This window comes from Ranitomeya variabilis, chromosome 6 (genome assembly GCF_051348905.1).
Source record: "Ranitomeya variabilis isolate aRanVar5 chromosome 6, aRanVar5.hap1, whole genome shotgun sequence".
Taxonomy (NCBI): Eukaryota; Metazoa; Chordata; class Amphibia; order Anura; family Dendrobatidae; genus Ranitomeya; species Ranitomeya variabilis.
The window spans coordinates 181954846-182016027 of NC_135237.1; the positions used below are offsets into that span (position 1 = coordinate 181954846).

A 61182-nucleotide genomic window follows, 5' to 3' on the forward strand; every position below is an offset into this window, starting at 1 on the left:
GGTATTTGCCACAAAAATAGTTATTGACACCAAATACAAATATTAAAATAGCAAGACTGCACTACCATCTTTGGCCAGAAGGGGGAGCTCCAGAGACTCCCCTTGATCTATTCTGGTCTGAGAAAAGCAGAGTTCGCATCTCGGCTTCAGGAAAATGGCCGCCGCGATCTCCATCTGCGCACGCGCGGCATCCCGCAGCCATTTTCCTGAAGCCCCGGCCAGCAGAGCGCTGCTTCTGCGCACGCGCAGCCAAAGGAAGATGGCCGCCCCCACCGATCACCAATGAAATAGTGCACATCGCGCTCTTTTAACTCCCCTGTGCAGTGGATTCGGGACCTTGGGCATGCGCAAACCACTACGCCACCAACGGAAAACTAAGCAAGATCTGGGGGAAGACACCACGCCCTTTTGACCAGACCAGCCTGATTGACAGGCGAAAACGGCTACTTTGGTAACGTATTTTGGCAGCATAGGTGGGGAATCGGGGTCCACAAAATACACTGTTGTAATGCACAGCTCAGGCCCTATTTAACAGTATTTTTATCTCATACTGAAAAAACGGGGTGACAGGTGCCCTTTAAACAGACTCCGGTGACAGTATTGGTTGCAAATCCCTTTTTTTGTTGAAGTAAACTGGTTAAACGTCTTTCATTTGGACAATAGCCATCGATCCAGGATCGGGCATTCACAGCTCAGAGGACCTGCTGCTGATCAAGTAAGTGTCTGTTCCTTCATGATATCCCTTACATTGTGCATCGCCTGAGGCCACAGCACCGGTTCAAGCCACTAGTGACATCCCCCTCAAGAGACGGACCTCATTGATCTGGTGCTGGGTATCTCGGTCTCCCGGGAGTCACACCTACAGCCTACAATAACCATGCCGCCGCCTCACCCCTACCTTCTGTCTCTTCCCCACTATCCCATAGAATGTAAGTCCGCAAGGACAGGGTCCTCTCCCCGCTGTACCAGTCTGTCACTGCAAACCTGTTTACTGTACACGGTATCTATAACCCTGTATGTAACCCCTTTCTCATGTACAGCACCATGGAATTAATGGTGCTATATAAATAAATAATAAATATTATAGGTATGTCCTCTATGAACGGGTAAGCAATAGAAGACTCCAGGGGTGGACATATCATTGGTGTATCCACCCAGGGGTCACTTCCCCCATACTGCGTTGGCTCCAGAATAGCCCGTTCTTCAAAGAGGACTGCAGCCCTCTATTGTGTGCATAGCCACAGGGGTCTGCAGCCCACCATGCTGTGCACGACCACAAGGGACTGCAGCCTACCATGCTGTGCACGACCACAAGGGACTGCAGCCTACCATGCTGTGCACGACCACAGGGGGCTGCAACCCACCATGCTGTGCACGACCACAGGGGGCTGCAACCCACCATGCTGTCCACGACCAGAGCGAGCTGAAACCCACCATATTGTGCAGGACAAGGGACTGCAACCCACCATTCTGTGCACGACCTCAGAACAAAGCCTGCACATGAGAGCACGGCGCTGAGTAATACTATCCCGGCCGCACAGCAGCGGGTGACTCACGCACTGGATCTAGAACCCTCCACCACACGCGGGAGGAGGCAGCGGAGGCGGCTGCAGCCAATCACGTGCTCATGAAATGACGTAAAAACAAAGCCTGGAGGAGCTGAGGGGACGCCGCTAGGAATGTCGTGACTGACGTCACGTGTGGAGCACTCCAGTGACTCCACTACTTCCACACACCAGAGATGACGCTCAGGTGTTCCCGCCCTTGAGTCACTATTGGCGCCATTTTAGTGTAGGCGCTATTACCGCGCTCTAGTGGACGCCGGCTGTGTACTGTGCAGTATGAGTGTGCCGGCGCTGCCCGGGAGCACCCCGTAAGCACAATGCCTATATTATAATTCATAAAGGTGCACGGGGACGTCCCCTCATCAAACATGTCTGCCACAGCGCTGAAATGAAAGGTGCCACAAGCACCGGCAGCACTCAGCAGGGAGTGGGCGTGGCCGAGCTCGGCGGCCATCATCAATCACTGGCTGCAGACGCTCTTGCGCACTTCCGAAAGCTTCTTCCGATTTTTTTTTTACTCCACGAAAACTTTATTGAAAATTCATAAAATAGTCCCAAAATTGCACCACCGCCTTCCTGCATTCTCCGCCTCGGTGTTTGTCTGCTCTCTCCCACTCTCACCGCTGGTTGCTGGAAGGGGGCGGCAGTGGCAAACACTGCACGGCGAGGTTACACCCGGAAGGAAGAGGAAAAGAGAGCGGCGGGGAAGTGTCAGGACGTGTGCGCAGCGCCGCCAGCACCCGGTGAGTACCATCATCATCAGTGGCTGCGGCGGTCTGTGCGGCTCTGGATCGCAGTGCATCAGATGGAGGGCCCGGGGTATTACACACAGCGGCATTCTCCCCGGATCACACGTTATATCGGCGGCGGGAGGGCGGCAGGGGGTCCACGTTCTGCTCCGGGGGCTGAGGACAATACTGTCTCCTGATGACACTGGGCTAATAATGCTGACTGTCTCCTGATGACACTGGGCTAGTAATGCTGACTGTCTCCTGATGACACTTGGCTAGTAATGCTGACTGTCCCCTGATGACACTGGGCTAGTAATGCTGACTGTCTCCTGATGACACTGGGCTAGTAATGCTCACTGTCTCCTGATGACACTGGGCTAGTAATGCTCACTGTCTCCTGATGACACTGGGCTAGTAATGCTGACTGTCTCCTGATGACACTGGGCTAGTAATGCTGACTGTCTCCTGATGACACTGGGCTAGTAATGCTGACTGTCTCCTGATGACACTGGGCTAGTAATGCTGACTGTCTCCTGATGACACTGGGCTAGTAATGCTGACTGTCTCCTGATGACACTGGGCTAGTAATGCTGACTGTCTCCTGATGACACTGGGCTAGTAATGCTGACTGTCTCCTGATGACACTGGGCTAGTAATGCTGACTGTCTCCTGATGACACTGGGCTAGTAATGCTGACTGTCTCCTGATGATGTCACTGGGCTAGTAATGCTGACTGTCTCCTTATGATGACGTCACTGGGCTAGTAATACTGACTGTCTCCTTATGATGACGTCACTGGGCTAGTAATACTGACTGTCTCCTTATGATGACAACACTGGGCTAGTAATACTGACTGTCTCCTTATGATGACGACACTGGGCTAATAATGCTGTCTCCTGATGATGACACTGGGCTAGTAATGCTGACTGGCTCCTGATGACTACCCCGGGCTAATAATGCTGACTGGCTCCTGATGATGAATCATAGAATGGTAGAATTGGAAGGGACTTCCTGGGTCATCTGGTCCAACACCCTGCTCAATGCAGGATTCACTAAATCATCCCAGACAGATGTCTGTTCAGTGACAGTCTCTGTTTGAAGACTTCCATTGAAGGAGAACACACCGCCTCTTGTGGCAGCCTGTTCCACCCATTGATCACCCTAATCTGTGTCTCCTCCCATTCAGTTTCATCCCATTGCTTCTAGTCTTTCCTTGTGCAAATGAGAATAAAGATGATCCTTCTACAATGTGACAGCCCTTGAGATATTTGTAGACAGCTATTAAGCCTCTCAGTCTTCTTTTTTGCAAGCTAAACATTCCCAGATCCTGTAACCGTTCCTCATAGGACATGGTTTGCAGACCTGTCACCATTCTGGTCGCTCTTGTCTGAACTTGCTCCAGTTTGTTGATGTCTTTTTTTAAAATGTGGTCCCCAAAACTGGACACAGTATTTCAGATGAGGTCTGACCAAAGCGGAGTAGAGGGCAATAATGACTTAACGTGATCTAGACTGTATGCGTCTGTTAATACATCCCAGAATTGCATTTGCGCTTTTTGTTGCTGCATCACACTGTTGACTCATGTTCAATCTATTAGTATACCCAAGTCTTTTTCACATGTGCTGTTGTGCCCTATTCTTCCCATTCTGTATATGCCTTTTTCATTTTTATTGCCCAGATGTAGTACTTTCCATTTTTCCCTGTTTAAAAATTATTCTGTTAGTTGCTGCCCACTGCTCCAGTTTGTTTATATCTTCTTGAATCCTCTCTCTCTTCTCTAGTATTTGCTATCCCTCCTCGCTTTGTGTCATCAGCAAATTTAATCAGTTTACCCTCAATTCCTTCATCTAAATCATTGATAAAGATGTTCAACAATACAGTGCCCAGGACAGAACCCTGTGGTACCCCACTTGAGACCTTCTTCCAACTGGATGTGCAGCCATTTACGACCACTCTTTAGGTCCGATCACTAAACCAGTTATGAATCCACCTAAGTTGTCCATTCCATACTTAGTCATTTTTTTCCAATAAGGATTGTGTGAGATACTTTGTCAAATGCTTTGCTGAAGTCAAGATATACTATATCTACAGCATTTCCCTAATCCACCCAGTCAGTGATTCTGTCATGGAAGGAAATTAAGTTAGTCTGACATGAATTATTAGTTACAAACCCACGCTGACTCTGTTTAATCACTTCATTCTTATCCAGGTACTTGCATAAATGTTGTTTAATAATTTGTTCAAAGATCTTTCCTGGTATAGACGTCAGACTCACCGGCCTATAGTTCCCTGGGTCCACCTTCTTCCCCTTTTTGAAGATAGGAGCAACATTTGCTCTCCTCCAGTCTTCTGGGACTTCTCCTGTTCTCTAAGAATTTTCAAAGATTATGGAGAGTGGTTCAAAAATTTCTTCTGCTATCTCCTTCAGTACTCTTGGGTGTAATTCATCTGGACCCGGAGACTTGAATTCATTTATTATTATTATTTATTATTATAGCGCCATTTTTTCCATGGCGCTTTACATGTGAGGAGGGGTGTACATAATAAAAACAAGTACAATAATCTTGAACAATACAAGTCGCAACTGGAACAGGAGGAGAGAGGACCCTGCCCGCGAGGGCTCACAATCTACAATTATGTTACCTAAGTGTTTCCTCACTATCTTTCTGTTTATTGATATCCGGGATTCTTCTATTCCCTTAATAGGGCAGTGAAAATCAGTTGATGTTAGATTTTCTTTCTGAGAGAAAACAGATGCAAAATAGGAATTTAACCCCTTTTTCGTTTTTGCGTTTTCGTTTTTCACTTCCCTCCTTCCCAGAGCCATAACTTTTTTATTTTTCCGTCAATATGGTCATGTGAGGGCTTATTTTGTTGCGGGACGAGTTGTAGTTTTGAACGACACCATTGGTTTTACCATGTCTTGTACTAGAAAACAGGAAAAAAATTCCAAGTGCGGTGAAATTGCAAAAAAAGTGCAATCCCACACTTGTTTTTTGTTTGGCTTTTTGCTAGGTTCACTAAATGCTAAAACTAACCTGCCATTGTGATTCTCTAGGTCATTACGAGTTCATAGACACCTAACATGTCTAGGTTATTTTTTATCTAAGTGGTGAAAAAAAATTCAAAACTTTGCTTAAAAAAAAAAAAAAAAAAAAAAGTTCTAATTTTAATGCAATGTAGTGGCGACCAAAAAAACGTAATTCTGGCGTTTCAAATTTTTTTCTCGCTACGCTGTTTGGCGATCAGGTTAATGCTTTTTTTTTAATTGATCGGGCGATTCTGAACGCGGCGATACCAAATACGTGTAGGTTTGATTTATTTTTTTAAATTGTTTTATTTAGGATGGGGCGAAAGGGTGGTGTTTTAAACTTTTATATTTTTTATATTTTTTTCATATTTTTAAAAACATTTTTTTTTTATTTGTGCCATGCTTCAATAGCCTCCATGGGAGGCTAGAAGCTGGCACTACTCGATCGGCTCAGCTACATAGCAGCAATCATCAGATCGCTGCTATGTAGCTGAAATGCAGGTGTGCTATGAGCGCCGACCACAGGGGGGCACTCACAGCAGGCCGGCATCAGTAACCATAGAGGTCTCAAGGACCTCTATGGTTACTGTCCTGACACATCGCCGACCCCCGATCATGTGACGGGGCTCGGCGATGCTCTCATTTCCGGCCGCGCGGCCGGAAGCGGTAGTTAAATGCCGCTGTCAGCGCTTGACAGCGGCATTTAACAGGTTAATAGCGACGGGTGAATCGCGATTTCACCCGCCGCTATTGCGCGCACATGTCAGCTGTACAAAACAGCTGACATGTCGCGACTTTGATGTGGGCTCACCGCCGGAGCCCACATCAAAGGGGGAGACACGACATGCGCAGTAATAGTACGGCGCATGTCGTGAAGGGGTTAAAAGTTCGGCCTTCTCAACATCCTTTCTTACCATTTCCATTTTCATCCTGTAAAAATCCTATAGCATCTTTGACTTTTCTTTTTGACATATCCCCCAAATCCTTTTTTATTGCTTTTGGCATCTCTTGCAAGCCTTAATTTATTGTCAACTTTAGATCTGATTTGTGCCCTGCAGGTTCTGCAGACAGCATTATATTCTTCTTTAGATATGCTTCCCTCTTTCCATTTGATAAACATTTTTAACCCCTTTCTGCCATTGGACGTACTATTCCGTCCATGTGGGGTGGGTCCTAATTCCCAAGGACGGAATAGTATGTCCAGCGCGATCGGCCGCGCTCACGGGGGAAGCGCGGCCGATCGCGGCCGGGTGTCAGCTGCCTATCGCAGCTGACATCCGGCACTATGTGCCATGAGCGGTCACGGACCACCCCCGACACATTAACCCCCGGCGCACCACGATCAAACATGATCGCGGTGTGCCGGCGATACAGGGAAGCATCGCGCAAAAAAGACGGATATAAATAACCATGGTACCGCTGAAAACGTCATCTTGTCCCGCCATACAGCATCATCAGCGAAAAAATAAAAAAGTTATAGACCTCAGAATAAAGCGATGCCAAATTAATTATTTTTTCTATAAAATAGTTTTTATCGTATAAAAGTGCCAAAACACAAAAAAAATGATATAAATGAGGTATCGCTGTAATCGTACCGACCCGAAGAATAAAACTGCTTTATCAATTTTACCAAACGCAGAACGTTCATGAATAGCTGGTTTTTGGTCATTCTGCCTCACAAAAAATCGGAATAAAAAGCGATCAAAAAATCTCGCGTGCCCTAACATGTCACCAATAAAAACGTCAACTCGTCCCGCAAAAAACAAGACCTCACATGACTCTGTGGACTCAAATATGGAAAAATTATAGCTCTCAAAATGTGGTAACGCAAAAAATATTTTTTGCAATAAAAAGCGTCTTTCAGTGTGTGACGGCTGCCAATCATAAAAATCCGCTATAAAAGTAAATCAAACCCCCCTTCATCACCCGCTTAGTTAGGGAAAAATTAAAAAATTTAGAAAATGTATTTATTTCCATTTTCCGGTTAGGGTTAGGGTTGGGGCTAGGGTTAAGGCTACAGTTAGGGTTGGGGCTAAAGTTAGGGTTAGGGTTGGGGCTAAAGTTAGGGTTTGGATTACATTTACGGTTGGGATTAGGGTTAGGGGTGTGTCTGGGTTAGAGGTGTGGTTAGGGTTACCGTTGGGATTAGGGTTAGGGGTGTGTTTGGATTAGGGTTTCAGTTAGAATTAGGGGGGTTTCCACTGTTTAGGCACATCAGTGGCTCTCCAAACGCGACATGGTGTCTGATCTCAATTCCTGCCAGTTCTGCGTTGAAAAAGTAAAACAGTGCTCCTTTTCTTCCGAGCTCTCCCGTGCGCCCGTGGGGTATCAGCGTACTCGGAACACATTGGAGAACAACTTTTGGGGTCCAATTTCTCCTGTTACCCTTGGGAAAATGCAAAACTGAGGGCTAAAAAATAATTTTTGTGGAAAAAAAAAATATTTATTTTCACGGCTCTGTGTTATAAACTGTAGTGAAACACTTGGGGGTTCAAAGCTCTCACAACACATCTAGATGAGTTCCTAAGGGGGTCTACTTTCCAAAATGGTGTCACTTGTGGGGGGTTTCTACTGTTTAGGTACATTAGGGGCTCTGCAAACGCAATGTGACCCCTGCAGACCATTCCATCTAAGTCTGCATTCCAAATGGCGCTCCAGCCCTTCCGAGCCCTCCCATGCGCCCAAACAGTGGTTCCCCCCCACATATGGAGTATCAGCGTACTCAGGACAAATTGGACAACAACTTTTGGGGTCCAATTTCTCCTGTTACCCTTGGGAAAATACAAAACTGGGGGCTAAAAAATAATCTTTGTGGGAAAAAAATTTTTGTTTTATTTTTTTGGCTCTGCATTATAAACTTCTGTGAAGCACTTGGTGGGTCAAAGTGCTCATCACACCTCTAGATAAGTTCCTTAGGGGGTCTACTTTCCAAAATGGTGTCACTTGTGGGGGGTTTTAATGTTTAGGCATATCAGTGGCTCTCCAAACGCAACATGGCGTCCCATCTCAATTCTAGTCAATTTTGCATTGAAAAGTCAAATGGCGCTCCTTCGCTTCCGAGCTCTGTCATGCGCCCAACCAGTGGTTTACCCCCACATATGGGGTATCAGCGTACTCAGGACAACTTGTACAACAACTTTTGGGGTCCATTTTCTCCTGCTACCCTTGGTAAAATAAAACAAATTGGAGCTGAAATAAATTTTGTGTGAAAAAAAGTTAAATGTTCATTTTTAATTAAACATTCCAAAAATTCCTGTGAAACACCTGAAGGGTTAATAAACTTCTTGAATGTGGTTTTGAGCATCTTGAGGGGTGCAGTTTTTAGAATGGTGTCACACTTGGTTATTTTCTATCATATAGACCCCTCAAAATGACTTCAAATGAGATGTGGTCCCTAAAAAAAAAAAAAAAAAAAAAAAAAATGCTGTTGTAAAAATAAGAAATTGCTGGTCAACTTTTAACCCTTATGACTCCCTAACAAAAAAAAATTTTGGTTCCAAAATTGTGCTGATGTAAAGTAGACATGTGGGAAATGTTACTTATTAAGTATTTTTTGTGACATATCTCTGTGATTTAATTACATAAAAATTCAAAGTTGGAAAATTGTGAAATTTTCAAACTTTTTTCACAAATAAACGCAGGTAATATCAAAGAAATGTTACCACTATCATGAAGTACAATATGTCACGAGAAAACAATGTCAAAATCACCAGGATCCGTTGAAGCGTTCCAGAGTTATAACCTCATAAAGGGACAGTGGTCAGAATTGTAAAAATTGGCCTGGTAATTAATGTGCAAACCACCCTTGGGGGTGAAGGGGTTAATAATGCTGACTGTCTCCTGATCATGATAATCTTTATATAGCGTCAACATATTCCGCAGCGCTTTACAGTTTAAGGCTACTTTCACACTAGCGTCGTGCACTGCACGTCGCTATGCGTCGTTTTGGAGAAAAAACGCATCCTGCAAAAGTGCTTGCAGGATGCGTTTTTTCTCCATAGACTTTTATTAACGACGCAGTGCGACGCATTGCCACACGTCGTAACCGTCGTGCGACGGGTTGCGTTGTATTGCGTCGGACCGTCGCCACCAAAAAACGTTGCTTGTAACGTTTTTTGGTGCGTCGTTCCTGTCTTTTCCGACCGCGCATGCGCTGCCGGAACTCCGCCCCCGCCTCCCCGTACCTCACAATGGGGCAGCGGATGCGTTGAAAAACAGCATCCGCTGCCCCCGTTTTGCGGCGCTTCCACAGCTAGCGTCAGTGCGCCGCAATGTCGCATAGCGACGTGCAGCGCACGACGCTAGTGTGAAAGTAGCCTAACCGTTTCAAAACACAACAGTCATAAGTAACAACGTTAACCATACAATCATTAAAGCAAAATAAGACGACCCTGCTCGTGAGAGCTTACAATCTACAATGAGGTCAGGGAGATACAAGGTAGAGGTGTGCATTTACAATGATCTCTATACACTGATGGTCCAGCCATCTTGAAGGAGTGAGGGATAGATGGAGCTGGTGAATGGGCTACACACGCACAGTTACACATAAAATGACTTTGATTAGGGAACATGATAGGCTGCTTTGAATAATTGTGTTTTGAGGGAGTGCCTAAAACTAAGCAAATTGTGGATAGTCCTAATTTCTTGGGGTGGAGCATTCCAGAGGATTGGCGCAGCGCGTGAGAAGTCTTTGAGTTGGGAGTGGGAGGTACGGATAAGTGCAGAGGTTAGTCGAAAGTCGTTTGCAGAGCGCAGCGATCGGCTAGGCCGATAGACAGAAATGAGGGAGGAGATGTAAGGGGTGCCGCACTGTGGAGAGCTTTATGGGTCAGAACAAGTACTTTGAATTGGATCCTATAATGAATGGGCAGCCAGTGTAACGACTGGCGAAGAGCGGACACGTCTGAATACAGATTAGCCAGATGGATGACCCTGGCTGCTGCATTAAGGATGGACTGGAGAGGGGAAAGTCAAGTAACGGAGGCCAATTAATAGAGCATTGCAGTAGTCCAGGCGGGAGTGGATCAGGGCGACAGTGAGGGTCTTTGTTGTTTCCATGGCAAGAAAAGGTGGCTTCTAGAGATGTTCTTTAGGTGTAAGCGGCAAGAGCTGGCAAGAGATTGTATATGGGATGTGAAGGAGAGATCGGAGTCAAACGTAACACCCAGACAGTGCGCCTGCTGCCGGGGTGTTATTATGGTGCCACCCACAGAGAGGGAAATGTCAGATTTAGGCTGGTTTCACACTTGCGTTGGGCAGAGTTGCGGAGGGCTGCTTAGTTCCTCTATTAAGCCCCGCCCACTGCCGCACCTCTTCCATTCAGCTCCGCCTACGTGGGCATGCAGTCTGCGTACCTATCTTTAACATTGGGTATGCAGGCCATGCGAATGTATGTGGATGCCTTTGCATGCGTCGTTTTGACGCTGTGTCGAACGCAACATGTTTCATTTTGTTGCGGTCGGCGCAGCGTCAAAGACGCATGCGGAGGCATCCGCATACATTCGCATGGCCTGTGTAGCCAATGTTAAAGAAAGGTATGCAGGACGCATTCCGACGTAGGCGGAGCTGAATGGAAGAGGTGCTGCAGTGGGCAGGGCTTAACAGAGGAAGTACGCAGCCCTCTGCAGCTCTGCCCAACGCAAGCGTGAAACCAGCTTTAGGGAGGTTAGTAGACAGCAGGAGCAGAAGTTCAGTTTTGGAGAGGTTGAGTTTCAGATAGAGAGTGGACATGATGTTGGACACAGCGGACAGACAGTCACTGACTCTCTGTAGTACAGCGAGGGTAAGGTCAGGGGATGACGTGCATAGTTGTGTCATCAGAGTAAAGATGGTACTGAAAGCCAAATCTGCTGATGGTCTGCCCAATTGGGGCCGTGTAGAGAGAAGAGAAGAGGGCCAAAGACTGAGCTCTGAGGTACCCTGACAGCGAGAAGAAAAGATGAAGTGGAGCCAGCGAACAAAACACTGAAGGAACGGTCAGAAAGATAGGAAGAGAACCAGGAGAGAGCAGTGTCCTTAATGTCTAGTGAGTGGAGCCTAGTGAGTAGGAGACGGTGGTCAACAGTGTTGAAAGCTGCAGAAAGGTCGAGAAGAATGAACAGAGATGATGATGATAACACTGGGCTAATATTGCTCACCGTCTCCTGATGATGACGACACCGGGCTAGTAATGCTGACTGTCTCCTGATGATGATGAAACATGGCTAGTAATGCTGACTGTCTCCTGATGATGACGACATCGGGCTAATAATGCTGACTGTCTCCTGATGACTACACAGGGCCAGTAATGCTGACCGTCTCCTGATGATAACGACACAGGGCTAGTAATGCTGACCGTCTCCTGATGATGATGACGATGACACAGGGCTAGTAATGCTGTCTCCTGATGATGTCACTGGGCTAGTATTGCTTGACCGTCTCATGATGATGACGACACCGAGCTAGTAATGCTGACCGTCTCCTGATGATGATGACGACGACGACGACGACATTGGGCTAGTAATGCTCACCGTCTCCTGATGATGATGACACCGGGCTAGTAATGCTGACCGTCTCCTGATGACGACACTGGGCTAATAATGCTGATCGTCTCCTGATGATGATGATGATGACGACGACACTGGGCTAGTAATGCTGACAGTCTCCTGATGATGATGACGACGACACTGGGCTAGTAATGCTGACCGTCTCCTGATGATGACGACGACACTGGGCTAGTAATGCTGACCGTCTCCTGATGATGACGACACTGGGCTAGTAATGCTGACCGTCTCCTGATGATGACGACACTGGGCTAGTAATGCTGACCGTCTCATGATGATGATGACGACACTGGGCTAGTAATGCTGACCGTCTCATGATGATGATGACGACACTGGGCTAGTAATGCTGACCGTCTCCTGATGATGACGACACTGGGCTAGTAATGCTGACCGTCTCCTGATGATGACGACACTGGGCTAGTAATGCTGACCGTCTCCTGATGATGACGACACTGGGCTAGTAATGCTGACTGTCTCCTGATGATGATGAAACATGGCTAGTAATGCTGACTGTCTCCTGATGATGACGACATCGGGCCAGTAATGCTGACCGTCTCCTGATGATAACGACACAGGTCTAGTAATGCTGACCGTCTCCTGATGATGATGACGATGACACAGGGCTAGTAATGCTGTCTCCTGATGATGTCACTGGGCTAGTATTGCTTGACCGTCTCCTGATGATGACGACACCGAGCTAGTAATGCTGACCGTCTCCTGATGATGACGACGACACTGGGCTAGTAATGCTGACCGTCTCCTGATGATTACGGTGACACTGGGCTAGTAATGCTCACCATCTCCTGATGATGATGACACTGGGCTAGTAATGCTGACCGTCTCCTGATGACGACACTGGGCTAGTAATGCTGATCGTCTCCTGATGATGACACTGGGCTAGTAATGCTGACCGTCTCCTGATGATGACGACACTGGGCTAGTAATGCTGACCGTCTCCTGATGATGACGACACTGGGCTAGTAATGCTGACTGTCTCCTGATGATGATGAAACATGGCTAGTAATGCTGACTGTCTCCTGATGATGACGACATCGGGCCAGTAATGCTGACCGTCTCCTGATGATAACGACACAGGTCTAGTAATGCTGACCGTCTCCTGATGATGATGACGATGACACAGGGCTAGTAATGCTGTCTCCTGATGATGTCACTGGGCTAGTATTGCTTGACCGTCTCCTGATGATGACGACACCGAGCTAGTAATGCTGACCGTCTCCTGATGATGACGACGACACTGGGCTAGTAATGCTGACCGTCTCCTGATGATTACGGTGACACTGGGCTAGTAATGCTCACCATCTCCTGATGATGATGACACTGGGCTAGTAATGCTGACCGTCTCCTGATGACGACACTGGGCTAGTAATGCTGATCGTCTCCTGATGATGATGATGACGACGACACTGGGCTATTAATGCTGACAGTCTCCTGATGATGATGACGACACTGGGCTAGTAATGCTGACCGTCTCCTGATGATGACGACGACACTGGGCTAGTAATGCTGACCGTCTCCTGATGATTACGGTGACACTGGGCTAGTAATGCTCACCATCTCCTGATGATGATGACACTGGGCTAGTAATGCTGACCGTCTCCTGATGACGACACTGGGCTAGTAATGCTGATCGTCTCCTGATGATGATGATGACGACGACACTGGGCTATTAATGCTGACAGTCTCCTGATGATGATGATGACGACACTGGGCTAGTAATGCTGACCGTCTCGTGATGATGATGACGACACTGGGCTAGTAATGCTGACCGTCTCCTGATGATGACGACGACACTGGGCTAGTAATGCTGACTCTCACCTGGCAATACTGTGGTAATTTGCTGGAGCGCTGGACGTATTCTCCCTTGTGTTTTCTGCCCTGTAAGGTTGGTTGCGACACTGTCAGTTGTGTGATGTCACACAGTATGATCAGTGATCCCTGGAGTGCGCCATGTCTCATCCATTAGCATAGGAGGACTCATAAGTTGCCGCCATCTCTTATCACACATCTGCTTGACAAGTTATAACCACAGCCGGAGAGGAACAAAGCTGACGTCCTGTGTTCTGCCCGAGGGGGCAAGGATGCACATCATAATGAGCCCCCTGGGTCCTGCAACCACTGTGCCACCTGGCACAACGCACTTGTAATTTTTGCAGTGGGGTGTGTGATTTTATGTACCTGATGGAGAGGCATTGTCTGGTTACAAATAATCCACCACATAGAAAAAGAATGAATGGCACCAGGTGTCTGGCCAAATCAAGTGATATAGAGTTAGATCCGTATTGACCTTTAAAAATAGTTTTTCCGCTGCTGGGAAACTGGTGCTCTGCATCATATAACAATAAGTGTATCAATAGCAAATTAGAAAAGAAGATGCGGCATTCACCCAGTTGCAGTGAAGAAAATGTCCTTTTTATTCACCATCCAAGTGATGGTGCGCACCCTCACGCACACCTGCCGCCTTCAAGTAAAATGTCTGTTACCGTTGGATGGTGAATAAAAAGGGACATTTTCTTCACTGCAACTGGGTGAGTGCCGCATCTTCTTTTCTAATTTACTATTGTTACAACTAATCCATCCCAATATGCTGTTAGGGACTTGGATACAGGCGTAACATAGTTTGAGCTGCCCCCTATAAGACAGAATTATTTCTGTGTGGTATGTTATGTTAGCAGTCTATTACCAATGTGTTTAATGTTGAGAGTTGATATCCTAATATTTGCAGTGTTGAGGACCCTCGTCCCACCCACCAATAATTGGTGGTATTCTACTTATTGCGGTAAGGAGAATCTTATCAATCAGTGACTGGAGGGCAGGGGAGTCACAAATCATGAATACACCGGACTTGTCTCCCAGCGAATCCCTCGTTGGCTGCATTCTGTGAGGCTAGATGAGCCCTATTTTTCTAGAAGAGTCAGGAGGCCCTATAAACATCAGATAGTTGCTGACATTTATCTTAATGCTATGTGCACAAAATCCGCATCTCCTGGCAGAATCCGCAGCCGTGGATTTGCCGCGGATTTTGTGCGGATTTTCTGCGTTTTTTGCCACTGCGGAATTTTAACATGAAAGGGTGCAGAAACGCTGCAGATCCGCACAGAAGAAGTGACATGCACTTCTTGGAAATCCGCAGCAATTCCGCACTGATTTTTCCGCAGCATCTGCACAGCTTTTTTTTTTTTTTTCCGCATTGAATAACATTGTACTGTACATCACAGTGCGGACTGCAGCGTTTCTGGCGGAAAAATCCACTATGGCAATTAAAAGAAAGCATTGAAGATCTGGTTGGGGCCTATAGGGAGAGACTTGCTGAGTCTGGCACAGCCGCTGGCCGGCTTATCTCTGCTGCATCCAGTTGCTGGTGACACCAGCAGCAGGAGGCCAGACAAGGTGCCGGAGCGCCACCAGTAATGCTCACTTTGCACAATACCCTGATGGAAATAGCCCCATACAAACTGCATCTATCTCCATGACTAAAGGTACCTTCACACTAAGCGACGCTGCAGCGATACAGACAACGATGCCGATCGCTGCAGCGTTGCTGTTTAATCGCTGTGTGGTCGCTGGAGAGCTGTCACACAGACGGCTCTCCAGCGACCAACGATGCCGAAGTCTCCTGGTAACCAGGGTAAACATCGGGTTACTAAGCGCAGGGCCGCGCTTAGTAACCCGATGCTTACCCTGGTTACCATTGTAAAAGTAAAAAAAAAACACATACTCACATTCCGGTGCCCGGCGTCCGCTTCCCTGCACTCCTCCTGCATCCTGTGTCAGCGCCGAACATCTCCGGCATCTCCCACAGAGCACAGCGGTGACATCGCCACTCTGCTTTACGGCCGGCACTTACACAGGATGCAGGAGGAGTGCAGGGAAGCGGACGCCGGGCACCGGAATGTGAGTATGTGTTTTTTTTTTTTTTTTACTTTTACAATGGTAACCAGGGTAAACATCGGGTTACTTAGCGCGGCCCTGCGCTTAGTAACCCGATGTTTACCCTGGTTACCAGTGAAGACATCGCTGGATCGGTGTCACACACACCGATTCAGCGATGTCAGCGGGTGATCCAGCGACGAAATAAAGTTCTGGACTTTCAGCAACGACCAGCGATCTCACAGCGGGATCCAGATCGCTGCTGCGTGTCAAACACAACGAGATCGCTATCCAGGACGCTGCAACGTCACGGTTCGCTAGCGATATCGTTTAGTGTGAAGGTACCTTAAGGAATTACCAACGACGTATTGAATGAGACCTGGGACAGGTTGAAACGTCACTCAAATATAGTCGCTTTAGAATTTTTCCTGTGCTTTACCTATTTCTTCTGTTCCCACGAACTGTAAATAAATATTATTTATTCAGTCGTCATGACAGCACTAACGAGAGAGGGGATCCGCCCTTCAGGGACAGGAAACCTACAGAGATAAAAGGGCGGCACCTCTCTCCCGCATCAGTTGGTTTCCTGTCCCTGACAGGGGACCCTACAGATGTACCTTTAAGAAGAGGGTGAAGAAAGAAGATTCTGTCCCAGATCCGACTCACCGAGTCCGGAGGCGGGAGGTCCCCTTCCACGGTGTTGGTCGCGATGCTGGAAGTGCCACACCACAGAGGGCTGTGGGGGTAGGCAGCAGCATGGCAGGAGCAGCCTTCAGGGGGAGTGCTGTCTCGACCGGTGTCCCATCGCCGCAGGTACGGGTGAGTATTGTGTGGGAGGCCCTTCTTCCGACCGTCGATAGATTAGGTGTTCCCTCTTAGGGTAGTTCCTCCTGGCAGGCATATTGCGGTGCCTCTACTACCGGCGCTTGTGTTGCGGTAGCGCTAGCGTTCCCCTCTGGGGGCGGCTGCGGCCGGTGTCGGTGGCGTCGGCATTCTAGTTAGCACGAGCGCTGCGTTCGTCGTCCTGGAAGCAGCGCACCGGAAGTGACACGCGAGAAGGGGCGGGGCTTAGATCGGCAGCATGCGATGACGTTTGGCGCATGCGCAGTGCGTCGCACCGGCAAAAAACATGGCGGCGCCCGTTCGGTCTTCCCTGGCACAGTGCGCATGGCGGTTTTTTCGTTTGGAAGTATGGGCAGTGCTTCCTGGCTAATAGTGTGAGTACCATTGGCGGGGGTCTCGTGGGAGGGGCCTCCCACATACTATCTTGTACCAGGCAGTTCACCAGGATTGGCCTGCTGACCCCCAGCTGGGGGAGGTACCTTTGGGGGCCGGCTACTTCATGATTCTGTGATGGCTTCCTCATGCTTCACATCCATTCATACAATGGAGTCTCAGGAGCAGGATCCGTTGCCTTGTGAGCAACAGTGTCAACCCCTGGAGAAGCCCCATGCAGCGAACACCCAGCGACGTTCTAGTGGCAGTAGTCGTCCTGGAGGTAGAGCTGATCAATCTTCTAAAGCCGGAAAGTCCTCAAGCCGTATGGATGTTGCTTCGGTGGAGAGGGTCCCCCCGCAATCTTCGGTACCACTCAGACACTATAGGGGTAAGTGATCATCGTGAAAGTTCACTTAGTGATTTGTGTCTCCCCTTATTTTCCCTTTCTTTGAATCAGGGAAAAAAACGGTCCTCTAAGTCTAAGCACAAGGAGTGTACGGAATGTGGCATTCCTCTCCCGGATGATTACTTTAAAAAACTATGTGGTCCGTGTATCCAGCGTTTAATAGCGGAGGAGACACCAGATTTCGCTGCTAGCCTAAGACAGATTGTCAGACAGGAAATTAGAAGCTCATCAAGATCCCAGTCTCATAGTAAGGGGTCTAAAAGAATAGAGCCGGGATCCCCAAGTTCATGTGAGGACAGTGACTTGGGAGATCTGAAGTCAGAAGCTTCTCAAACATCAGTATCATCCTCGGACACTGAGTACGGGCATTCTTGTTTTTCATTTGACCGGATTGACCGCCTTGTAAAGGCGGTAAATAACACAATTGGAATTGAACAAACGCCGACAGAAAAATCCATGCAAGACGTGATGTTCAAAGGGTTGGACCGTAAATCCCGCCGATGCTTTCCGGTGGTAGAGAAAGTTAGCTCCCTAATTTCCAGAGAATGGAAAAAAACGGAAAGGAAAGGTTCTCTTCCTCCATCCTTTAAACGGAAGTATCCATTCGAAGAATCCGCATCAGCGACGTGGGATAAAGCCCCGAAACTTGATGCAGCCGTAGCTAAGGCTTCCAAGAAATCCTCTCTGCCATTTGAGGATCTGGGAACTTTAAAGGACCCACTTGACAGGAGGGCTGATGTGTTTCTCAAGGGAGCTTGGGAGACTTCAGCAGGGGCTCTCAGACCGTCAATCGCAGCCACCTGTACAGCACGCTCTTTGATGGTATGGTTGGATAGCCTGGAAGATCAGCTGAAAAACAAAACCCCGAGAAACGAAATGTTATCCTCCCTCTCTATGATTCAGGGGGCTGCGGCTTATCTGGCCGATGCTTCAGCGGACTCGGTCAAGTTGGCAGCCAGGTCGGCCGCACTTTCTAATTCAGCCCGTAGAGCAATCTGGCTGAAATGTTGGCAAGGGGACATGCAGGCCAGATCCAAATTATGCAGCATTCCGTGCGAAGGGGCGCACTTATTCGGTCCGATTCTAGATGAATTGTTAGAAAAAGCGGGGGATAGTAAGAAACGCTTTCCCTACCTCGGTAGACCCACTTACAGACGAGGTACTAACAGAAGGTGGTTTGACCGAACAAGACCGAATAGAGAAAAGCCCAGATATGACGCCAATAAAAAGAGAGGTAGAGGCTACATGTTTAATTCCTTTCGAGACAACAGGAAGCCACAATGACTGGCGGACCGGGTAGGAGGCAGGCTTCTAGCCTTCTATCCGGCTTGGCTTAATATTTCTAATAGCCCGTGGGTCCTGAACATTGTTGAAGTTGGGCTAAAGTTTGACTTTCAGATCACTCCTATTGATAGATTTCTAGTAACTCCGGTGCGTTCTTCTCCTGCAGAACAGCTGGCGTTAGAAACTGAGGTCCAGGAACTCCAACAGAAAGGCGTTTTGGTGGAGGTTCCTGAAGTACAAAGGGGTAAAGGATTCTATTCTCCCCTCTTTTTGATTAAAAAGCCAGATAATACTTTTCGCACCATTATAAACCTTAAGGGCCTAAACAGGTTTTTGTGGATCCCATCATTTAAAATGGAGTCGGTCAAATCCGCAATGAAGTTATTGTTTGACAGGTGTTTTATGGTCGTCTTAGATCTTAAAGACGCATATTATCATGTCCCCATACACGTAGAACACCAGCACTATTTAAGAGTTGCAGTCCTCTTAGGGGAATCGGTTAAACACTTCCAATATAGAGCGCTCCCCTTTGGCGTTGCAGTGGCCCCTCGGGTGTTCACGAAGATAATGGTAGAGGTCATGGCACATCTCCATGAGCAGAATATTCTCATAGTTCCATATCTGGATGACCTATTAATAATAGGAAACTCTCAATCACACTGCACGTCCCAACTTCACAAAGTAATTACAGCCCTGCAGGGGTTGGGTTGGATAATTAATTTTAAGAAATCACGGTTACAGCCTTTAGAGGTTCAAGAATTCCTGGGTCTCATATTAGACTCAAGGTTACAAGAATGCCGTCTACCTGATGCTAAGCTAGAAAAAATCCAACAACAGATACTCAAAGTGACTAACAATCCATTAGTAACATTGAGGGGAGCAATGTCACTGCTAGGCTCACTCACGTCGTGTATCCCGGCGGTACTTTGGGCCCAGTACCACACCAGGGTCCTACAGTGGGAGGTTTTGTACAACACTCGTCTGTTAGAGGGTCACTTAGATAGTTCTTTTTTCTTGTCTGATTCCACTATTCAGTCCTTGCGTTGGTGGTTACACACTCCAAACCTACGTAAGGGGGTTCCCCGGGTAAACCATATATCACGTGTAGTGACCACAGATGCTAGTCCCAAAGGATGGGGGGCGCATATGGGTGATATGTGGGTCCAGGGGGTTTGGTCACGTTCCGAACAGAATTTGTCATCTAACCTTAAAGAGCTATTGGCCGTAGAACGAGCTCTGAGCCATTTCCTTATGTCCTTACAGGGCCATCACGTCAGGCTATTCTCAGACAATCAGGTAACTGTAGCTTACATTAACCACCAAGGGGGAACCCGATCCAGATCTTTAATGGAAGTGGCGGGTCGTATCTTACAGATAGCCGAAAATCATCTTCTGTCGCTCACATCACTGCATATATATAAGGGAAACACAACGTCATGGCCGACTTTCTATGTCGCAGGAAGCTCGGGCAAGGAGATTGGGTTCTCAATCAGGCCATCTTCGATCAAATCACCCGTCGTTGGGAGTGCCCACAGATAGACCTCTTTGCCAACAAAGAAAACAAAAAAATCAGACAATCCGGATGCAGTAGATGCCCTCCTAATTCCATGGCACTTCGATATAGCTTACGCCTTTCCCCCCATTGAACTTGATCCCGGTTGTTCTCAGGAAGATTCGGGAGGACAGAGCTCATGTAATCCTGATAGCGCCGTTCTGGCCCAGGAGGCCGTGGTTTCCTTGGCTGAGAAAAATGTCCATTTCTCAACCGTGGATTCTCCCAGAACTCCCAGACCTCCTCTCACAGGGTCCAATCTTCCATCCACGAGTGGCCAGTTTACATCTGACGGCGTGGGATTTGAAGGGTCATTGCTAAAGAAAAAGGGGTTTTCAGATGGACTTATTAATACCCTATTAAAAAGTAGAAAAGATTCCACGACAAATATTTGTTAGAATTTGGAGAAAATTCCTGTCGGTTTCAGGATCAGTTTTGAGTCAGAAACCTAATATTCCAAAAATCTTGGAGTTCCTGCAGAGAGGCTTAGAGATGGGGCTAGCTACAAGCACCCTTAGAGTCCAAGTTTCAGCCTTAGGCGCATTGTATAATTGTGGATTAGCTAAAAACTATTGGATTGCTCGTTTTATTAAAGCGGCGGCTAGATCAAGACCCATCGTTAAGAAAAGACTAGCCCCGTGGGACTTAAACCTGGTCCTCTCAGCGTTAACGGAACCCCCCTTTGAGCCTTTAGAATCTGCTTCTATAAAGATCCTGTCCGTAAAAACAGCTCTCTTGGTTGCTCTTACGTCGGCTAGGAGAGTTAGTGATTTACAGGCCCTCTCTAGACTGACTCCATATATGCAGATTAGAGAAGATAGGGTAGTATTAAGAACTGATCCCCTCTATCTTCCGAAGGTAGCGTCAAAGTTCCACAGACTTCAGGAGATAAATCTCCCCACTTTTTGTCCTAATCCTAAAAACCAAAAGGAACTCAAACTCCATACATTGGATGTCAAAAGATGCCTTCTTAAATATATTTCTTTAACAGATCCCTGGAAAAAAGATAATTCCTTGTTTATATCCTATCAGGGAGTCAGGAAAGGGTTTAGAGTATCCAAGAACACCTTAGGTAGATGGATTAGGGAGGCAATTTCTTTGGCTTATTCAGCAGGTGGCCTAGAAGTCCCGGAAGGCGTAAGAGCTCATTCCACTCGTGCCATGGCGACTTCCTGGGCGGAGAGGTCGGAGGTGTCGATTGAGGATATATGTAAGGCGGCCACATGGTCATCTCCGTCTACTTTCTTTAATCATTATAGATTAGATCTTGGTGGCTCCAGCGATCTCACATTTGGTAGAAGGGTGCTGGAAGCAGTAGTCCCGCCCTAATACTCTTTTCTCTGTAATTCTCTCGTTAGTGCTGTCATGACGACTGAATAAATACTCAAGCTACTTACCAGGTAGCGGTGTTTTTCAGGAGTCCATGACAGCACTCCTATATTCCCTCCCTTTCTACTAGTATGGGTTTCACCACGATAAGTATATTCTCATGTAGGTTAATTTTCTACAAAATTTAGTCACAAGGTGAAATGTGTTAGATATTTATGTGTTACTAATCAATGGAGGTCCTCTCATGCTCTGTAATCCAACTGATGCGGGAGAGAGGTGCCGCCCTTTTATCTCTGTAGGTTTCCTGTCCCTGAAGGGCGGATCCCCTCTCTCGTTAGTGCTGTCATGGACTCCTGAAAAACACCGCTACCTGGTAAGTAGCTTGAGTATTTTTTGACATCACCACAAAAATACAGAGTGCGGTGAATTTTCATTGAATAGAAAAGAACTATAGCAGTCGAACAAGTGCGGGACCGCACTGGACATGTCTTGTCTCTCTCTCTGTTCCCTGTCTTGTGACTATTTCAAAGAATAATATACCTGGCTGCATTCGCGCATGCAGGCTCTGATTCCTGGCTGCCCGCGGGCAGGCTTGTTCGAATTGAATCTAGAATCACAAACTTACTAAACGGAAGTCAGTAAAAAAACAAATTACTGAGCTCCGCAGCTATCTGACACTAACTCTTTCTATATCCAGTAGAAAATACTGTAGTAGTCACCGATTTGCTATGATGTATTTTAACTGTTCCAAATCTCGTCGTATCAACTAATCTAATTTATTTTTTTACACACACACACACCCACCAACAACCGGAGGCCGATCACTGATGTGCGTGAGATAAAGCTGAGTTGTTTAACTCAGTAGAATAAAGGCTGTATATGTGTAACATTCACAATGCCATGCTCTTCCAGAGGTTTCTGTAGGATTAGCGGGCAGTTTCTCTCCTATATTATCACAGACGCTCGCTTTACTTACGCAGTTCTCAAAACTGAATTTGACTCCGCAGAGGTCCCAGCCTCTTCTTCACGGCAAAAATGTTACAACATGAACAGAGTTGAGAAAAAGACCTTAATCCTATTGTTCTACAAACCTATGAATACAGAATCAACCCCCTCAGTGCCAAGTCCAAGAAGTTAGACAATATGTTACTGATTGTTTGGAGTGGAATAGATCTGCACAACACAAGAAGAATGTGAATCTAAGTGTGAGGAGTAGGGTTGAGCGACTTTGACTTTTTTATGGTCGAGTCATGTTTCGCGAAACCCGACTTTTTGAAAAGTCGAGTCGGGCGAAATCGGCCGATTACTGCGAAAAGAAAATTTCGTTTTACACATTCCAAATCCCTACTGCGCACAAGCGATGAAATGAAGATAGGCGTGCACGCCCCTAACCCCTATGTCATCACTCTGCCCACACTCCTTCATTGGCTGAAAAAATGGCGCTAAACGCGTCATACGAAACGCGACTTTGGCGCCAAGATCGCGTACCGCATGGCCGAACCCGCACAGGGATCGGGTCGGGTTTCATGAGACGCCGACTTTGCCAAAAGTCGGCAACTTATGAAAATGAACAATCCGTTTCGCTCAACCCTAGTGAGGAGGAGGAAGGGCAAGCAGACAAGAAAATGAAAGTGAAACTTTGAGCACAATATTGCAGCATAGCCACAGACAGACAAGTCTGGATCTGTTTGTGTGTACGATCTGAGGTTTATTACATTCTTTCCTTATAATGGCAGCAGGCCGTAAAAGAGACCCAGTTTGGGAATATTTTAATGAAGCTCCTTCGCCTATCTGTAAGGCAGGCATGCGTGCAAAATGCAAACAATGCAACAAAGAGATGCAAGGCCTGGTGGCGCGAATGAGGCAACATCATGAGAAGTGCGGTGATGAAGATGACCAAAGAAACACTTCTGAACAGGCAGGATCTTCAGGTTGGTAAACATTTTTCTTGAATCCTATTTCTAAAGACTGAACTGTCATGTGTGAGAAAAATTATATTTCTTATTATTACTGCATGTTACTGTCATTTGGTACAGTTATGAAGAAAAACAAATATTCCTTTTGGGGCAGGGGCAGTGATGAGTTGTGTACAATAAGCATAAATTATATAAACAATAAAATAACAGCATTGACTTTTTTTGTTTAGGGGAATTTATGGATTCTGGAAACTATCCACCTCCAAGATCACCATCATCCTGTTCTACAGTTTCAGAGTTATCCATCCAGGATAGTGCTTCATTAGCAGCAGCATCATCATCAGACACCCACAGCCACATATCACCATCACCCAAAAGGAAGAAAAAAACTTTACCTCCTGGAACCACCATAGATAGGTTTGTGATAAGAACTAGCAGATTAGAAAAAGAGTTGATTGATGAAAAAATTGCCCAGTTTATTTATGCAACGAACTCTTCTTTCCGTCTGACTGAGAACCCACATTTCATTAATATGGTTCAGTCACTGAGACCAGGATACAGTCCACCCAGCAGAGCTGATGTTGCAGGGAAACTGCTGGATCAAGTGTATGACAGAGAAATGGAGCAATGTGCAACAGCTCTGGAGGGTAAAATTGTTAACCTAAGTATTGATGGGTGGAGTAATGTCCACAATGATCCTATTGTATGTGCTTGTATAACAACAGAAGAAGGTAAAGTCTTCCTTGCACAAACAACTGATACGTCAGGAAATGCACACACAGCAGAATACTTACAAGAAGTGGCAGAAAAAGCTATAACGACATGTGAACAAAAATTCAAATGTCTAGTACGCAGTTTGGTCACTGACAATGCTGCAAACGTATCCAAGATGAGAAGAGATTTAGAAGAGCAGGGAGGGAATACAAAGCTGCTAATAACATATGGTTGCAGTGCTCATTTGCTGCACCTCTTAGCCAAAGACTTAAGTGTTCCAGAAATAAAGGCTAATGTTGTTGAAATTGCTAAATACTTCCGTAATAATCATTTTGCTGCAGCAGCTCTGAAAAGGATGGGTGGAACCAAGCTAATGCTCCCACAAGATGTTAGATGGAACTCTGGTGGACTGTTTTGAGCAGTATATCAAAAACTGGCCTATTCTGATGACACTTTGTGAAGAAAATCGAGATAAAATAGATGGCACTGTCACGGCCAAAATCCTCAACATTGGGCTTAAGAGAAATGTTGAACATATGCTGAGCTTCCTGAAACCCATCTCTCAAGCTTTAAACAAAATACAGAAAAATAGCTGTTTTATTGCGGATGCTGTTGAAATTTGGAAGGAACTGAGTGAACACTTAAAAACAGAACTACACATGGACAGAATTAAATTACAAGCAGTAAACAAACGAATGGGACAAGCACTGACTCCAGCTCATTTTTTGGCAAATATTGTCAATATCCAATATCAGGGTCAAAACCTAAGTGCTGAGGAAGAGGAGTTAGCTATGACATGGGTATCCAGCAATCATCCATCTTTAATGCCAACTATAATAAACTTCAGAGCTAAGGGGGAACCATTCAAGAAATATATGTTTGCTGAAGATATTTTAAGGAAGGTCACACCAGTAAACTGGTGGAAGTCACTTAAGCGCTTGGATTTAGAGACTGTTCAAGTAATGATTTCACTTTTAACAGCATTAGCTTCTTCTGCAGGCGTTGAAAGAATATTCTCTTCCTTTGGACTCATTCATTCTAAATTGAGAAATCGGTTGGGACCCAATAAAGCAGGAAAGCTTGTTTTTCTTTTCCAGATTATGAATAGGAACAAAGAAGAAGATGATGACGAAGATGACGACAAGTGAGCTACAGGGGACAGCAGGGACAGTAGTATTTACGTTTTTCATGTGTCGGCTGGGCTGACAGTCTAAGTTTCTTAAAATATATATATATTTTGTTTAGCCAAATTAGTTAACAAACATGGATGTTTGTTTAAGCAAATAACTTATGCTGTAATGTTGTTATTGTTTCAGTTGAATAAATCTATTTAAATTGTTATTAAGGTCAGGATTATTTTTCTCCTTCCTAAGTACAACAGAACAGTGGTGTCCAAATATGAATGATTAACCCATTAAACTGGGGAGAAAAAAGTAATCTAAAAAGTGATTCTAAAAATCTTCATCTACTTGCATGTTAAAGTAGCAAAAACTAGTTTAGGTAGAAACTTTGATTTAAATCACTGATTTAAATCAAGCCTTACTGACTAGTGATTTAAATCGTGATTTAAATCAGTTAGATTTAAATCAAATCCACCCTGATGTGCATGTAGCGCTTTTAAAGACAAGTCCAGCACTATCTTTGGCTACGTTCACATTAGCGTTGTGCGACGCAGCGTCGGGCGCCGCTGCGTCGCCGCATGCGTCATGCACCCCTATATTTAACATGGGGGCGCATGGACATGCGTTGCATTTGCGTTTTGTGACGCATGCGTCGCTGCGGCGCACGCGTCAGGGCGCACAGGACGCAGCAAGTTGCATTTTTTGTGCGTCCAAAATCAAGCAAAAAAAGAACGCATGCGTCACAAAACGCTGCGTTGTGCATGCGTTCACATTTGCGTTGTGCGTTGCGTCGCCGACGCTGCGGCGCACAACGCAAATGTGAACGTAGCCTTTACGTGGCCAGTCCGTTCCTCTGTTTTTGAGAATCAGTTGTTTGAAAAAGTATGCAAATGAGGCTGTAGAGCTGAAGCCTCTGTCACTCCAGCTCCATTCCCCACCCACCCAGTGCTTCCTGCTCCTGTTTGACTGAGTGCTCCATAACCTCTATGCTGTGCAACTTCAGGTAATCAGAAGTGATGAGGAAACGTGCTCGGATAAGGTGTTATCAGAGTATGCTCGAGTCCCCGCACCTGCATGTCTTGCATCTGTCGTACAGCCTTGTTAGGTAATTCCTGCATGTATTGTGGCTGTCGAGCAGGAGTGGAGACTCAAACATATTATTAGAGCACGCCAAAGTCACTCGGTTAGCACCCAAGCATGGTCAGATAACGCCTCATTTGAGCACATTCACTCATCATCACTAATGATCTTTGTAGATGACCTATGCAGTAATGACTATGCCATGAGTTCTATTAATGCAGAGAGGAGGAAATGAGATATTTCATGTAAAGAAGTTTTCTGACACCTTGCATATAGATATTGACAGCGTTTAGCGAGTGTTACCATGTCTGGATTTCTTTATGAATCTAGTGTAGTTTCACCACCAGCCTGTGCTCCAGTGTGGGTATATGAGGCGTTGGACTATCTGGCGAGCCCAGCTTCCTTGGCACATGGTCTTCATGAATCTTGGGTATTATTCAGTCCATAGATGGATATCTTGTTTTTATCAGTAATGGGATTTAACAGATAATCAAAATGATAGAGAAGCATTTTTTAAGATTTACTTTTAGGTTATAAAATGTACAGTAAGACAGAACAACATATGTTATCAGATTTGTATGCTTCCATGCAATGTCTGTCACTGCATCACCTATAGGTTCCCATTGTAAAAATATTGTGCAGGATATACAGCGGGTGACATAAGTATTGAACATGTCACCAATTTTCTAAGTAAATATATTTCTGCCGTAAATTAAGTTGTGTAAGGCCGGCGTCACACTCAGCGTATGTAAATACGGTCCTTTTTTTACGGCCGTAATACGCAGAAATGTTCCCAAAATAGTGATCCGTATGTCATCCGTAGGCAGGGTGTGGCAGCGTATTTTGCACATGGCATCCTCCGTATGTAATCCGTATGGCATCCGTACTGCGATATTTTCTCGCAGGCTTGCAAAACCTACATCTAATGGATTTATGTGCTCAAATGTTCGTTAAAACATATACAGTATGTGTATATATGTATGTGTGTATATATATATATATATATATATATATATATATATATATATATATATATATATATATATATATATATATATATATATATAATGTATGTCATTGATATATATACTGTATTTATATTTAATTCAGCACGACATATGTGAGCTCCGGTAATTCAATTACCAGCTTTTCATTTCTCCTTCCCAAACCCGACAGGATATGAGACATGGTTTACATACAGTAAACCATCTCATATCCCTTTTTTTTTTTTGCATATTCCACACTACTAATGTTAGTAGTGTTTATGTGCAAAATTTGGGCACTCTAGCTTGTAAAATAAAGGGTTAATGGTGGAAAAAATTGGCGTGGGCTCCCGCGCAATTTTCTCCGCCAGAGTGGTAAAGCCAGTGACTGAGGGCAGATATTAATAGCCTAGAGAGGGTCCATGGTTATTGGCCCCCCCGTCTAAAAACATCTGCCCCCAGCCACACCAGAAAAGGCACATCTGGAAGATGCGCCTATTCTGGCACTTGGCCACTCTCTTCCCACTCCCATGTAGAGGTGGGATATGGGGTAATGAAGGGTTAATGTCACCTTGCTATTGTAAGGTGACATTAAGCCAGGTTAATAATGGAGAGGCGTCAATTATGACACCTATCCATTATTAATCCAATAGTACGAAATGGTTAATAAAACACACATTATTTAAAAGTATTTTAATGAAATAAAGACACGGTGTTGTAATATTTTATTATACTGGTAATACACCTGAAGACCCTCGTTCTGTAACAAAGGAAAAATAAAAAAACAACAATATCTCATACCTTCCGTCACTCAGGTCAAGTCCCACGAAGTAAATCCATATGAAGGGGTTAAATCATTTTACAGCCAGGAGCTCTGCTAAAGCAGTGCTCGTGCCTGTAAAACCCCCGGGGAATGAATGGAAAGCGGGGTGACCTGTAGTTACCTTGAGTAGCGGTGAGGCGCCCTCTGCTGGATGTCCTCACATGAACTCGAGCGTGGGAACTTTTCCAAGGTTCCAGTTCATGAGGACATCCAGCAGAGGTTGCATCACCGCAACTCAAGGTAACTACAGGTCATTCCCCTGCAATCCATTCATTCCCGGGGGTTTTACAGGCAGGAGCACTGCTTTAGCAGAGCTCCTGGCTGTAAAATGATTTAACCCCTTCAGTGTATAGGGAGGCTGTGTGGGGCTCATGCTGTGTATAGGGAGGCTGTGTGGGGCTCGTGCTGTGTATAGGGAGGCTATGTGGGGCTCATGCTGTGTATAGGGAGGCTGTGTGGGGCTCATGCTGTATATAGGGAGGCTGTGTGGGGCTCATGCTGTATATAGGGAGGCTGTGTGGGGCTCATGCTGTATATAGGGAGCCTGTGTGGGGCTCATGCTGTACAGATTAGTCAGGTCTCTCACTAAATTACCCATCCAGCTCTTCAAACTATTCTCTCTGAAATGTCAGAGCATTCCAGAGATAAACTTCCCTGTTTGCAGTCTGAGTGATGCTGCCCATGGTTTTGGTGATATGAATCGACTGACAGGTTCCCTTTAGAAATCTGTCAGCCAAACCTTGCAACCATGGCAGAATCAACTGACCATGTACTGTGTATGGCTACGTTCACATTTGCGTTGTGCGCCGCTGCGTCGGCGACGCAACGCACAACGCAAACAAAAACGCAACAAAACGCACGCTAAAACGCTGCGTTTTGCGACGCATGCGTCCTTTTTCGCCGAAAGTTGGACGCAAAAAAAATGCAACTTGTTGCGTTCTCTGCGCCCAACGCTTGCGGCCATGCGTCGCAAAACGCAGCACAACGCATGTCCATGCGCCCCCATGTTAAATATAGGGGCGCATGACGCATGCGGCGACGCTGCGGCGCCCGACGCTGCGGCGCCGAACGCTAATGTGAACGTAGACTATGAGATTCACCAGATTCTCCCATGACAACTAACGGAAAGGTTTGCTAAGGCTACTTTCACATCAGCGATTTGCGGCAGATACTGCAGTTTTTCCGCATCTACCGTGAGGTTTTGCACTTGAGGTGAGACAAAAAAACACTAGCATCATTTTTTTTTTTTTTTTTTGTTGCTGCAAGAACCGCATTTGCCGGATCGCGGCAAAACCGCAAGTCCCACAGGGAATGAATGAGGCCGAACGCAGTGTTTTTGTAAGTGATCCGTTATGCGGCAGATGCGGAAAAACTGCCTGATCTGCCGCAGATGTCAAAAATGGCTGATGTGAAAGTAGCCTAAGTCACTGCCGATATTGTCATACTCACCAATGGGGGAGGCAGCATGAAAAGTGCCTTTTGAAGCATAAAGTCTAAATACGGCCCTGTCTGTAGCATTTATATAAGGTGAGTGGATTCCTTTCCTTGCCACCTTTTTGTTACCAGTTAAGACCCTATTGCGCTTTCTTTCTTTGCCAGTTTTGTTGTTTGCTTTCTTCCACATAAACCCTTTTCAAAACCTGAAGGTTCCGTGGGCTCCTTCTATGAACTCTGAGCTTTAGTTCCTTACATGAATTTTCTATTGGATTCAGGTCGTGTGATTGGCTGGGTGATTTAATTTTTTTGTCTCTGAAACCAATTGAAAGTTTCTCTGACTGTGTTTGGGATCATTGTCTTGCTGAAATGTCCACCCTTGTTTCATCTTCATCATTCTGGTAGGTGTCAGCACATTTTTTTTTTTTTATTGAGAATGTCTCGGCACATTGGTCCATTCATCCTTCCTTCATTTGTGTGAAATTTGCCAGTGCCGTATGTTGAAAACAGCTTCACAGCATGATGTTCCCATTTCCAAACTTCACTGATGGTGTGCTGTTTTTGGGGTGATATGCAGTGGCTTTTGTCCTCCAAACATGGTGTGTATTATGGCATCCAAATAGTTAAATTTTGGTCTCCTCTGACCAGCATATATTCTCCCAGTATATCACAGACTTGTCTAAATGTTGAGAGAATTTTAAATGCGCTTGATGATGCTTTTTGTTAAAGGGAACCTGTCACCCCCCCTTCCCCCCCCCCCCCAAGCGTTTTTAACTAAAAGAGCCACCTTGTGCAGCAGTCAAGGAGGCATCCGTTTCCCCCCTGCTGCAGACGCCACATAGCTGTCAATCAAATCTTCTGGGCGCCGCCTCCTCACCGCTGTTTTGAAATGAGCCGGCGCCTGCACTCTTTTCTCCTGTCTTGGGCAGGCGTAGTGAGCGCTGCCCGTCTGTGATCATATGCAGTCTAGGTGACTGCACCTCTGCGGCTGCCCAGCCTGTGAATCCCAGCCCCGCAGTGAGAATAAATCAGAAGACACTGCGGGGCGGGGATTCACAGGCAGGGCGGCCGCACAGGCGCAGTCAGCTAGACTGCATATGAGGACAGATGGGCAGCACTCTCTGCGCCTGCCTAAGGCTACGTTCACATTAGCGTTGTGCGACGTAGCGTCGGGCGCCGCTGCGTCGCCGCATGCGTCATGCACCCCTATATTTAACATGGGGGCGCATGGACATGCGTTGCATTTGCGTTTTGTGACGCATGCGTCGCTGCGGCGCACGCATCAGGGCGCACAGGACGCAGCAAGTTGCATTTTTTGTGTGTCCAAAATCAAGCAAAAAAAGGACGCATGCGTCACAAAACGCTGCGTTGTGCATGCGTTCACATTTGCGTTGTGCGTTGCGTCGCCGACGCTGCGGCGCACAACGCAAATGTGAACGTAGCCTTAGGCAGGAGAAAAAAGCGCAGGCAGATTTGAGTGACGTCTGCAGCGGGGGGGAAAGGCCTGCCTCCTTGACTGAAGAAAAGGTATTTAGGACAAATTACAAAACTGATTATTTCAGCAGTTACAGCACCAATAACTAAAAGAGCCACCTTGTCAGAATGCAGCATTACTGCTGCACAAGGTGGCTCTTTTAGTTAAAAACGCCTGGGGGGGTGACAGGTTCCCTTTAAGCAGTGGAGTCTTGTGTGATGAGCGTGCATACATAACTAGAGGAAAAGTAATTCACTAGTGATGAGCACACCTATGAAAAGTGTGCATATAGGCAATGGAGGCTGAGTGCATTACTTATAGTTTTCTTTGAAACGATTGTACCTACAGATTACAGGTCTTTCTGTAGCTCTTCATGGGTGGTCCTTTTCTCTTGGACATTATTTCTGATAATTCTTTTCACTCCTCTCTCTCTTCAATCTTGCGGGAAACACCTGGTTGTGGGCTATTTATGGTGAAATGATGTGCTTCCGGATTATCGCCCCAATAGTGCCCACTTAAGTAGTTGAGAAATGTTTCTGTAACCAATGTCCTCAGTATGCTTTGCAACAAAAAGGTTGCGAAGGTTTTGCGGCAGCTCCCTGGTTTTACCCATCATGAGGTGTGTCTTGTGTGGCACTTTGGTAATGAGACACCTTTTTATAGGCCATCTGATGAACTAGCTGATATTATCTTTCACTAAGTGACAGGATTGCTTTCTAATTCCTGATAGATTTCAGTTGGTGTCATGACTTTCCATGGCTTTTTGCACCTCTTTCTTGTTTAATTTTTTTTTTCTTGTGTTATTCCTCATTCTTACACCTAATGTATGGACATGTATGGTTTGACTTCTTTGCCTGTCCGACATCTGATGAGCATTTTATGTTAATAGCACCTTTAGAAATATATTTACTTAGAAAATTGGTGACGTGTTCAATACTTATTACACCCATTGTATGTTCATTACCGTATTTACTCCAGTATAAGCCGAGGTTTTCAGCCCACTTTTTTGGGCTGAAAGTCCCCCTCTCAGCTTATACTCGAGTCATACCCAGAGGTCGGCAAGGGAAGGGGGAGCGGGGGCTGCCTAAAAATACTCACCTAGTCCAGGCGCGGTCCCTGCAGGTCCCTGGCTTCCCGGCGCCGGCAGCAGCAGCTTCAGCTTCTTCCTGCACTGTGCGGTCACATGGTACCGCTCATTACAGTAAATGAATATGCGGCTCCACCTCCCATAGGGGTGGAGCCGCATATTCATTACTGTATTGAGCGGTAACAGTGACCACTCAGTACAGTTAGAAGCTGCGGCGTCGGGGAAGCAGGGACTGCACAGCGCCAGGACCAGGTGAGTATACGGGGAGCGCAGCGCTGCGCGATAGTCACCTTTCCTCGTTACGGGCGGCGATCTGTGTTCAGCAGTGACGCTCAGGTCAGAGGGTGCGGTGACGTAGTTAGTGTACGCCCTCTGCTGAACGTCGGTGCTGAACATGGAGTGGCGCCGGAACGAGGTGCGGGTGACTATTGAAAGTGCCGGGGGCCTGACCGACGGAGAGGTGAGTATGTGATTTTTTTTTTTTTTATCGCAGCAAATGGGGCAAATATCTGTATGGGGCATCTATGGGGCCATAATGTTTGTGCAGCACTATATGGGGCCATAACGTTTGTGCAGCACTATATGGGGCCATAACGTTTGTGCAGCACTATATGGGGCCATAACGTTTGTGCAGCACTATATGGGGCCATAACGTTTGTGCAGCACTATATGGGGCCATAACGTTTGTGCAGCACTATATGGGGCCATAACGTTTGTGCAGCACTATATGGGGCCATAACGTTTGTGCAGCACTATATGGGGCCATAACGTTTGTGCAGCACTATATGGGGCCATAACGTTTGTGCAGCACTATATGGGGCCATAACGTTTGTGCAGCACTATATGGGGCCATAACGTTTGTGCAGCACTATATGGGGCCATAACGTTTGTGCAGCACTATATGGGGCCATAACGTTTGTGCAGCACTATATGGGGCCATAACGTTTGTGCAGCACTATATGGGGCCATAACGTTTGTGCAGCACTATATGGGGCCATAACGTTTGTGCAGCACTATATGGGGCCATAACGTTTGTGCAGCACTATATGGGGCCATAACGTTTGTGCAGCACTATATGAGGCAATAAAGTTTGTGCAGCACTATATGGGGCAATAAAGTTTGTGCAGCACTATATGGGGCCATAATGTTTGTGCAGCACTATATGGGGGCCATAACATTTGTGCAGCACTATATGGGGGCCATAACATTTGTGCAGCACTATATGGGGCAAGTGTCTGTATGGGGCCATAATTAACGTTTGTAGGGCACTACAGTATATGGGGCAAGTGTCTGTATGGAGCATCTTATAGGGCCATAATCAAGGTTTGTGCAGCACTATATGGGGCAAATATCTTTATAGAGCATCTTATGGGGCCATAATCAGCATTTGTGCAGCATTATATTGGGCAAATGTGTCTATGGAGCATCTTATGGGGCCTTTATTAACCTTTATGCAGGATTATATGGGGCATATTTTAATATGAAACATCTTATGGGGCCATCATAAACTGTATGGAGCATTATATGGGGCTCCTGATTCAATATGGATATTCAAAAACACTTAACCTACTGATGTCTCAATTAATTTTACTTTTATTGGTATCTATTTTTACTTTTGACATTTACCGGTAGCTGCTGCATTTCTCACCCTAGGCTTATACTCGAGTCATTAAGTTTTCCCAGTTTTTTGTGGCAAAATTAGGGGGGTCGGCTTATACTCGAGTATATACGGTACTTCATGCCTCTGTATAGAGGATTGCAGAAGTCCATCCGTTCTTCTGTATTATGCTGGAGTCACACTAGAGAGAAATACGGCGAGTGCTATGCTAGAAAAAATCGCATAGCACTCGGACCAATGTTAATCTATGGGGCAGCTCACATCATCAGTTTTTTTTTTTCTCGGCTGAGACTTGCCAATGAAAGTCTAAGGGTGTGAGAAAAACTCGCACACCACACGGACCATCAGTGTGACCTGCGAGAAATACGCACCGGTGTTCTTTCGAAAAGCTGGCAATTCAGTGCCGTGTATAGTAAAATCACACTGACAGGTTAGAATATATAAAATAAATGTATACACATAGCATAGGTGTGTGTGTGTATATATATATGTGTGTGTATATATATATATATATATATATATATATATATATATATATATATATATATATATATATATATATATATATATATATATATATATATATTATGTATTTTATAATATAATTTCATACACAGCAGAATAGCCGATAATTCAGTTGTCTGCTTCTGTAATATCATTGCAGAAGCCGACAGGATATGAGACATGGTTTACATGCAGTAAACCATTGCAAATCCGTTAGATTTATATGTCCCTCACTAATAATGTTAGTAGTGTGTGTCAAATTTTGGAGCTCTAGGTGTTAAATTAAAGAATTAAATCACAGAAAAAACTGGCGTGGGCTTCTGGGAAAACCAGTGACTGAGGGCGGATGTTTATAGCCTAGAGAGGGACCATGGTTATTGCCCCCCCCCCCCCCCCCCCCTCAAGGTTAGCATCCTAGGGACTTTCCCTTAGCGTCTGAGTCATGTCTTCAGCAGATAGTTGCTGATTGGGGGCAATAATGACGTCAGTGGTCAATGTGTTAATACTCTATCATGCAAAAAAGAAGTCCTATGTCAAACACAGTCCAGGAAAGCTGCTGTCTTCTCTGAGCCAAAATTCAATAAAAATGGACTGATGGAAAATGGAAAACTGTTCTGTGGTCAATTGAATCAAAACTTGCAATTTGTTATGGAAAGCTCCAGTCTGGAGTGGAAAGAGACCATTGACCTTATCAGTCCAAATTTCTCTGGTATTGGGTTGGATTAGTGTCTACGGCATGGGCAGCTTACACATCTTATGCTATTTGCACACGTTCAGGAAAGTTTACAGAATTTTCCTGAGCAAATCCGGACTACTTTCGCAGGAAATCCGCTCGCGTTTTTTGCGCGGTTTTTTTTTTGCACATTTTTCGCTGATTTTTCCGGAGGTTCCCAATGCAATAATTTAGTAGAAAATCTGCAAAAAATCCGCAAAATTAATGAACATGCTGATTTTGTTTCCATGATGCGTTTTTTCTGAAAAAAATGCAACATGGGCACAAAATTGCGGAATTCATTAAAATAGATGTGATGCTTAATGTAAGCGTTTTTGCAGCGAAAAACTACCGAAAAAACTCGAAAAATCCAGAACGTGTGCAAATAGCCTTACACTTCTATATATGCTGATCATATATTGAGGTTTTAGAACAGCATATTCTCCCATCCAGACCACTTCTATTTCAGAGAATGGAAAGACACTAGAAAATTATGAATCAAAAAATCCCGCAAAGATGACCCAGAACTGTTGAGCAGTTAGAATCCTACATCAGAGAAGAATGGGACAACTTTCCTCTCCCAAAACTCCAGAAATTGGTCTCTTCACTTTTGCGATGTCAAAGACTGTTGTAAAAAGAGTAGATGCTGCACAATGGTACCAAAGCCATGTCCTAACTTTTTTGAGATGAGTTGTTGACATCAATTTCTAAATATGTTAATATTTTCAAAGGAAAAGGAAAAATGTCTAAATTTTAGCTTCTGATCTGTGTTCTATGTTCTGAGGCTTCCAAAGTTCATTCTTGTTTTCTTTACATTTTACACAGCATCTCATTTTTGGGGATTTTGTGGTTTAATTTAATTACATGCAAACTTTAGTAATCAGAATGTACAGAATAGGATTTTTTTTCTAGAAGCTATTATTGATTTTTGACGTTCAGGAAAAGGGCTAGGCTGACTAGAGGTGTAAGGGGGAGGGGTGGCGGGGGTTCCATACTTGTTTTTTCATGTATCCAAGAAGCAGAATGGAGCTGTGTGGGAGAGGAGATGGTGCATTACGTCTCTGCTCTGACATTTCAGTGGATTGTTTTCTACGGTTTAAAAGCTTCATCTCTCTCTTGCAGGATGACATGAGGGGCCATGTAAGGACACCGGTTATGTCTATGCTATAGATGTGTAGTGTGGTCTAGGCGGGCGTTTAAGGACGCTGTGCCATGTCTGTTCTACACGGATAGTGTCATATGCCAGAGTTTTACTTCTTTGAGTTTTGAGTCTTTGAAGCGAGTTTAGCCCATTTCAGACCCAATTCCTTTTCGTATGAAGCCATGCCTCCTCTGAGCTGGCTAAAACACATAATAAATGTGGCACAGGTCATGCACAATTTTTGCCAGAATTTTGAACCATTTAAATTTCTTCTGACATACATATATATACCATGAAGGCCTGCTGCACAAAGTCTCCTCTTAACAGTTGTTGTAGAGATGTGTCTGCTGCTAGAACTCTGTGTGGTATTGACCTGGTCTCTAATCTGAGCTGCTGTTAACCTGCAATTTCTGAGGCTGGTGACTTGGATAAACTTATCCTCAGAAGCAGAGGTGACTCTTGGTCTTCCTTTCCTTGGGCGGTCCTCATGTGAGCCAGTTTTTTTGTAGCGCTTGATGGTTTTTGCAACTGCACTTGGGGACACTTTCAAAGTTTTCCCAACTTTTCAGACTCACTGACCGTAATTTCTTAAAGTAATGATGGCCACTCGTTTTTCTTTACTTAGCTGCGTTTTTCTTGCCATAATACAAATTCTAAGTCTATTCAGTAGGACTATCAGCTGTGTATCCACCAGACTTCTGCACAACACAACTGATGGTCCCAACCCCATTTATAAGGCAAGAAATCCCACTTATTAAACCTGACAGGGCACACCTGTGAAGTGAAAACCATTCCAGGTGACTACCTCTTGAAGCTCATCAAGAAAATGCCAAGAGTGTGCAAAGCAGTCATCAAAGCAAAAGGTGGCTACTTTGAAGAACCTAGAATATAAGACATATTTCTCTGACGCCCACGACGGCACCACGGAGAGAGGGGATCCGCCCACCAAGGACAGGAAACCTACAGATAAAAAGGCGGTACCTCTCTCCTGCATCAGTTGGTTTCCTGTCCTTGATGGGAGACCTACAGATCCACCTCCGTCAGAGGAAAAGTTTCTTCGTGGGAGTCCCGGGCCAATCAGCCAATCCAGGCAGCGGGGGCCCCCCTGCCTCGGTTAGATGTGGTGACCCGAAGCGCCACCGCTAGGGGCTGGTAGGCCTTTTTAGGGTGCGCGGAGAGAGGTGGCAGGAGCCGCCTCTCTAAGAAGACTCACCAGCAGCAGCCGTGTCCAAGGGTCCGCTCTATGGATAGGAGCGATGTGGCTCCCTGGCGTCAGTCTGCAGCCTGAGCTCCCGGGAGTACCGTGGAGTCAGCGTGTAGTAAGTGCGCCGCCATCTGGCCCCATCTGCGCCGTGCGGGAACAGACGTGTTTTCAAACGGCAGGGGCTTGCGTGCGCACAAGCGCTGCGATCCCCGCCTAGAGCACCTGCGCGGCTGCTGGAGAAATGCGCAGGCGCGGGATTTCGTGCTCGGGCGATCTGCACAGGCGCGCGGGATTCCATGCGCAAGGCGAACTGCGCATGCGCGAAAAAAAAATAAATGGCGCCTTCCACCGCTATTTTAAGCGGGGCATCTGGGGGCAAAAGCGCTTCTAAAATTGAGTCTGGCCAGTGCTCACCAGTGAGCGATGTGGAGCAGGTATCTCCCCTGCCCAGGGCGTCTCCACAACCAACACCGCAGCAGCAGAAGCAGCGACGGACCCAGAAAGGGCACCAAGGCTCTACCAGAGGGCGTTCTGGATCACTACGCAGCAAAGAGTCCAGCATTGCGTCCGGCTCTAAAGCAAACACGGATCGTGCCCAACCGGTATTTATGGGTCCATAAGGTGGTGAGTGATCTCCGTGAATGTTAGCGATAGTGAGAATCTATCTTTGTGTCTTTTACCATAGGGGAAGAAAAGCGCAAGTAAAACTAAACATATGATATGTGCCCTGTGCAAAGAAGATCTTCCATCTTCATGGGACAAAAGACTTTGCAGTATTTGTATTCAGCAGACAGTGTCAGAAGGCCTTCCCGGGTTTGCAGCAGATCTCAAAAACCTGATTAAAGTCCAGGTAGAGGAAACCTTTAAATCCCTCAAAGGGGGAAAAAAGAGAAGGAAGACTAAGCACAGATCTCCATCTCCTGAATCGGGTGATTCAGGGGAAGATATGGATTCAGACTCATCTAATTCTTCCTCCTCATCCTCATCATCGTCTTCATCTTCCTCGGGGGGCCGTAGTTGCTTTCCTATAGAAGAAACTGATAGTCTTGTTAAAGCCGTTAGGAACACTATGGAGCTGGCAGATCCTCACCCCAAAAGATCCGTCCAAGACATAATGTTCGGAGGGCTTGACCAGAAAAAGAGAAGGGCCTTTCCCCTCAATGAAAAAATCCAATCTTTGATTAAAAAAGAGTGGAAAAAGCCTGTGAGAAAGTCGCTACTCACTCCAAAAAAGAAATATCCGTTCGATGACCAATCCTGTTCCTACTGGGATAAGGCACCTAAACTGGATGTGGCAATCGCCAAGGCATCCAAAAAATATGCCCTTCCGTTTGAGGACATGGGGGTCTTAAAAGATCCAATGGACAAGAAAGCAGATGGTTTCCCCAGAGGTTCATGGGAAGCGGCTGGTGGAGGCCTTAAACCAGCAGTCGCTGCCGCTTGTACAACCCGCTCCCTGATGGTTTGGCTAGACCAATTGGAAAGCCAACTCAAAAACAAGTCTTCCCGAGACTCAATTCTAAAAATGTTGCCCATTATGCGTGGAGCTGCCGCCTGCTTGGCAGACGCCTCGGCGGACTCAATCAAACTATCCGCTAGGTCGGCAGTGTTTTCTAATGCCGCAAGGCGGGCCCTCTGGCTAAAATGTTGGCCAGGAGACCTCCAGACCAAGTCTAAATTATGTACAATTCCCTGTGAAGGAGAGTTCCTATTCGGGCCCACTCTAGATGATATACTAGAAAAAGCGGGGGATAAAAAGAAATCTTTTCCCTCCCTGGGCTTCCCTTCATACAGAAGGCCCTTTCGGAGCAAGAGGTTCTTCCGAAGGAAGCCGGGAAAAAAACAGGATAGGTGGGAGGACAAGCGAAACAAAAACAAGGGTTTCATCTTCAACAAAAACCCTAACGACAATAAAAAACCCGCACAATGAATGCTTGCCCCAGGTTGGGGGAAGACTTGCCCTCTTCGCCTCAGCCTGGGAAAAAATTACCAACAGTCCTTGGGTATTGAACATAGTAAAATCCGGACTAAAATTGAAATTTCAAAAACCCCCTCACCCCTCGTTCAGGACGACTTCTCTAAGATCTTCAGAGGAAGAACAGCTAGCATTAGAAAAAGAAGTCATGGGACTGGTAAACAAAGGGGTTCTCATGGAAGTTCCCCTACAAGAAAGAGGTCAAGGGTGCTACTCCCCTCTGTTTCTGAGGAAGAAGCCGGACGGTTCATTCAGGACTATCGTGAATCTGAAAGAGTTAAACAAATTCCTAGAAATCCAACCGTTCAAGATGGAGACAATAAAAACCTCGATAAAGATGTTGTTTCCACTGTGTTTCATGGTAGTCCTGGATCTAAGGGACGCCTACTACCACGTCCCTATTCACAAAGATCATCAGAAATTCCTCAGAATAGCGGTCTATATAAGGGGGGTGGTATACCATTTTCAATTCTTAGCCCTACCCTTCAGGTTGGCTATAGCTCCGCGGGTCTTCACAAAAATAGTTGCGGAGGTAATGGCTCACCTGAGGGAGAAAGATACCCTGATAGTACCATACCTCGACGACTTTTTGATAATAGGTTCCTCTCTACAACACTGCGAGGAACAGCTGAAAACAATCAGACATTCTCTGGAAGAACTAGGTTGGTTAATAAACCTAAAGAAATCCAGATTGTTACCATGCCAGATCCAGGAGTACCTGGGTCTCACTCTGGACTCTATAAAACAAGAATGTCGCCTTCCAGGGGAAAAAATCCAAAACATCATAAATCTGGTATCCAGAAGGCGAGACAACCCCTCCATAACACTGCGCCAAGCGATGTCCCTCCTGGGATCCATGACGGCCTGCATCCCGGCAGTCCAATGGGCTCATTTACACTCAAGGGAACTTCAATGGCACATCTTGTCAGAGGAAGTCTCTCTAAAAGGGAATTTAGAAGGTCAGCTCGTTTTATCTCTAAACACAATTCGGTCTCTAGGCTGGTGGACATCGCTAGGAAATCTTTCTCAGGGAATCCCGTGGGTGACTCCAGTATCTCGGGTAGTGACAACAGACGCGAGTCCCAGCGGGTGGGGGGCTCACCTGAACGACCTGTTAGCTCAGGGGGATTGGGCTCCATATCTGAAAAAAGCGTCCTCCAATATGAAAGAACTATTGGCAGTCAAATTTGCACTCTTAGAGTTCCTGGGGCCCCTTCGGTCTCACCATGTCAGGATTATGTCGGACAACAAAGTGGTGATAGCATATCTGAATCACCAAGGGGGTACCCGTTCTCGGAGTCTGATGGAGATAACCAGCTCAATCTTCCACATAGCCGAAAGCAACTTTCAATCTCTATCGGGCCTACACATAAAGGGGGTAGACAATTTCAGAGCAGACTACCTAAGTCGCTCCCGCTTGAGGCAGGGGGAATGGGAGCTAAATCAGTCGGTGTTCGATCAAATCTCTGTAAAATGGGCCACACCAAACATGGACCTCTTCGCAAACCATCTGAACGAAAAAGTGAACACCTTTTGCTCGATAACACCGGGGGGGAACCCTGTTTCCCTGGATGCGTTCCTGATACCCTGGAACCATCAACTAGCGTATGCGTTTCCCCCTATTGCTCTGATTCCAGCGGTGCTGAGGAAGATTCGGGAGGACGGGGCTCACATGATCTTGATTGCCCCTTTTTGGCCGAAAAGGCCTTGGTTTTCCTGGATGATGAGAATGTCCATCTCCGATCCATGGGTTCTGCCGGATCTCCCGAACCTTCTCTCCCAAGGCCCAGTGCATCATCCTCAGGTGGCAAGTTTGCACTTGACAGCTTGGCATTTGAAAGGGAGCTACTAGAAAACGGGGTTTTCTCCGGGGCTAGTTTCTACACTGTTACAAAGTAGGAAGCCCGTTACAACCAGACAGTATGGGAAAGTTTGGAAAAAATTTCTTTCATCTTCAGGCTCCAAAATTGGGGAGGGCGTCCCCCTTAATGCCATTCTGGAGTTTCTGCGGAATGGATTAGAGTTGGGTCTGGCCACAAACACCTTAAAAGTTCATGTAGCGGCCCTAGGAGCTCTGTTCAACTATGATTTAGCAGGAAATCGATGGATATCTAGATTCATCAAAGCAGCCGGTAGATCAAGGCCTCTACCCGTGAAATCTACCCCTCAGTGGGATTTAAATTTAATTCTTAGGGCATTATCTAAACCTCCCTTTGAACCTTTAGCGGATGCTTCAGTCAAAATCTTATCCCTAAAAACTTCCCTGCTAGTTGCACTTACTTCCGCACGTAGGGTCAGTGATATCCAGGCCCTATCCGCCAACCCCCCTTTCACGCAAATCCTGGATGATAGGGTCATCCTAAAAACTGACCCTGCGTATCTCCCAAAAGTGGCATCCCGTTTTCATAGGACACAGGAAATATCTCTGCCCTCCTTCTGTCCTAACCCCAAAAACAAAGAGGAAGAGGCGTTACATACATTAGATGTAAGGAGATGTCTGATACGTTACATAGAAGCCACTAGGGAGAGTAGGGAGGATTCCTCTTTCTTTGTGTGTTTCCAGGGTCCCCGGAAGGGGAAGAAAGCATCTAAAGGCACCCTGGCAAGATGGATTACAGAAGCCATCAGCCTGTCATACTCAGCGAGTGGCGTACCCGTTCCGGGAAATATCAAGGCACACTCAACAAGAGCAGTGGCAACCTCTTGGGCGGAGAAGGCCGGAGCTTCTATTGAGCAGATATGTAAAGCTGCTACCTGGTCTTCACCGTCCACCTTCTATAGGCACTATAGATTGGACCTTACTTCCTCTTCAGACCTTACCTTCGGTAAAAGGGTTCTGGAAGCGGTGGTCCCTCCCTAATGTACAAATCTCTGCAAATCTCTCCGTGGTGCCGTCGTGGGCGTCAGAGAAAAATATAGTTCTTACCGATAACGGTATTTCTCTGAGCCCACGACGGCACCCGTACATTCCCTCCCTTCACTTCCTGGGTGTGCACATTAATATAGTGCCTTATGTTAATAGTATAATAGTCACGCGGTATCTCATGATAAGTATTTAGATATTGTTTAAAGCAAGTCTCTGTTCATAGTCTCCCATCGTTCTCTAGTAAACAACTGATGCAGGAGAGAGGTACCGCCTTTTTATCTGTAGGTTTCCTGTCCTTGGTGGGTGGATCCCCTCTCTCCGTGGTGCCGTCGTGGGCTCAGAGAAATACCGTTATCGGTAAGAACTATGTTTTTTCAGTTGTTTCACACTTTTTTGTTAAGTATATCATTCCACATGTGTTAATTCATAGTTTTGATGCCTTCAGTGTGAATGTACAAATTTCATAGTCATGAAAATACAGAAAAATCTTTAAATGAGAAGTTGTGTTCAAACTTTTGGTCTGTACTGTATATATTTCCCATTCCCCACGACCGAACCATGGAGAAAGGATCTGCCCAAAAGGACAGGAAACCCCACAACTTTAAGAGGCGGAGCCCCCTAGTGGGCTTCAGTGGCTTCCTGTTCCTGATTGCTGTTGCTCCCTACAGCTCTCCGGTCTTGCCGAGGAGTGAAGAATTCTTACTTTGAGACCGAAGTCCCACCATTGCCGACATAGGTTGGTGTCCAACAGGTTCCTGGTGGCGAGCGCAGAATCGGGGACATCTTGCAAGGGAGCACGGCCTGGCTCTGCGCAGTGCATCCCTAGGAGCCGGGCAGTGCAAGTGATGGCAGTTTCGGGGGCACAGCCTGGTATGGCGCGGTGCTTCTCCGAAACGAAGCAGGCGTCCGATGTGAAATCCGGGGGCACGGCCTGTTATGACTTTGTGCATCCCCAGAGCGCATCGAAAGAACTCTAGCAGAAGTATCCCCTTCTCTCATGGAAAATATGAAAACCATGATCTATGTGGAAATTAAGAAATCCTTAAAGGTAATTAAAGCTAGCACCTCATCAAGAGCAATGAGAGTGAACTCTTTCTCAGAGGAAGAAATAAAAGATGGAGGACTAGGTGGTTACTATTCAGATGCCTCATCCTCTTTCGACCACTGCAGAAATCAATCTTGTTTTCCAGTAGATGATACTATCGACCTAGGCAGGCAGTTAGGGCAACGATGAAGGTAGAGGAGATTAGGGATCCAAACTCCATGAAACAACTTTGGGAGATTGGAAGTCAGGAAGCATAAATGTTTCCCTGCCCATAAGAACATAGCTTCACTAATTAGGAAAGAGTGGAAAAAGTCAGACAAGAAAGCTTTTATCCTGACAGAAATAAAAAGGAAGTATCCTTTTGAAACGGGATTTGGAAATCTGGGACAAAGTGCCCAAAATAGTTGTGGCAGTATGTAAGGTGTCCCTCAATACAGTGCTCCCATTCGACGATGCAGGCCTTTTAAAGGATGCATATGATAGAAGGCAGAAAGTTTTCTGAAGAAAGCCTGGGAATCTGGGGCAGCAGCCTTTAAACCAAATATAGCAGCGACATGTACGGCGAGATCTTCGAGTGCATGACTTAGCCATCTTGAGGCTCAAATTATGAACAACTGCAGAGATCAGTTGCCTGCCAGCCTTCCAAATGTAGCAAAGCTAGCAGATTTCCTAGAGGATTCATCAGCTGACTCAGTCCGGTTAACAGGACATAATGTGTCTTCTTGAATTCAGCCAGAAGGACCATTTGGCATAAAAAGTAGACTGGGGACTTCCACTCAAAGTCTAAGCTCTGCAGCATTCCCTTCAAAGGTGAATACCTCTTCTGGTCTTCCTTGGACGAGATCCTGGATAATCCTGTAGATTGAAAGGGTTCCCCTAAACCAGCGCCCCAAATTTCAAAAGACCTTTTTGTGCTTCAAGACAGAACACACAGGGGATAGTTCCAAGGCAAAGAGACCCAAAGAGGAAAGGTTACAGGAAGAAAGGCAAGACCTCTCAAGGGGAACAGCTTTTTTTTTTTTTTTTTTTAAATCCGGATTCCCTAAAAAGCCAGGAAGACAATGATGCCGGAGCCCAGGTAGGTGGAAGACTGAATTAGTTTCTTCCTGCCTGGGAAAGGATTTCCCTAAGCCCATGGATATTAGAAAGTATAGGAGAAAGGTTAAAACTAGAATTCCATACTCTTCCCCAGACAGATATGTAATCATGAAAGGTCAGTACTCAGGGCAAATCAAAGGGTCCTAGAGAGGGAGGTAGTATCACTTATAGAGAAGGGGGTGCGGACTCGCGTACCCTAAGAAGACTAAGGAAAAGAGTTCTACAGTCCCCTCTTTCTAAGGGAAAAAAAAAGACCAGACTTTCAGAACAATTATAAATCTAAAAAGTCTAAATCAGTTTCTGGTTCCCAAACATTTCAAAGTATCTCAGAGTAGCAGTTAACATTCAGGGATGCTTAACACATTTACAATTTCAAGTCCTCCCTATGGCCTATCTATGGCTCCAACGGCTTTCACAAAGGTAGTGGTAGAGATGTCAGCTCATATAAGAGAAAAAAAACATTTTATTCATTCCTTACCTCTAGGCAACTTCTTGATCGTAGAAAAATCGAAAGCAGTTTGTGAACAAATGGTAAAGCAAGTCAAGGAGATACTGTGTTCACTGGGGTGGATAATAAACTTAAAAATCGCAAATAAAACCAGAACAGATGCAAACATTTCTGGGAATTTGGCTAAATGCCAAAAGCCAAAACTTTATTTTCTTCCAGAGGAAAAAATTAAGGTGTGCAGGGTAGTGTTAGAATTAATCATACCCAGTGACCACTCTAAGAGAGGCTATGTCCATCCTGTGGACCCTAGCTTTGTGCATCCCGGCCTTGACTTGGGAGGGAAATTTTGAAAGAAGAAGAAAAAGCCAAAGGAAACCTAGACAAAAGGATTATTTCATCAGATGCAAAAGAATACTTAAAGTGGCGGCAATGCAAAAGAAATCTCTTGGGTGGGGTGGGGGTTTCCATGGGAGGTCCTGAATCACAAAATGATAACCAACTACAAAAACCAAAAACGTGACCATCACCTCCATATAGTATGAGGTGCAAGCTGCAGTGACTGCACAATATACAAAAAGGAGCACAGCAGCACTCTTAGTGCCAAAGTATATTCAAACACTGAATACATGAGATCTAAAATGCATTATTGCTAAATAAAATGTACTTACAGAAATGAAGGTTCTTGGCGCACAAAATGGCCTATTCATGTATATATAATGTCAATATATTAACAGTAAGTAGGCATATACAGTGCTTTGTGAAAAATAACATGGTTCTATGGATAATTGTGCATCCTTTAAATCCATCAGGATCTGGGGAGATCCATGAATGACATTCCATCTGTGATGTTAAAGAGCCAAGCCTACAACCTGCAGTAATCACCAATTGACCAAACCACTGCACGACAAGCTCTATCCTCACCTACTGTATCCTCACCCATCCCTTGTAGATTGTGAGCCCTCGCGGGCAGGGTCCTCTCTCCTCCTGTACCAGTTGTGGCTTGTATTGTTAAAGATTATTGTACCTGTCTTTATTATGTATACCCCTCCTCACATGTAAAGCGCCATGGAATAAATGGCGCTATAATAATAATAACCTGTCACCAGGTCAAAGTGTCCAGTTGTTGTGCTTTTAAGGCTGTGTGCACACGTTGCGGATTTTGATGCGTTTCTGCATCGTTTTTGGACGTGCGGAATTGCATCAAATCCACAATGTAGTACAGTAACAATGATAGTCAATGGGAATTTGAGAATTGCTGTGCACATGTCAATTCTTTGTGCAGAAACGCAGCGTTTCTGCACCCATAGACTATACATTGAGTAAGGCAAATCCGCAAATCAAAAACTGCATGACAATCCACAACAAATCTGCATTAAATCCGCAAGCATTTTGGCCTGCGTTTTCTGCAAAGAGATGCAGATTCTGTGCGGAAAATTCCGCAGGCCAGTCCGCAACATGTGCACATACTCTAATTCTGGCCACGTCCATGATTCTTCCATGAGGGTTTTTATTTATTTATTTTATTTCAGGTGCAATACTGGTTACGTTTCAGTGAGGGTTTTCAGCAGTATCCCACTGGACTATGTCCACGTACATAACCTACAACCGCGGTGTAACCTTCCTAGCTCTTGAAACACGATCATCTGACGATAATCTAGTTCAAATCTGTCAGCATAGTTCTCCCTCCACTTATGTGAGAGTCTTTCACAAGTGTCACCCATCAGACCTTGGTTTTGGGTTGCAGGAAGCTGCCTGTTCATTTTTCCCTCTCCAGCATTCCTGGCAACAAGTTATTATGCAAATAATGTAGGAGAAGAAGTTTTAATCATTGGCTCCTTGTTTATAGATATTGAGAAAGGAAGTCATGTGTTCCCCGAAGCTTTCCGACTAAGCTTTTACTGACCTGTTTCAGGCCAAGCCTTGTCTAGTGTATGACTATAACAGTATTGTCTTTTCTTCCACTCCTAAAGTTTGGTGCTCAAATACACTGTAAGTGTTTACAAGGGCACTGCGTCCAGCCAATCTGCATTTCTTTTCAAAATGTCTACTGGATGATGCTCTACATATCGAAGAATAGTTCACATTTAAACATCTGACGTCATTGATAACCATAAAATCTCTTCATTATTTTATTATTTTATAAAGGAGCATTTCCCAAACCTCATTCCCTTTTAGTGTACAAGATCTTTAGCCTTTGTGAGGAAGATTCACATCCTTTGAGATGCCGTGGGTTTTGAAGCAGTATATTTTGCTGTAATTTTGACATAAAATCTGAAAATATCATAGAACATTACTCATGCCATAGGTGGTGCATATCATCTTGAGGGATGCAAAAATAGTTGAAGGCACTGCCTTAACTCTGTCTACATGTAAACCTGGAGCCAGTCTTGGGTCATGACCTAAACAGTTTTCTAGATGTCCACTCATTGGAGAACACTCTATTTGCAGCAATGCTAGTACTGTATACAGCAGAAATCATGATATTCCATAAATTATAGCCACAGGTATGGCTTTCACAGGACTGTTTGACATGACTGGGTGCTGGGGTCTTCAGCAGACCCCTGGCTGTATCACAACAACCCAACCTCGCCCTCCACCCGACGAAACACATGCTGTGCTATCATAGATTGACAGTGGCATTTAACAGGTGAACACTCAAGGGTGGAGCACCGCAACATGAACAGCCGTTAGAGGCAGATGATGGTTGAATATTACAGCAATCATCTGCCACCAAAGCTGCAAGCTCAGATCCAAAGTCAGGGATATGATATGATATGATATGTCAGTAAGGGGTTACATTGTCTTTTTATTCATGTACAGTAGATGTCAGTAGAAAATATTTTACATGTCCCTTTTTTAAAATATATATAATATACGCAGAGAATTGATTTCCGAGCGAAAATAAATCTGTTAGAATGGCCTAGCCAATAACCTGACCTGAATCTAATAGAACATGTATGGAAGGAGTGAAAGCTCAGAGATCATCAAAGGAGCCCATGGAAGCGTCAGGATTTTGAATACCAAATCACACCTGAGCAATGCATGTGACTAGTTTCTCCATACAGGAGGTGTCTTGAAGCTTTCATAACCAATAAAGGCATTTTCCTTGTGTTATTCCTCATTATTACACATAACATGTGGACAGCTATAGTTTGATTTCTTTGACTTTTTGGTTTGGATAGGTTGTTCCTGACATCTGGTGAGAATTTCTTGTCAATAGCACCTATAGAAATATATTTACTTAGAAAATTGGAGACTTGTACAATACTTACTTCACATGCTGTGTACTGTATGTTTTTGCAAGTGTATATGTGTGTGTATATAAAGAAAGAAAAGAGGGAAAAATCTATATAATATAAATATAATATGATTATAATATACGGTAAATGTGCTCTATATTATAATATATTTCATAACGTATGTATAAGCCCAGATCTAAATCCCATTGAATATTTGTAGAGCGATCTTAAAATTTCTGTTAGGAGAAGGCACTCTTCATATATGAGAGACCTGGAGCAGTTTGAAAAAGAAGTGGTCCAAAATTCCAGTTGAGAGGTGTAAGAAGCTTGTTGTTGGCTATAGGAAGCTATTGCTTGCAGTTATTTATTCCAAAGGGCGTGCAACCAAATATGAAGTTGATGGAATCAACAGTTTTCTCTAGCTCACTTTTGATGATTTTTGCGAACCGATGTCCAATTTGCCTTTTTTTTCATATTTTTTTGTTTGTGTTGATCCAATACACACTAAAGAAATAAACGTGTATAACAAAACATGTGTAATTGCAATAATTTCATGTGAAAAATACTTTATTTTCTGTAACAATTTCAAGGGTGCCAATACTGTAACATATGAGACCTTCCCAGATTTAGCACATGATCTGATTTTAAGTGGGAAACGTTAAAAGAGAAATATAAATATAAATATATTTCTCTTTTAACGTTTCCCACTTAAAATCAGATCATGTGCTAAATCGGGGAATGTCTGTAATTCATTATTTCAATATTTCTAAAGGCTTCCTCTTCCGAGAGTCATGTTACTCAGAGATTATCCCTCATCTTTTAGCAATGGTTCTTTCAGGGTTTGGCAAATCTCTGAAGGGTCTTGTTACAGTCCTTGCGGCATCTGATACCTCGACTGCTGATGACATTCCACACATGTCATATTGTAAATGCTCATGCTGGCAGTATTCAGGGTATCCTACAACATTTTTTATTTTTTTTTTTTTTTTTTTTTGTGTGTACCCCGACCAAATTAATTTCAGACATCTAGTTAACCCTTTCACCAACCAGCCTGTTTTCCCGTTCCTGACGAAGCTAAATATTACATTTCTGACTAGTGTCAATCTTTGGAGCGCTTTACCGATTCCCAGTGATTCTGAGATAGTTTTTTTTTTGTGACACATTGCATTTTATATTAGTGGATGTTATTGTTTGCACTTATTTGTGAAAATTTCAGAAATTTGTCACATTTTGAAAACTTTACAATTTTTCAACTTTAACTGTTATCCCCTTGAACCTCAGAGCTATATCACACAAAGTGAGATAACATTTACCACATCAGACAAAGAGAACAGCACCACTCTATATAAATGCACACCACTAATAATTGATAAAATAGGAAAACTTTTATTGATACACCATTTAAAAACAATTAAAATGGCAAAATGCCATACACCCCACACTGGCCCGCCAAAGAAATGTGTGTTTTTTACACAACTATAGACAGGTACAACTGGCAGACAATAACCATAACCAAACAATCACTGTAATCTGGTATAATGCCGTGTGCCCATGGTCTGGTGAAAACACTGGCGCAAAGAATATATAGACATCCCCTTGAAAACACAAAAAATATATATGTATGTGATATACAATAGACAATGGCACCTAATAGGAAAACACTAATGCCCCTAGTTTAAGAATAAAGTGCAAAATGTGCTAAACCCCAGAACTGGTGGCCAACATTATAGCAGCGATATAATGAATAGAATAGTTCTGAATAGAATATCTTCCTTTGGCGCTTGGTCCCCTGTATTTGGACTTTACGGCACCTGTGGACATATGCCCTTAGTACCTCTACCTGGCTGGACCTATGATCTGGGTTCCCCTTCTTTGTGGTAACTATACCATCCTCAGGATCATTCAGTGGTTTGTTTCTATCACCACTATTCTATTCAACCAAATATTGACCAGTGATGTGCATCACTAATCAGTGCTCAACGACTGCAGAACTGAAGCACGGTTGGGGGGAAATGGACAGGGGAAAAAAGTCTTAAGCCAAAAGCGACCATGGATGCTGATCAGTGATGTGTGTCACAGATCAGTGCTCAGTGGCTGCGGGACACACAGAAGTGGTGGAAAACAAGAAAAAAAAAAACTGCCAAAAATTGAGCAGTACTGATGGTGCTGGGCGGCAGAAGAGGAGTTGGGCAAAGGGGTTGAGAGGGGCTTTGAGGTGGATAAGAAAAAATGCAGGTGACAGGAACAGGTCAGGAAGGTCTTCTTTCATCGTTTGTTCAGGTCTTCAATCCGCAGCAGCAGAAGTGGTGGCACAGATTAAAATCATCTGTGGTACCACAAGGCCCAGCAGGTCTGCAGCAGAATGAATCACTGACCGCTGTGCACATGTTTCCAAGCTGGAATGAGGCGGTGCAGATCGGTCACTGTGAAATCCATCTCTATGCTGTGTGTAGGAAAGATTGTAGCCCATGGTCTTCTCCCCCAGATCCTCTTGGATTGTAAATTGGAGATGGAGCATGCAGAGGGGACAAACCGGTGAAAATGCATGACCCCAGCCATATAATAGCCTGGTAGTATTCCTCCTCTACATATAGAGGACCGCATTTTCTGAAAAGTTACTTGGAAGTACAGTAACCCTTTTCAAAATGCCCCATCTGAAAGGTGCGGTGGTTGATCAGTGACGACTTTTGACGCTTCCTACTCTAGCTATGGATTCATTCACTTCATTTTTTTTTTTCATGTGCAGGAAAAACTGAGTTTCATCGTATTATAAGCATTTGATCTGAATTTGGTCCAAGGTTGATCAGTTTTTCTCGTACGTGGAAAAAAAATAGGTTTCTCTATTCTTTTCTTATCTACCAGTCTGTGAACATTGGAAAGCACTTGCATAGCATCCAAGGGCTGTCCAATTATTTTTATTTATTAATTTCTCATTCTTACAGACTTGCAATGTTAAAATAGAACTCTTGCAACCCGTTAAAAATAGAACACTCGCGAGCAACAAATGGACATCTGAATGAGCCCTAATAGAGAGAGTAGGGAGCCAAACAAGTTTGTGTCATTTATAGAACAACGCTATTAACCCCTTAATGACAGCCAATACGTCTTTTAACTGACCTGAGATATAAGAGAATAGCCTCCCCATACAGGTGACTATCCAGCAGCTGTCGGCTGTACACTATAGCTGACAACTTGCTGCATTAGCCACGAACAGTGTTGGCACCGTCTAAATCTGTTTAACCCCTTAGATGCTGCTGTCAATAGTGACTGCATCATTATAAATGGTTAACAGAGTGTGGGGGTTTCCTCTTTTTCCCAATTGGTGCCCTCAGATCATGATTTTGTGGTCCTGATGTTTCCCATGGCAATTCATGACCAAATAGCGGCCTTAGAGTCTGTCAGCTGTAGTAATCTGTTCAGAAGTTAGAGACATTTAGGTGGTAAAAATACACATTTTCATTTCTGTCATGTCACTTTGCATTAATTCCTGTAAAGCACCTGAAGGATTAATAAACTACCTGACAGCAGTTTTCAATATGTCAGGGGGTGCTGTTTTTAAAATGGTATCACGTTTGGGGGGGGTTTCCCATATATAGGACCCCTAAAGTCACTTTAAACATGGATAAGTTCTTAAACGAAATTTTGTAAATTTCCTTGAAAATATGAAAAATTGATGCTACATTTTTAAAACTCCTAAAATGCTAACAAAATAAAATAACATTTTACAAATGGTGCTGATATAAAGCCGACACGTGGGAAATGTTATTTATTAATGGTTTGCTGTGGTATGACTATCTGGATTAAAGAGATAATCATTCAAATTTAGAAAAGTGCAAATTTTTTAACATTTTTCTAACATTTTTGATACTTTTTATAAATAAACACAAAACATATTGACCTAAATTTACCATTATCATAAACTATAATGTGTCATGAAAAAACAGTCTCAAAATCACTGGGATTTGTTGAAGCGTTGCAGAGTTATTACCACATAAATTGACACTGGTCAGATTTCAAATATTTGGCTCCGTCACTAAGGGGTTAAAACAGAATTGTAATATCTAATATAGTAATCATTTTTGTTTTCTTTTCTAGGTTCCAAGAATGGCAAGATTTAATTTCCATCAAGTCGCTATCATGTGGTTTAATTTCTAAAGACACTTTTGTTTAAAATTGTCACTGGATTTTACATCTGGGTTTGAAAAGATCCTACAACCAATCATGAATTCTGAAATACTTTGGATCAATGTTTTTAAGCAGTGTGCTACATCGCACTGCTGATTCAAGCTGCTAAGAACAATTGATATATTTTTTTAAAAGCTAACACCTCTGCAGTATTGATCATTTTCCTATTGGTATTTCTGATTAAATACAGTCAAATTTTGATTTTGGAGAATTGTAACTATTAATGGAATGCAATCATGTCCACCCAGGACGAAAGGCAGATCAATACTGAATATGCAGTCTCCTTACTGGAACAGCTGAAATTGTTCTATGAACAGCAGCTACTAACGGACATTGTATTAATTGTGGAGGGCACTGAATTTCCATGTCACAAAATGGTTCTAGCTACATGCAGCTCCTATTTCAGGTAATTTATATGCTTTATTTTATTTCCACCTGCTGTTAAGTGAGAAAAAAAGTAATATGGGCAACACTTCTCTTTTTAATGTACCATATATATGCATATATATATGGTACATTAAGGGTATGTGCACATGTTGCGGATTCTCTGCGGTTCCGCAGCGTTTTTTGCAGTGCAGAAACGCTGCAGATCCGCAATTGATTTACAGTACAATGTAAATCAATGAGAAAAAAAAATGCTGTGCACACTTTGCGGAAAATCCGCTGCGGAAACGCTGCGGTTTAAAAGAAGTAGCATGTCACTTCTTTTTTGTGAATCTGCAGCGTTTTTGTACCCATTCCATTATAAAAAAAACGCAGCAAAACCGCACAAAAAAACGCTGCGGAACCGCACAAAAAACCGCAGGTGTGTTTTCTGCCAGGAGAGAGAGAATCCGCCCCAGAAATTCCTAAGCCTAATCCGCAACGTGTGCACATAGCCTTAATATATATCCCTATATATCCCTATCCTGGTATGTATGGCCTCCTCATCCCCGTCTTGGTATGCATGGCCCCCTCATGTCCGTCTTGGTATGCATGGCCCCCTCATGTCCATCTTGGTATGCATGGCTTCCTCATCCCCATGTTGGTATGCATGACCCCCATCAGAAAAACATTAAAAAAACAAACCATTCCCTCCCTCGCAGCATCCTGTTCTGATGCCAGTAGCTGATTTATGCTTGTAAGCAGCACATGGCCTTAACGTCATGTGCTGCTTACAAGCAGAAGACAGCTGCTGGAATTCCCTTAAGTAGCGGGCACACTTCAGAGCCCAACAGCTGCAGGAGGCCGTCTGCTGCGGCTAACAGCATGTCTGCTATTAAAGGGAAATTAATATTCACTGTTCTCCACTCCCATGAGCATGGAGAGCAGTGAATATTAATTTATCTTTAGCAGCGGGCACACGTGATCTCCCGGCCGCCGCAGCAAGCCAGTGATTGAGGTTACTGTGCCCGCTATTAAAGAGAAATGAATATTCACTGTTCTCCACTCCCGTGAGCATGGAGAGCAGTGAATATTCATTCCTCTTTAGCAGTGGGCACAGGTGTTAGCCGTAGCAGCTCGCTTCTTCCTCCTGTGACCCACTTCACCACCGCTGCCGCTTCCCCTCTTTCTTATAGTCCGAAAAATAAATGAATGTGCTGAAAAACTCTGCTTATAACCTAGTATATACAATACTTTTTATTGATCATCTTATTAAGTAATATATAGCATTTTAGGAATTGTATTCTGATTTAAAATAGAAGTGTCCAATTATGCTCCACAGATCTAATAGCAATACATTTATGGTATTGTGGTATCTTGTCTGTAGCTACAGCAGCAATGTGTAGGGTGTATTTTGGTTTTACATTATCAGACTCAGTAATTTGCTTTATTAGGATATCTGCTGTCCTCGAAAAGTGTCTCTCTAATGACAGATCCCCTAGAGCAGTAATGGGTCATGTTTCCAGGCAGGGCTGTGAAGTCTGTAAGCCAAACCTCCGACTCCTTAATTTCCCTGACTCCTACTCTGACTCCCTCATACATGGCTCATGATTAAGCGATACATTTACTGTAGTAAAATTGTACCATTCTTTTATTCACTATTATGATACAATAATCAAGCTATTTAGATGTATTGGAATAGCAGTTCTTAAGGAGTGCAGGGCTGCAGACATTCCTTCCCAGTGCCTTTTTCCTCTGATTTGTAGAGGAGTTTCACTAACTGAGCATGTACATAAATTGTAGAACAGATTCATCTCAACTAAAAGCCTAGATCGTTAGATCAGAAATAGAACAGACCTTTATACAACACTTCATAAGTTTCCCAAATTTTTATGAAAAAATATTCAGCACATCCTGCGTTGTACTGCTGTACCCAATGTGTATTATATGTTTTCGGCATCTTTCCATTTTATACTGACTTCGCCAAAATAGACACCGACTCCACAGCCCTTTTTTCAGGATTTCCAATAATTGTATCACCTACACAGTCAATAATTCCATCACCAGTGCAACAGTAAAGAAATCCTGAAAACATGACCTCTTGGTGGTTCTTGGACTGGAGCTGGGGAGCACTGCCCTAGAGTGTAATTTCAGTTCCATTATGTGTCCTTGTTTCAGCCCATCCTACGTGTAGTAGTTTCATAATGTTTTTGTTTTTTTCTTCCAAACCCTGTTCACTCTGTGTATCCTAGGTTCCCATGTTCCATAGAGGACATATTTTTTTTTTTTTTGTGGATTCGAATATAACCAGTAATGCTAAGTTTACGTTTTTCTTTTTGTTACGCTTAGAGGAACAAACAAACTTGTTCCGTTTTGTCAGTCTTTAGAATGGAAATAAATGTTCTGCATGCATAAATAACCCTGATGTTTATATTTTTCTTAACATTTTCCATATTGCAATCTATATTAAAGCAAAGTAAAACGCAAAACTTGCGGTTTTCAGTCTTCATGAAGTATTATACTCACACTTGCTCTCCTGCACAAAAAAGTCAGCAGTCTTATTGTCATCAGAGACAGGATTACAATGACCGATAAATCACACAGGATCTGCCATTTACTATCTTCCTTCTTTACTATCTTGCTTCTTCCTCTCCAACCACAATGCGAGTTGCGCAGATTAAATAATACTCTGAGGATAGTTCTACGCGATCAAATAGGGTCTTAGTCAGTCTATTGCAACTTATAGCCGGTTGGATTCTGAAGTGAGCAGGAATTATGCAACTAATATTAGGCCAAGGTGTTTTTTTTTCTCTTAGATGCCTATATAAAATATCAAAACTGTTTAAAAAATACATTTTAATACAAAATGTAATTTAAACAATAGAACATTTACTGATAACACGTGCCTTTTATGTGCGGTGATGTATGTCAAAGGTTTATAGATTTTATACCAGACAGAGCGTTCATACCCCCATAGCTATTAAAAATAGTTTTCACATGTTTTTTTCTTATGTATAGTAATGATCATGTTTTTTGTGTTTTTTAAAAGTTCATGATACACCCACTTTTTGCTTTAACATTTCTTTTTTCCTTTTTTTTGCAGGGCAATGTTTATGAGTGGACTGAGTGAAAGTAAGCAAACACATGTACATCTGAGAAATGTGGATGCAGCTTCTTTGCAGATTATTATAACGTATGCATACACGGGTAATTTGGCAATAAATGAAAGCACTGTAGAGCAGCTATACGAGACTGCCTGCTTCTTACAGGTAAGCTTTACCTTTTTTTTTTTTTTTTTGCAAAGGATCTCAATTGTCAAAACTAAAATAAACTGCACTTGATAAAGTACAAGGCCAATTTTTCTAGACCAATTTGATAATGAAGGCCACTTGCATATGGGTATTTTTTTTGTACTTAACACAATTCTGTATGTAACCTGTGCTTTCTGTTACAGGTGGATGATGTATTGCACCTCTGCCGAGAATATTTAATTAAAAAAGTTAATGCCAAAAACTGTGTTCGACTGATGAGTTTTGCTGACCTGTTCAGCTGTGAAGAGTTGAAGCAGAGTGCTAAAAGAATGGTAGAGCACAAGTTTACTAGCGTGTACCACCAGGATGCATTTATGCAGCTATCAAGTGAACTTTTGATAGATCTTGTAAGCAGTGACAATCTAAATGTGGAAAAAGAAGAGACTGTTAGAGAGGCTGCAATGTCATGGCTAGACTACAACACCGTGTCTCGCTCACAGTACTTGTCCACCGTGCTAAGTCACCTACGCATTGATGCTCTTTCAGAGGTTATTCAACGGGAATGGTTCCAAGGTTTACCACCAAATGATAAGTCTGTGGTAGTCCAAGGACTCTATAAATCAATGCCCAGATTCTTTAAACCAAGGCTTGGCATGACAAAAGAGGAGATGATTATAATAATAGAAGCTGCTCTGGAAAACCCTGGTTGTTACTCCATCATCTGTTACAGCCCCCAGGCAGAGAAGGTTTACAAACTTTGCAACCCACCTTCTGAGCTGCTTAAAGCGGGGGCAGTTGTGTCTCCTGATAATGATATTTATATTGCCGGAGGGCAGATGCCCATAAAGAATGCCAAAAGCAATCACAACAAGCCAGGCAAGTTTCAGTCTACCTTCAGGGTAGTGAATAGTTTTTATTGGTTTGATGCCCAACAGAATACTTGGATTCCAAAGACCCCCATGTTGTGCGTTCGTGTAAAGCCTTCTTTAGTATGGTGTGATGGATACATCTATGCAATAGGAGGAGATAGTGTTGGTGGAGAGCTGAACCGAAGGACTGTTGAAAGATATGACTGTGAGAAGGATGAGTGGACATTGGTGAGCCCTCTTCCAAGTGCATTTCAGTGGAGTATTGCTGTAGTGGTCCACGATTGCATTTATGTAATGTCTTATAATCTGACATATTGCTTCATTCCACGGTCTGGTATCTGGGTAGAAATGGCAAAGCGGCAAAGCAGTAGATGTTTTGCATCTGCTGCAGCCTTTGATGGCAAAATCTTCTACCTCGGAGGCCTGCCAACCGACAACAACGCTGGCGTAAGGCTACCATCCAACACAATGGATGGCTTTTCCCCTGCGGTTGAAGTTTACGACGTGCATAAAAATGAATGGTATTTGGCATCCAATATTCCCGCCAAACGATTTGTTGACCCCTGTGTTCGAGCAATGGTCATCTCAAATTCCTTATGTGTCTTTATAAGAGAGTCACACATGAATGAAAAAGCAAAATATTCCATTTATCAATACAACATGGACCTTGACCAGTGGTTTCTGCGTCAGCCGATATCGGAGCGTGTGCTGTGGGATTTGGGCAAGGAGTTTCGATGCACTGTAGGAAAGCTCTACCCATCATGTCTAGAAGTATCTCCATGGAAGCCTCTAACACATGTTTTTTCACAAGATGGTGCCGATGACTATGAACTTGGTGGAAACATGGTTACGTTACCCCCAGTATAGCTATCTTCTAGCAAGAGACTTCGCGTATGCATGGCTCTGTTTCCGCAATGAGAATTCCTAAGAACTACATAAAGTGGGCTTTGGAGAACGAAGTTTGCATTGCTTACTATTCAAATTTTATTTTTATGCCCTACGCAACATTTGTAATCTTTAATGCATTTATATAGGGAGATATGCTTCCAGTATCAGAAATATTTGACCAGCTAATGGGAAAAGAAAACTTTATATATTCCAGCCTTTGCATTCAGTTTACGAAAAGCATTTAAATTGTATCCCTGTGATGATTTTTTTTTTCCTTGCCCCCTTCCTTTTATTGCAAAAAGGTGCAAGTTTTTAGACACAAACTATTAATGGGATTGTAAGTATAGATGCTTTCTGCGAAATATCTTCCATTATCCATATTCCTCTTTAGTTGGCTAGCCAGTTTGTGTGCTAGACTCTACATACAAATGTGGAGAGTGTGAACCCATCTACTATGTATCTATGTCTCTCTCCAAGGTTAAACGTGCTTGCTGAAATAAGACCTTATATGTTCTTGAAACTTCAGGTTTGCCTCCTCAGTACACTTACTACTGTATAAATAGCTTTTCCTTCACATATTTACTCCTAAAAGAAGCCCAACTCTAGTGGCGCGATCTCCTCTCCAGGAAGGACATATCTCAAGGTTTGTAATCTCCCAGTGCTATGTAACAAACTGAAGTGTGTGATGTAAACTAATGACCCAGAGCAAGCTTGACTTGGAAGTAATCGATGAAATATGCAGAGAACCTGCAAACCTTTTATTTTTTACAAAGTGATTTATCACCAAAGTCCCACTTTAACACGTAACCTATATATATATATATATATATATTATATATAAATATATTTTTTTGCTAAATTCAGACTTTCCTGCTGAGGAAATGTAGTGTTTCACTTGGTAACACAGGTCAATACAATGACTGCAGGCTCAGTCAGGCTGTGCAAGGAGCATGTGTTTTTTGTTGTCAATAACCTGTACCTTTCTGTTGTAGAATACAGGTCTTCCAATATGGCCTTGTAACGTTCCTTCTGGCGTCACCAGGCATCCAACCTATTTGCCAGCCCCTCGTCGTACGGGTCCCTGTGGAGCTTTAACCCTTTTACCGCAACTTTGCCGTGAAGGGATTAAACAAATGGCGCTCTCAACCTCTAATAGTGATGGGTGCTCACTCGTTAAAAAACAAACTGCTGCTGTCTTTCTTTCCCTTCCCACATTTGTGCATTTAGTGTTGGATTACCAGCTCTTATATCATTTTTAACTTAACAAGCATTTACTGTAGTGTGATTGTGTATTGGTATACCCTAGATTTTTTTTTTTTTTTATATATATATATATATTTTTTGGGGAAGGGAAACAAACTGTTCAGGAATAACTTACTTGGCACGAGAGAGCAGATGCCCTTGTGCTGCTCTGGCATTACTATCAATCCCAGGAACCACTAGCAGTAGAGGGGCACCGTCGCCAACTCAACATGAGCACAGGTGCTTCATGACAAACCCTACTAGCATGTTCAGCTGCATCATGTTCTGGCACTGTATTTTGAATGACCTTAATTTATTAAAAAATATTAAAATTATAGTTGTGCTGTGATTTATTTAACGAGATTCATTTTATACATTGTAACCCGTTTATCATGATTTAGTACTTTGATCGTGTTTATTTTTAAATCAATGGTTTCCCGATAGTCAAACATAACTTGGTAGGTTATAGTATTGTCAGTTGTATCCTTAAAGGGAACCTGTCACCCCCAAAATGGAAGATGAGCTAAGCCCACCGGCATCAGGGGCTTATCTACAGCACTCTGTAATGCTGTAGATAAGCCCCCGATGTATCCTGAAAGAGGAGAAAAAGAGGTTAGATTATACTCACCCAGGAGCGGTCCCGCTGCGGTCCGGGGCCTCCCATCTTCTTACGATGACACCGGGAAAGGTCAGAGAGGCCCGGCGCCTGCGTACTGCAGTACTTTGCTCTATCCTCAACAGGACAAACAAAGTACGCCTGAGCCGCAGCGTGAAGACAAGAAGAGGACGTCATCCTATGAAGATGGGAGGCGCTGGACCGCGACGCCCATCGCAGCAGGACTGCCCCTGGGTGAGTATAATCTAACCTCTTTTTCTTATCTTTCAGGATACATCTGGGGCTTATCTACAGCATTACAGAATGCTGTAGATAAGCCCCTGATGCTGGTGGGCATAGCTCATCTTCCATTTTGGGGGTGACAGGTTCCCTTTAACTATACTTTTACTGAACAGATGAGTCCCCCGTAGTTAATTACCATTATTATTCAATTTCTGACCATATCGTCCTATGAAATTTGGAGGGTTCTCATAGAGAAATTGAACTGGAGACCGTTCTAAAAGCAATCATGGTTTTTCTCTAATTTTATTCCCACTGCTTCACTGAGTATTCCATCCATCTCTGTGAAGGTTTTTATTTATTTATTTATTTTATTTAAATCTGTCTTACAGTTCCAGAGATATTTGCCTTTTCATTTACTGCTGATTTTTATGAACTGGTCTATAAAAGAGCGTTGGTTACAGGATAATGAGGCAGAGCATCTTAAAGACATGCCTCCAGAGCATCTTAAAGACATGCCTCCGGAACATCCGGTAAGCTTCTACCAATGGTGAAGACTATAAATATTTACTCTCAGTGAAAAGGTCTACAGTCATGGCCAAAAGTATTCACACCCCTGCAATTCTGTCAGATAATACTCAGTTTCTTCCTGAAAATGATTGCAAACAGAAATTCTTTGGTATTATTATCTTCATTTAATTTGTCTTAAATGAAAAAACACAAAAGAGAATGAAGCAAAAAGCAAAACATTGATCATTTCACACACAACTCCAAAAATGGGCCAGACAAAAGTATTGGCACCCTCAGCCTAATACTTGGTTGCACAACCTTTAGCCAAAATAACTGCTACCAACCGCTTCCGGTAACCATCAATGAGTTTCTTACAATGCTCTGCTGGAATTTTAGACCATTCTTCTTTGGCAAACTGCTCCAAGTCCCTGATATTTGAAGGGTGCCTTCTCCAAACTGCCATTTTTAGGTCTCTCCACAGGTGTTCTATGGGATTCAGGTCTGGACTCATTGCTGGCCACCTTAGAAATCTCCAGTGCTTTCTCTCAAACCATTTTCTAGTGCTTTTTGAAGTGTGTTTTGGGTCATTGTCCTGCTGGAAGACCCATGACCTCTGAGGGAGACCCAGCTTTCTCACACTGGGCCCTACATTATGCTGCAAAATTTGTTGGTAGTCTTCAGACTTCATAATGCCATGCACACAGTTAAGCAGTCCAGTGCCAGAGGCAGCAAAGCAACCCCAAAACATCAGGGAACCTCCACCATGTTTGACTGTAGAGACCGTGTTCTTTTCTTTGAATGGCGCTTTTTTTCTCCTGTAAACTCTATGTTGATATCTTTGCCCAAAAAGCTCTACTTTTGTCTCATCTGACCAGAGAACATTCTTCCAAAACGTTTTAGGCTTTTTCAGGTAAGTTTTGGCAAACTCCAGCCTGGCTTTTTTATGTCTCGGGGTAAGAAGTGGGGTCTTCCTGGGTCTCCTACCATACAGTCCCTTTTCATTCAGACGCC

The 61182-nt window shown here is 44.2% G+C and overlaps 2 protein-coding genes across 2 annotated transcripts; both read left to right on the forward strand.

The window, feature by feature from the left end:
- Window positions 1–1918: 1918 nt before the first annotated feature.
- Window positions 1919–59163, forward strand: KBTBD2 (kelch repeat and BTB domain containing 2). The gene is made up of 4 exons (XM_077269298.1): window positions 1919–2308; window positions 52124–52619; window positions 55680–55845; window positions 56031–59163. Exons 2-4 carry the CDS (start codon window positions 52450–52452, stop codon window positions 57561–57563), a joined length of 1869 nt encoding a protein of 622 aa, XP_077125413.1. The 5' UTR covers window positions 1919–2308; window positions 52124–52449; the 3' UTR covers window positions 57564–59163.
- Window positions 22869–24614, forward strand: LOC143781049 (uncharacterized). The gene is made up of 2 exons (XM_077267603.1): window positions 22869–23477; window positions 23693–24614. The coding sequence occupies exons 1-2, from the start codon at window positions 23276–23278 to the stop codon at window positions 24592–24594; spliced, it is 1104 nt and encodes a 367-aa protein (XP_077123718.1). The 5' UTR covers window positions 22869–23275; the 3' UTR covers window positions 24595–24614.
- Window positions 59164–61182: the final 2019 nt, after the last annotated feature.

Excerpts from the sequence above, each read along its gene's own strand:
- LOC143781049 (XM_077267603.1), top strand. The coding sequence starts at position 23,276 with ATGGCAGCAGGCCGTAAAAGAGACCCAGTTTGGGAATATTTTAATGAA. Across the intron at positions 23,478-23,692 it reads TGAACAGGCAGGATCTTCAG|GGGAATTTATGGATTCTGGA; the intron begins GTTGGTAAACAT and ends TTTTTTGTTTAG.
- KBTBD2 (XM_077269298.1), top strand. The coding sequence starts at position 52,450 with ATGTCCACCCAGGACGAAAGGCAGATCAATACTGAATATGCAGTCTCC. Across the intron at positions 52,620-55,679 it reads ACATGCAGCTCCTATTTCAG|GGCAATGTTTATGAGTGGAC; the intron begins GTAATTTATATG and ends TTTTTTTTGCAG. Across the intron at positions 55,846-56,030 it reads AGACTGCCTGCTTCTTACAG|GTGGATGATGTATTGCACCT; the intron begins GTAAGCTTTACC and ends TTTCTGTTACAG.